The sequence below is a fragment of the Aegilops tauschii genome, chromosome 2 (genome assembly GCF_002575655.3).
Source record: "Aegilops tauschii subsp. strangulata cultivar AL8/78 chromosome 2, Aet v6.0, whole genome shotgun sequence".
Classification (NCBI taxonomy): domain Eukaryota; kingdom Viridiplantae; phylum Streptophyta; class Magnoliopsida; order Poales; family Poaceae; genus Aegilops; species Aegilops tauschii.
In genome coordinates this window covers 561483406-561555494 of record NC_053036.3, presented here as the reverse complement: position 1 = coordinate 561555494, position 72089 = coordinate 561483406, and the positions used below count along the sequence as shown (strand labels likewise).

Sequence of the window (72089 nt, the reverse complement as noted above, 5' to 3'; positions counted from 1 at the left end):
CATGTTGGCTCCTACATGTTCCACGATGATCTTATCGGGTGAACCACGATGTCGAGGATTCAATCAATCCCGTATACAATTCCCTTTGTCTACCGGTATGATACTTGCCCGAGATTCGATCGTCGGTATCCCTATACCTTGTTCAATCTCGTTACCGGCAAGTCTCTTTTACTCGATCCGTAACACATCATCCCGTGATCAACTCCTTGGTCACATTGAGCTCATTATGATGATGTTCTACCATGTGGGCCCAGAGATACCTCTCCGTCACACGGAGTGACAAATCCCAGTCTCGATTCGTGCCAACCCAACAGACACTTTCGGAGATACCCGTAGTGTGCCTTTATAGACACCCAGTTATGTTGTAACGTTTGGCACACCCAAAGCATTTCTACGGTATCCGGGAGTTGCACAATCTCATGGTCTAAGGAAATGATACTTGACATTAGAAAAGCTTTTGCAGACGAACTACACGATCTTGTGCTATGCTTAGGATTGGGTCTTGTCCATCACATCATTCTCCTAATGATGTGATCCCGTTATCAACGACATCCAATGTCCATGATCAGGAAACCATAACCATCTATTGATCAACGAGCTAGTCAACTAGAGGCTCACTAGGGACATGTTATGGTCTATGTATTCACACATGTATTACGATTTCCGGATAACACAATTATAGCATGAACAATAGAAAATTATCATTAACAAGGAAATATAATAATAACCATTTTATTATTGCCTCTAGGGCATATTTCCAACAAACTCATCACGTGGCCGAATTATGTCCCATCGGTTGCACACCTCCTCCTCCCTCAGCCTCATTCTTTGAGCTACGATGGCTTCATGAAGTGGGTCCTCATCATCTTCATCGAGTGGTCCTCATCATCTTCATCATCTTCCACCTTGTTGATATAAATGACAGCCAGCTTGGGTCTTTCTGCTCTGAAGGAGAAGCTGATCAACTCACACCAGTAACACGCATGCGGGCGAGGAAACAGGCCCATCCATCTCCTCCAATCTACGACATATTGCGTCCTTTCTCGACCTGTGTAGGGCCCCCCAGGAGCCTCAAAGGTCACAGTGTCTCCTGTCAGCTTGTTGAATTTCAACCTCACATTGCATGGGACGATCTGTGTAAAAAAAAGCAAAATGACACAATGTAGTAATGCCAACACTAAAAACAAAATAGTTGTTACACTTTATATAATTTCTTACCGCCGCATGACGAAAACTCGGCTGGAAGTAGATGCCGAACAGCTTGCTAGTTGCAAGGGACTTGCACAGTCCACATGGTGGCGGCGGTGGTGGCGCCATTTTCCTAAAGCAATATGAGCAAATGATTAACGATCCACTTCACAGGAAAGAAAAACAGTAGCATGTGATATTTTTGGTTCTTCTTCAGTTATATTTTCATAGTGGAACCCGATCCGAAAAAGTAAACAACAAGCTCTCAATTAACTTACTAACACCTTCTATAATAGAACCAACAGCTCGCAGGCAAATGCGAAATCAGCCAGCAAGTTCTCAATTAGCTTACTAACACCTTCTAGAATAGAACCAACAGCTAGCAGGCAAATGCCAAATCTTGTGTATATATCACCGATATCTCTAGATGAAGAGATTCTTCTGCGAGAAGCAATTTGATGGACAATTATAATCCTAAGATCTAGTAACATATAAGATGACAAGGTATCTGTGACGCCTGGATAATCAAGCTACAGTAACCCTCTACTAATGATGCCATGTCAACGCTATCACTATAGTTAATCTCACATTAGTTCGAAATCGATTCGAAATTCAAATTTTAAAATAAAGTCAAACAATAAAACTTTTCAAATATTAAAACTAAAATGTTCGGAGTGAACCAAATATTGCATAGGGAATCATGGTGGAGAAACCACACCTTTATAAAATGTTTAAATATTATAAGCTGAATAAAACTGTAGCAAAAACTATTATTTAAATTTTTTTAAATATTAAATAATTACGAAACTATTTAGCTTGGGTAGCAAATTAATGTGGCAGTGGTATATTTGGCATACTAAATTTAGGTGCTGTTTTGACATTTTATAAATTGAATTAAGTTAAAGTTTGAAAGAGACAGTAATGGAAAAATAAATAAAAGGGAAAAATAAAAACAGGAAACAAAACAATACAAAAAAAAGAAAAGAAAAGGAGAACCCCCCCACTGGGCTTCGACCCACCAGGCCGCCTAGCCGGCCCAACCGGCCGCCCCCTCACTCCCTTATCCCCATAACCCCCACCCGGTCAAACCCTAACCCACTTGCTCCCACTCCCCCCCCCCACGTCGCCACTCCCTCTTCCCCTCCCGATCCGATCTGGATCGGGGACGAACCTCCCACTCCCCTCGCTCCTCGTCCCCTTTGCCCGATCTGGATAGGGGCACGACACCCCGTCCTCGTCGTCGATCACTGCCGCCCGAGGACCGCCCTCGCCGCCTCGACCTCGTCTCCTCCCCGCCGGCATGCCTCCCCATCGCCGTCTTCCCCGTCCTCCTCCCCGAGCACCGCTGCCCTTGTCCCTACGCAGTGTCGTGAGCTCCTTCCCCCCCTCTCCCTGTCACCGACGCGCCCAGAGCTCCCCGTCTGCCCGCGCTGCTCGCTACTGCTCCGCCTGCTGCTTTGCTGGCCACCGCCGCTAGCTGCTACTCTGCTCACCGCAGCTGCCGCCGCTCGAGCTCGCGCTCAGCGCTACCGGCCTGCACTTTGCTGCGTCCTCGCCGCCCCGTACCACGCTGCTCCGCCGCTGGCCCCGCTGCCGCGTTGCACCCGTGGCCGCGCCCCGCGCGCCGCCCGTGCACCGTGACCCCCTCCCCGCTCCTGCAGACTGCTGCTGCTGCTCCGCGCCGCGCCGCAGCTCGTCGTCGAACCGCGACGCCTCCTCTCGTCGCCGCACCAGCACCTCCGCGCCGCGTGGCTTCTCCTTTTGTTGTTGCACTGCTCCGCCCCTACATCGCTCGCCTCGCCGCGTGCCTCACCGCTGCCACTGGTGCCCACGGCCATTTCACCATGGCACTGCACCGTCCCGCCCCACCACGCCGCAGCTTCTACGGCTCCTCCACCGCCCACCCGCTGCTCTACGCCACCCCTGGCCACGCCCCCCTCCGGCCCCGACCCGCACCTCACCGGAGCCGCGCCGCGCCCCGGCGACCTCCCCCGTGCTCGGGCGGGCTTGCCCACGATCGACGCCCGCACGCCCCCTCTGCACCCGTAACCACCCGTCGCCCGCTAAGGCCAAAGGGGCCTATGACATGTGAGAAGGAAATATGCCCTAGAGGCAATAATAAAGTTATTATTTATTTCCTTATATCATGATAAATGTTTATTATTCATGCTAGAATTGTATTAACCGGAAACGTAATACTTGTGTGAATACATAGACAAACAGAGTGTCACTAGTATGCCTCTACTTGACTAGCTCGTTGATCAAAGATGGTTATGTTTCCTAGCCATAGACATGAGTTGTCATTTGATTAACGGGATCACATCATTAGGAGAATGATGCGATTGACTTGACCCATTCCGTTAGCTTAGCACTCGATCGTTTAGTATGTTGCTATTGCTTTCTTCATAACTTATACATGTTCCTATGACTATGAGATTATGCAACTCCCATTTACCGGAGGAAGACTTTGTGTGCTACCAAACGTCACAACGTAACTGGGTGATTATAAAGGTGCTCTATAGGTGTCTCCGAAGGTACTTGTTGGGTTGGCGTATTTCGAGATTAGGATTTGTCACTCCGATTGTCGGAGAAGTATCTCTGGGCCCACTCGGTAATGCACATCACTTAAGCCTTGCAAGCATTGCAACTAATGAGTTAGATGCGGGATGATGTATTACGGAACGAGTAAAGAGACTTGCCGGTAACGAGATTGAAATAGGTATTGAGATACCGACGATCGAATCTCGGGCAAGTAACATACCGATGACAAAGGGAACAACGTATGTTGTTATGCGGTCTGACCGATAAAGATCTTCGTAGAATATGTGGGAGCCAATATGAGCATCCAGGTTCCGCTATTGGTTATTGACCGGAGACGTGTCTCGATGATGTCTACATAGTTCTCGAACACGTAGGGTCCGCACGCTTAAAGTTTCGATGACAGTTATATTATGAGTTTATGAGTTTTGATGTACCGAAGGTTGTTCGGAGTCCCGGATGTGATCACGGATATGACGAGGAGTCTCGAAATGTTCGAGACATGAAGATTGATATATTGGAAGCCTATATTTGGATATCGGAAGTGTTCCGGGTGAAATCGGGATTTTACCGGAGTACCGGAGGGGTTACCGGAACCCCCGGGGGTTTAATGGGCCATTGTGGGCCTTAGTGGAGAAGAGGAGAGGCGGCTAGGGCAGGGCCGCGCGCCCCTCCCCCTCTAGTCCGAATAGGACAAGGAGAATGGGGCGACGCCCCCCCTTTCCTTCCTCTCTCCCTCCTCTTTCCCCCCTTCTCCTAATCCAACAAGGAAGGGAGGGAGTCCTACTCCCGGTGGGAGTAGGACTCCTCCTGGTGCACCTCCTCCTGGCCGGCCGCACCTCCCCCCTTGCTCCTTTATATACGGGGGAAGGGGGCACCCTAGGGAGACAACAATTGATTTGATCTTTTAGCCGTGTGCGGTGCCCCCCTCCACCATAGTCCACCTCGATAATACTGTAGCGGTGCTTAGGCGAAGCCCTGCGTCGGTAGAACATCATCATCGTCACCACGCCGTCGTGCTGACGAAACTCTCCCTCAATACTCGGCTGGATCGGAGTTCGAGGGACGTCATCGGGCTGAACGTGTGCTGAACTCGGAGGTGTCGTGCGTTCGGTATTTGATCGGTCGGATCGTGAAGACGTACGACTACATCAACCGCGTTGTGCTAATGCTTCCGCTTTCGTTCTACGAGGGTACGTGGACAACACTCTCCCCTCTCGTTGCTATGCATCACCATGATCTTGCGTGTGCGTAGGAATTTTTATGAAATTACTACGTTCCCCAACAGTGGCATCCGAGCCTGGTTTTATGCATAGATGTCATATGCACGAGTAGAACACAAGTGAGTTGTGGGCGATATAAGTCATACTGCTTACCAGCATGTCATACTTTGGTTCCGCGGTATTGTTGGATGAAGCGGCCCGGACCGACATTACGCGTACGCTTACGCGAGACTGGTTCTACTGACGTGCTTTGCACAGAGGTGGCTGGCGGGTGTCAGTTTCTCCAACTTTAGTTGAACCGAGTGTGGCTACGCCCGGTCCTTGGGAAGGTTAAAACAGCACCAACTTGACAAACTATCATTGTGGTTTTGATGCGTAGGTAAGAACGGTTCTTGCTCAGCCCATAGCGGCCACGTAAAACTTGCAACAACAAAGTAGAGGACGTCTAACTTGTTTTTGCAGGGCATGTTGTGATGTGATATGGTCAAAGCATGATGCTAAATTTTATTGTATGAGATGATCATGTTTTGTAACCGAGTTATCGGCAACTGGCAGGAGCCATATGGTTGTCGCTTTATTGTATGCAATGCAATCGCCCTGTAATGCTTTACTTTATCTCTAAGCGGTAGCGATAGTCGTAGAAGCATAAGATTGGCGAGACGACAATGATGCTACGATGGAGATCAAGGTGTCGCGTCGGTGACGATGGTGATCATGACGGTGCTTCGGAGATGGAGATCGCAAGCACAAGATAATGATGGCCATATCATATCACTTATATTGATTGCATGTGATGTTTATCTTTTATGCGTCTTATCTTGCTTTGATTGACGGTAGCATTATAAGATGATTTCTCACTAAATTTCAAGATAAAAGTGTTCTCCCTGAGTATGCAGCGTTGCCAAAGTTCGTCGTGCCCAGACACCACGTGATGATCGGGTGTGATAAGCTCTACGTCCATCTACAACGGGTGCAAGCCAGTTTTGCACACGCAGAATACTCAGGTTAAACTTGACGAGCCTAGCATATGCAGATATGGCCTCGGAACACTGAGACCGAAAGGTCGAGCGTGAATCATATAGTAGATATGATCAACATAGTGATGTTCACCATTGAAAGCTACTCCATTTCACGTGATGATCGGTTATGGTTTAGTTGATATGGATCACGTGATCACTTAGAGGATTAGAGGGATGTCTATCTAAGTGGGAGTTCTTAAGTAATATGCTTAATTGAACTTAAATTTATCATGAACTTAGTACCTGATAGTATCTTGCTTGTCTATGTTGATTGTACATAGATGGCCCGTGCTGTTGTTCCGTTGAATTTTAATGCATTCCTTGAGAAAGCAAAGTTGAAAGATGATGGTAGCAATTACACGGACTGGGTCCGTAACTTGAGGATTATCCTCATTGCTGCACAGAAGAATTACCTCCTGGAAGCACCGCTAGGTGCCAAACCTGCTGCAGGAGCAACACCAGATGTCATGAACGTCTGGCAGAGCAAAGCTGATGACTACTCGATAGTTCAGTGTGCCATGCTTTACGGCCTAGAACCGGGACTTCAACGACGTTTTGAACGTCATGGAGCATATGAGATGTTCCAGGAGTTGAAGTTAATATTTCAAGCAAATGCCCGGATTGAGAGATATGAAGTCTCCAATAAGTTCTAAAACTGTAAGATGGAGGAGAATAGTTCTGTCAGTGAGCATATACTCAAAATGTCTGGGTATAACAATCACTTGATTCAACTGGGAGTTAATCTTCCGGATGATAGCGTCATTGACAGAATTCTTCAATCACTGCCACCAAGCTACAAGAGCTTCATGATGAACTATAACATGTAAGGGATGGATAAGACGATTCCCGAGCTCTTCGCAATGCTAAAGGCTGCGGAGGTAGAAATCAAGAAGGAGCATCAAGTGTTGATGGTCAATAAGAAAACCAGTTTCAAGAAAAAGGGCAAAGGGAAGAAGGGGAACTTCAAGAAGAACAGCAAGCAAGTTGCTGCTCAGGAGAAGAAACCCAAGTCTGGACCTAAGCCTGAGACTGAGTGCTTCTACTACAAGCAGACTGGTCACTGGAAGCGGAACTGCCCCAAGTATTTGGTGGATAAGAAGGATGGCAAGGTGAACAAAGGTATATGTGATATACATGTTATTGATGTGTACCTTACCAGAGCTCGCAGTAGCACCTGGGTATTTGATACTGGTTCTGTTGCTAATATTTGCAACTCAAAACAGGGACTACGGATTAAGCGAACACTGGCCAAGGACAAGGTGACGATGCGCGTGGGAAACGGTTCCAAAGTCGATGTGATCGCCGTTGGCATGCTACCTCTACATCTACCTTCGGGATTAGTATTAGACCTAAATAATTGTTATTTGGTGCCAGCGTTACGCATGAACATTATATCTGGATCTTGTTTGATGCGAGACAGTTATTCATTTAAATCAGAGAATAATGGTTGTTCTATTTATATGAGTAATATCTTTTATGGTCATGCACCCTTAAAGAGTGGTCTATTTTTTATGAATCTCAATAGTAGTGATACACATATTCACAATGTTGAAGCCAAAAGATGCAGAGTTGATAATGATAGTGCAACTTATTTGTGGCACTGCCGTTTAGGTCATATCGGTGTAAAGCGCATGAAGAAACTCCACTGATGGACTTTTGGAACCACTTGATTATGAATCACTTGGTACTTGCGAACCATGCCTCATGGGCATGATGACTAAAACGCCGTTCTCCGGAACTATGGAGAGAGCAACAGATTTGTTGGAAATCATACATACAGATGAATGTGGTCCGATGAATGTTGAGGCTCGCGGTGGGTATCGTTATTTTCTCACCTTCACAGATGATTTAAGCAGATATGGGTATATCTACTTAATGAAACATAAGTCTGAAACATTTGAAAAGTTCAAAGAATTTCAGAGTGAAGTTGAAAATCATCGTAACAAGAAAATAAAGTTTCTACGATCTGATCGTGGAGGAGAATATTTGAGTTACGAGTTTGGTCTACATTTGAAACAATGCGGAATAGTTTCGCAACTCGCGCCACCCGGAACACCACAGCGTAATGGTGTGTCCGAACGTCGTAATCGTACTTTACTAGATATGGTGCGATCTATGATGTCTCTTACTGATTTACCGCTATCGTTTGGGGTTATGCTTTAGAGACGGCTGCATTCACGTTAAATAGGGCACCATTGAAATCCGTTGAGACGCCGCCTTATGAACTGTGGTTTGGCAAGAAACCAAAGTGGTCGTTTCTTAAAGTTTGGGGCTGCGATGCTTATGTGAAAAAGCTTCAACCTGATAAGCTCGAACCCAAATCGGAGAAATGTGTCTTCATAGGATACCCAAAGGAGACTATTGGGTACACCTTCTATCACAGATCCGAAGGGAAGACATTCGTTGCTAAGAGTGGATCCTTTCTAGAGAAGGAGTCTCTCTCGAAAGAAGTGAGTGGGAGGAAAGTAGAACTTGATGAGGTAACCATACCTGCTCCCTCATTGGAAAGTAGTTCATCACAGAAACCGGTTCCTGTGACATCTATACCAATTAGTGAGGAAGTTAATGATGATGATCATGGAACTTCAGATCAAGTTGTTACTAAACCTCGTAGGTCAACCAGAGTAAGATCCGCACCAGAGTGGTACGGTAATCCTGTTCTGGAGGTTATGTTACTAGACCATGACGAACCTACAAACTATGAAGAAGCGATGGTGAGCCCAGATTCCGCAAAATGGCTTGAGGCCATGAAATCTGAGATGGGATCCATGTATGAGAACAAAGTGTGGACTTTGGTTGACTTGCTTGATGATCGGCAAGCCATTGAGAATAAATGGATCTTCAAGAAGAAGACTAACACTGACGGGAATGTTAGTGTCTATAAAGCTCGACTTGTTGCGAAAGGTTTTCGACAAGTTCAAGGGATTGACTACGATGAGACCTTCTCACCCGTAGCAATGCTTAAGTCTGTCCAAATCATGTTAGCAATTGCCGCATTTTATGATTATGAAATTTGGAAAATGGATGTAAAAACTGCATTCCTGAATGGATTTCTGGAAGAAGAGTTGTATATGATGCAACCGGAAGGTTTTGTCGATCCAAAAGGAGCTAACAAAGTGTGCAAGCTCCAGCGATCCATTTATGGACTGGTGCAAGCCTCTCGGAGTTGGAATAAACGCTTTGATAGTGTGATCAAAGCATTTGGTTTTTTACAGACTTTTGGAGAAGCCTGTATTTACAAGAAAGTGAGTGGGAGCTCTGTAGCATTTCTGATATTATATGTGGATGACATATTGTTGATTGGAAATGATATATAATTTCTGGATAGCATAAAGGGATACTTGAATAAGAGTTTTTCAATGAAGGACCTCGGTGAAGCTACTTATATATTGGGCATCAAGATCTATAGAGATAGATCAAGATGCTTAATTGGACTTTCACAAAGCACATACCTTCACAAAGTTTTGAAGAAGTTCAAAATGGATCAAGCAAAGAAAGGGTTCTTGCCTGTGTTACAAGGTGCGAAGTTGAGTAAGACTCAATGCCCGACCACTGCAGAAGATAGAGAGAAGATGAAAGATGTTCCCTATGCTTCAGCCATAGGCTCTATCATGTATGCAATGATGTGTACCAGACCTGATGTGTGCCTTGCTATAAGTTTGGCAGGGAGGTACCAAAGTAATCCAAGAGTGGATCACTAGACAGCGGTCAAGAACATCCTAAAATACCTGAAAAGGACTAAGGATATGTTTCTCGTTTATGGAGGTGACAAAGAGCTAGTCGTAAATGGTTACGTCGATGCAAGCTTTGACACTAATCCGGACGATTCTAAATCGCAAACCGGATACGTGTTTACATTGAACGGTGGAGCTGTCAGTTGGTGTAGTTCTAAACAAAGCGTTGTGGCGGGATCTACGTGTGAAGCGGAGTACATAGCTGCTTCGGAAGCAGCAAATGAAGGAGTCTGGATGAAGGAGTTCATATCCGATCTAGGTGTCATACCTAGTGCATCGGGTCCAATGAAAATCTTTTGTGACAATACTGGTGCAATTGCCTTGGCAAAGGAATTCAGATTTCACAAGAGAACCAAGCACATCAAGAGACGCTTCAATTCCATCCGGGATTTAGTCCAGGTGGGAGACATAGAAATTTGCAAGATACATACGGATCTGAATGTTGCAGACCCGTTGACTAAGCCTCTTCTACGAGCAAAACATGATCAGCACCAAGGCTCCATGGGTTTTAGAATCATTACTGTGTAATCTAGATTATTGACTCTAGTGCAAGTGGGAGACTGAAGGAAATATGCCCTAGAGGCAATAATAAAGTTATTATTTATTTCCTTATATCATGATAAATTTTTATTATTCATGCTAGAATTGTATTAACCGGAAATGTAATACTTGTGTGAATATGTAGACAAACAGAGTGTCACTAGTATGCCTCTACTTGACTAGCTCGTTGATCAAAGATGGTTATGTTTCCTAGCCAAGACATGAATTGTCATTTGATTAACGGGATCACATCATTAATTAGGAGAATGATGTGATTGACTTGACCCATTCCGTTAGCTTAGCACTCGATCGTTTAGTATGTTGCTATTGCTTTCTTCATAACTTATACATGTTCCTATGACTATGAGCTAATGCAACTCCCGTTTACCGGAGGAACACTTTGTGTGCTACCAAACGTCAAAACGTAACTGGGTGATTATAAAGGTGCTCTACAGGTGTCTCCGAAGGTACTTGTTGGGTTGGCGTATTTCGAGATTAGGATTTGTCACTCCGATTGTCGGAGAGGTATCTCTGGGCCCACTCGGTAATGGACATCACTTAAGCCTTGCAAGCATTGCAACTAATGAGTTATATGTGGGATGATGTATTACGGAATGAGTAAAGAGACTTGCCGGTAATGAGATTGAACTAGGTATTGAGATACCGACGATCGAATCTCGGGCAAGTAACATACCGATGACAAAGGGAACAACGTATGTTGTTATGCGGTCTGACCGATAAAGATCTTCGTAGAATATGTGGGAGCCAATATGAGTATCCAGGTTCCGCTATTGGTTATTGACCGGAGATGTGTCTCGGTGATGTCTACATAGTTCTCGAACACGTAGGGTCCGCACGCTTAAAGTTTCGATGACAGTTATATTATGAGTTTATGAGTTTTGATGTACCGAAGGTTGTTCGGAGTCCCGGATGTGATCACGGACATGACGAGGAGTCTCTAAATGGTCGAGACATGAAGATTGATATATTGGAAGCCTATATTTGGATATCGGAAGTGTTCCGGGTGAAATCGGGATTTTACCGGAGTACCGGAGGGGTTACCGGAAACCCCGGGGGTTTAATGGGCCATAGTGGGCCTTAGTGGACAAGAGGAGAGGCGGCTAGGGCAGGGCCGCGCGCCCCTCCCCCTCTAGTCCGAATAGGACAAGGAGAAGGGGGCGGCGCCCCCCTTTTCCTTCCTCTCTCCCTCCTCTTTCCCCCCTTCGCCTAATCCAACAAGGAAGGGAGGGAGGCCTAATCCCGGTGGGAGTAGGATGATACGTCTCCGTCGTATCTACTTTTCCAAACACTTTTGCCCTTGTTTTGGACTCTAACTTGCATGATTTGAATGGAACTAACCCGGACTGACGCTGTTTTCAGCAGACTTTCCATGGTGTTATTTATGTGCAGAAACAAAAGTTCTCGGAATGACCTGAAACTCCACGGAACGTCTATCTGGAAATAATAAAAAATCCTTGCAAAAGATGAAGACCAGGGGGCCCACACCCTGTCCACGAGGGTGGAGGGCGCGCCCCCTACCTCGTGGGCCCCCTGGAGCTCCTCCGACCTCAACTCCAACTCTATATATTTGCTTTCGGGGAGAAAAAAATCAGAGAGAAGGATTCATCGCGTTTTATGATACGGAGCCTCTGCCAAGCCCTAAAACCTCTCGGGAGGGCTGATCTGGAGTCCGTTCGGGCTCCGGAGAGGGGGATTCGTCGCCATCGTCATCATCAACCATCCTCCATCACCAATTTCATGATGCTCACCGCCGTGCGTGAGTAATTCCATCGTAGGCTTGCTGGACGGTGATGGGTTGGATGAGATCTATTATGTAATCGAGTTAATTTTGTTAGGGTTTGATCCCTAGTATCCACTATGTTCTGAGATTGATGTTGCTATGACTTTGCTATGCTTAATGCTTGTCACTAGGGCCCGAGTGCCATGATTTCAGATATGAACCTATTATGTTTTCATGAATATATGCGAGTTCTTGATCCTATCTTGCAAGTCTATAGTCACCTGCTATGTGTTATGATACGGCAACCCCGAAGTGACAATAATCGGGACCACTCCCGGTGATGACCATAGTTTGAGGAGTCCATGTATTCACTATGTGCTAATGCTTTGTTCCGGTACTCTATTAAAAGGAGGCCTTAATATCCCTTAGTTTCCATTAGGACCCCGCTGCCACGGGAGGGTAGGACAAAAGATGTCATGCAAGTTCTTTTCCATAAGCACGTATGACTATATTCGGAATACATGCCTACATTACATTGATGAATTGGAGCTAGTTCTGTGTCACCCTATGTTATGAATTTTACATGATGAACCGCATCCGGCATAATTCTCCATCACCGATCCAATGCCTACGAGCTTTTCATATATTGTTCTTCGCTTATTTACTTTTCCGTTGCTACTGTTACAATCACTACAAAACACCAAAAATATTACTTTTGCTACTGTTACCTTTGTTACCGTTACCACTACTATCATATTACTTTGCTACTAAATACTTTACTGTAGATACTAAGTTATTCAGGTGTGGTTGAATTGACAACTCAACTGCTAATACTTGAGAATATTCTTTGGCTCCCCTTGTGTCGAATCAATAAATTTGGGTTGAATACTCTACCCTCGAAAACTGTTGCGATCCCCTATACTTGTGGGTTATCAAGACTATTTTCTGGCACCGTTGCCAGGGAGCATAGCTCTATTCTTTGAGTCACTTGGGATTTATATCTGCTGGTCACTATGAAGAACTTGAAAGACGCTAAGACAACAATTTATCCCTCAACTACGAGGGGAGGTAAGGAACTGCCATCTAGCTCTGCACTTGATTCACCTTTTGTTTTGAGTAAGCTTGCGACACCTAAACCTGCTTCTGCTATTCGTTCTGATATGTCGCATGTTATTGATGATGCAACTTATGCTATGCATGATACTTATGATGAGACTACTTCTATGCTTGATACTACTGTGCCACTTAGTGAATTTCTTGACGAACAAATTGCTAGGGCTAGAGAGAAAGAAATTATTGAAACTGATTATATTGACGAAAGTGATGATGAAGACTTGCCTGTTATTCCTGAGGGTTATGTTTTTGATAAAGAAGCTTCTTTAGCTATTTTAGCTTGCAAAGATAGATATGAGCTCAAGAGGTTATTAGCTAAATGGAATCAGCAATCTCTTGATGCTAGAATGAAACCTGACCCTGCTTTTGCTACATCACCTATCTGTGTTACCGATAAGGATTATGAATTCTCTGTTGATCCTGATATAATTACTTTGGTTGAATCTGATCCTTTTCATGGCTATGAATCTGAAACTGTTGTGGCACATCTTACTAAATTAAATGATATAGCCACCCTGTTCACTAATGATGAGAAATCTTGCTACCTTTATATCCTTAAAATATTTCCGTTCCCATTAAAGGGTGATGCTAAGATATGGTTTAATTCTCTTGATCCTGGTTGTGTGCGTAGTCCCCAGGATATGATTTATTACTTCTCCGCTAAATATTTCCCTGCTCATAAGAAACAAGCTGCTTTGAGGGAAATATACAACTTTGTGCAAATTGAAGAAGAGAGTCTCCCACAAGCTTGGGGGAGGCTTCTCAAGTTACTTAATGCTTTGCCTGATCATCCTCTTAAGAAAAATGAAACACTTGATATCTTTTATAATGGACTAACCGATGCTTCCAGAGATTACCTGGATAGTTGTGCTGGTTCTGTTTTCAGGGAAAGAACACCGGATGAAGCTGAAATTCTATTGAATAATATGTTGACAAATGAAAATAATTGGACACTTCCTGAGCCAGCTCCTGAGCCAATTCCTGAGCCTATTCCTAAACCAACTCCGAAGAAGAGAGGTGTTCTATTTCTCAGTCCTGAAGATATGCAAGAGGCAAAGAAATCTATGAAAGAAAAGGGTATTAAAGCTGAAGATGTTAAGAATTTACCTCCTATTGAAGAAATACATGGTCTTAATTTATCGCCTGTTGAAGAAATATATGATCTTAATCCATTACCTATTGAAGAAACTCATGGTCTTGATAACCCGACACAGGTAGTAAAGGTAAATTCTCTCTATAGATTTGAGGAAGGTGATATTCCTCACTATAAGTTTGCTAGCCAATGCTTGGATGAGTTTGATAATTTTATTGTCAAACAAGAAAACTTCAATGCTTATTTTGGTAGACAATTAAGACAAAATGCTTATATGATTGAACACTTGGGTGATTACATGGCTAATGTTAAAGGTGAACTTAAACTCATTACTAAACATGCTTCTATGGTTACCACTCAAGTAGAACAAGTACTTAAGGCTCAAAATTATTTGCTCAATGAAATGAATAGTAAGAAAAATGATTATGCTGTTAGAGCGGCTACTAGAACTGGTAGAATGACTCAGGAACCTTTGTATCCTGAAGGCCACCCTAAGAGAATTGAGCAAGATTCTCAGAGAAATAATATTGATACACCTAGTCCTTCTAAAAAGAAGAAAAAGAAAAATGATAGGACTTTGCATACTTCTAGTGAACCTGTTGCTGAAACACCTGAGAATCCAAATGGTATATCTATTTCTGATGCTGAAACACAATCTGGTAATGAACATGAACCTGATGAAAATGCTAATGATGATGTTCTTGATGATGCTCAACCTAGTAACGATAATGATGTAGAAATTGAACCTGCTGTTGATCTTGATAACCCACAATCAAAGAATCAACGTTATGATAAGAGAGATTTTGTTGCTAGGAAACATGGTAAAGAAAGGGAACCATGGGTTCAGAAACCCATGCCTTTTCCTCCCAAACCATCCAAGAAAAAGGATGATGAGGATTTTGAGCGCTTTGCTGAAATGATTAGACCTATCTTTTTGCGTATGCTATTAACTGATATGCTCAAAATGAATCCTTATGCTAAGTATATGAAAGATATTGTTACAAATAAGAGAAAGATACCGGAAGCTGAAATTTCCACCATGCTTGCTAATTACACTTTTAAGGGTGGAATACCAAAGAAACTTGGAGATCCAGGAGTACCCACTATACCATGCTCCATTAAAAGAAACTATGTTAAAACTGCTTTATGTGATCTTGGAGCCGGTGTTAGTGTTATGCCTCTCTCTTTATATCGTAGACTTGATTTGAATAAGTTGACACCTACTGAAATATCTTTGCAAATGGCTGATAAATCAACTGCTATACATGTCGGTATTTGTGAGGATGTGCCAGTTGTGGTTGCAAACGTTATTATTTTAACGGACTTTGTTATTCTTGATATTCCCAAGGACGATAGTATGTCTATTATTCTTGGAAGACCTTTTTTGAATACTGCAGGGGCTGTTATTGATTGCAACAAAGGCAATGTCACTTTTCATGTTAATGGTAATGAGCATACGGTACACTTTCCGAGGAAACAACCTCAAGTTCATAGTATCAACTCTATTGGAAAAAATCCATCGATTATTTTTGGAGGTTTTGAATTTCCTCTTGCTACTGTCGAGAAGAAATATGATATTCTTATTATTGGGGATGTGCATATCCCTGTTGAGGTAACATAGTGTTATTCGAAATTTCTCCGGTTTCATGTTATTCGGAACAAGTTTGTTAACAAGACTTGATCAACCTTGTTAGTGGATTCCTTTTGATGAGCATGAGATGGATGAAACTAGAAGGCACAACCTTCTGTACCCTCTTTCTACTTTCTGTTATTTAGTTGAAATAAAGTAAAAATAGTATTTTTCTGTCTGTTTCCTGATTTATCCGTGCAATATAAAAATACCCCGAAAATAAAAGTTCTCCAAATGCCCTGAAAATGGAATATGATTTTTTCTAGAATTTTTGAGAATATCTGGCACTGAGAACACAACAGGAGGGGCAAGCACCTGGCCATGAGGGTGGAGGGCGCGCCCTACCTCCCTGGGCGCGCCCCCTGCCTCGTGGGCCCACGGTGGCCCTCCTCCACTTATTCCTGCACCCACACACTCCTTCTTCCTCCCACAAACACCAATATCCAGCTCAAGCACGAGTTCTAGCTCATTTTGCTGCGAATTTGGATCTCCTTGCTCAAAGCACCTCTCACAAAACTACTTGGGGGGATTGTTCCTTGGTATGTGACTCCTCCATTGGTCCAATTAGTTTTTGTTCTAGTGCTTTATTCATTGCAAATTTGTGTTGCCTAGGTAACCATGTTCTTGAGCTTGCATGTCAAATTTATATGGTTCCAAGTAGTTCTAATGCTTGATATAGGCTCTAGGCACTTGTAGGAGTAGTTGCTATCAATTTTATTGAGCTTGGTTCACTTTTATTTGAAGTTACTAAAAATTTCAGAAATTTTTCAGAGGAAGAAATATGCTTAGGAAAATGTTCCAAGGTGGTTCTTCAAGGAAGCAAGGACCCAGGCTTGCAATGCGTGATGCTGACGAGGAGCCACCAAGGGACGCCCTAGTGCGGCCTTGTGAATGGCCCTCAGAAAATTTTATGGATCGAGCGAGAATCAAAGAAGAATTTAACGCATACTTGCGTAACGCTGATCTTGTGAGCTTTGAGGCAGACAAATGCCGCCAGTACCACTATCTCACTAGTACATTTGTGAGGAGGTTTGAATTTTCATCTTCACGTAATTCTCCAACTGTCCTGTTTGATCTCTATGAAAAATCTTATACTATGGACTTAGAGGATTTTACCGCTGCTTGCAAACTTCCACAATGGGATAGTGCTAGTGAACCTCGCAAATCTGAATTTAGAAATTTTCTTGCTAACATAACTGTGGGGGAATCTAGAGACATAGCACAAGCTACCATAGGGAGCGTTCATTTTCCTGCTATACATTATTTGCTCTTTTCATAGGTAGGTGCATAAATGGTAAAGATGAAGCATGTCACATGTGTGTCCCTGATCTCAGTATTCTTAGGAGTGCTGTGTTAGGAGACCAAACTTATAACTTGGGAGCCATTGTTGCACGTAGGCTGCATCATAATAGATTTAATGGAGATTTCTTTGGAGGAATTTATGCAACCCGCTTAGCTGATTTTCTTGGTGTGGACATTCGTGAGGATGATATTGAGTTGCCTCCTACTTATTTAGACTATAATGCTATGGTCCACCACCAGTTTATCGAGAGGAATGAATCACCTCTCCGGTATCGCTAAATGTTTGACAAACGTTGTGCTGTCCGTATTACTCTCCCTGCTCCTGCCTTCTTTGATTATCAGGCAAAAGGAAGATATGTTATTACTAGAGAGGAGGCAGATGAGTACAAGAGGAGTGCGGAGGCAGCTCGCCGCCACACTGCAGCTCAGGAGGCAACAACTGCCGCAGCTCAGTACGACCCCAGCTACACGACAGGTATCCGCCAGGCCATCCTTGGCAATAAACCAACTTAGGCCAAAAGCCTAAGCTTGGGGGAGTACGTATTTCTCACCGACATTACATTTATGTTCACACACTCATTGCTAGATGTCGGTGCTCATACTCTTTCACTGTAATATCCATGCTAGTTTATTTTCTTTATTTTCTGCTTTCTTCTTGTGTGTTTAATAAACTTTAAGAAAAAAATTAGTGTAACTTTTAGTTAGTTTACTTTTCTTGTTGTAGTAGAAATAATTAAAAAGAAAACCCAAAAAGATTTCTTGTTCTACTTTTGCTTGTTGGGACCTTTCCCGTGTAAATAGTTTTATTTCTTTTCTTTTCTTTGGGGGTCGTAGGAGAAGACCATGATTAAATTGTTGAAATGGCTCTTATATGCATTATTGTTGATTTAACCAAGAGCCCAAATTTCCTTGTCTTCTCCTGTTTATTGAATGCTCGCAGATTCCAGCTTAGTCCAATGCACGTGCACTCTTATTATTATTCACATCGTTCGGTCGTGCAAGTGAAAGGCAATTATGACGATATATGATGGACTGACTGAGATGAGAAAAGCTGGTATGAACTCGACCTCTCTTGTTTTTGTAAATATGGTGAGTTCATCGTTCCTGATTCAGCCTATTATGAATAAACATGTTTGCAATGACAATTAGAGATCATAGTTGCTTGTGCCATGCTTGATTAGCTATGAGTTATAATGGTTTACCTTGCGTGCCAACATGCTATTAAAATGGTTGTGATGTGGTATAGTGGGGTGGTATCCTCCTTTGAATGATTTAAGTGACTCGACTTGGCACATGTTCACACATGTAGTTGAAACAAATCAACATAGCCTTCACGATATTTATGTTCATGGTGGATTATATCCTACTCATGCTTGCACTCAATGTTTATTAATTTTAATGCATGTTCATGACTGTTGTCGCTCTCTAGTTGGTCGCTTCCCAGTCTTTTGCTAGCCTTCACTTGTACTAAGCGGGAATACTGCTTGTGCATCCAATCCCTTAAACCCAAAAGTTATGCCATATGAGTCCACCATACCTTCCTATATGCGGTATCTACCTGTCGTTCCAAGTAAATTTGTATGTGCCAAACTCTAATCCTTCAAATAAACATTCTGTTTTGTATGCTCGAATAGCTCATGTATCAACTAGGGCTGCCCTTATCTTCCATGCTAGGCGGGTTATTCTGAAAAGGAGTGGACTCCGCTCCTCATTCACGAGAAAATGGCTGGTCACCGGGATGCCCAGTCCCATGCTTTATGCAAACTAAATCAAAATAATTGCAAACAAAACTCCCCCTGGGACTGTTGCTAGTTGGAGACACTCGTTGTTTCGAGCAAGTCATGGATTGATGCTAGTTGGTGGAGGGGGAGTATAAACTTTACCATTCTGTTTGGGAACCGCCTATAATGTGTGTAGCATGGAAGATATCGCCATCTCTTGGTTGTTATGTTGACAATGAAAGTATGCCGCTCAAAATATTATTTATCTCTATTTCAAAATCGAGCTCTGGCACCTCTACAAATCCCTGCTTCCCTCTGCGAAGGGCCTATCTATTTACTTTTATGTTGAGTCATCACCCTCTTATTAAAAAGCACTAGCTGGAGAGCGCAACTGTCATTTGCATTCATTACTATTAATTTATATTGGGTATGACTATGATTGGATCTCTTTTACCATGAATTACAATGTCTAGTCAGTCCTTGATCTTTAAAGGTGCTCTGCATTTATGTTTTGCGGTCTCAGAAAGGGCTAGCGAGATACCATCTTGTTATATCATATCATGATTGTTTTGAGAAAGTGTTGTCATCCGAGATTTATTATTATCGCTCGCTAGTTGATTATGCCATTGATATGAGTAAACATGAGACTTGACAGTTATTGCAAATGTGGTTAGTCATAATCTTTGCTGAAAACTTGAATGCTGGCTTTACATATTTACAACAACAAGAGCAAACAGAGTTTGAAAAAGTTTTTCTTTATCACTTTCAGTTTATCAACTGAATTGCTTGAGGACAAGCAAAGGTTTAAGCTTAGGGGAGTTGATACGTCTCCGTCGTATCTACTTTTCCAAACACTTTTGCCCTTGTTTTGGACTCTAACTTGCATGATTTGAATGGAACTAACCCGGACTGACGCTGTTTTCAGCAGACTTTCCATGGTGTTATTTATGTGCAGAAACAAAAGTTCTCAGCATGACCTGAAACTCCACGGAACGTCTATTTGGAAATAATAAAAAATCCTTGCAAAAGATGAAGACCAGGGGGCCCACACCCTGTCCACGAGGGTGGAGAGCGCGCCCCCCTACCTCATGGGCCCCCTGGAGCTCCTCCGACCTCAACTCCAACTCTATATATTTGCTTTCGGGGAGAAAAAAATCAGAGAGAAGGATTCATCGCGTTTTACGATACGGAGCCGCCGCCAAGCCCTAAAACCTCTCGGGAGGGCTGATCTGGAGTCCGTTTGGGGCTCCGGAGAGGGGGATTCGTCGCCATCGTCATCATCAACCATCCTCCATCACAAATTTCATGATGCTCACTGCCGTGCGTGAGTAATTCCATTGTAGGCTTGCTGGGCGGTGATGGGTTGGATGAGATCTATCATGTAATCGAGTTAGTTTTGTTAGGGTTTGATCCCTAGTATCCACTATGTTCTGAGTTTGATGTTGCTATGACTTTGCTATGCTTAATGCTTGTCACTAGGGCCCGAGTGCCACGATTTCAGATCTGAACCTATTATATTTTCATGAATATATGCGAGTTCTTGATCCTATCTTGCAAGTCTATAGTCACGTACTATGTGTTATGATCCGGCAACCCCGAAGTGACAATAATCGGGACCACTCCCGGTGATGACCATAGTTTGAGGAGTCCATGTATTCACTATGTGCTAATGCTTTGTTCCGGTACTCTATTAAAAGGAGGCCTTAATATCCCTTAGTTTCCATTAGGACCCCGCTGCCACGGGAGGGTAGGACAAAAGATGTCATGCAAGTTCTTTTCCATAAGCACGTATGACTATATTCGGAATACATGCCTACATTACATTGATGAATTGGAGCTAGTTCTGTGTCACCCTATGTTATGATTGTTACATGATGAACCGCATCCGACATAATTCTCCATCACCGATCCAATGCCTACGAGCTTTTCGTACATTGTTCTTCGCTTATTTACTTTTCCGTTGCTACTGTTACAATCACTACAAAACACCAAAAATATTACTTTTGCTACTGTTACCTTTGTTAACGTTACCACTACTATCATATTACTGTGCTACTAAATACTTTGCTGTAGATACTAAGTTATCCAGGTGTGGTTGAATTGACAACTCAACTGCTAATACTTGAGAATATTCTTTGGCTCCCCTTGTGTCGAATCAATAAATTTGGGTTGAATACTCTACCCTCGAAAAATGTTGCGATCCCCTATACTTGTGGTTTATCATAGGACTCCTCCTGGCACGCCTCCTCCTGGCCGGCTGCACCTCCCCCCTTGCTCCTTTATATACGGGGGCAGGGGCACCCTAGAGAGACAACAATTGATTTGATCTTTTAGCCGTGTGTGGTGCCCCCCTCCACCATAGTCCACCTCGATAATACTGTAGCGGTGCTTAGGCGAAGCCCTGCGTCGGTAGAACATCATCATCGTCACCACGACGTCGTGCTAACGAAACTCTCCCTCAACACTCGGCTGGATCGGAGTTCGAGGGACGTCATCGGGCTGAACGTGTGCTGAACTCGGAGGTGCCGTGCGTTCGGTACTTGATCGGTCGGATCATGAAGACGTACGACTACATCAACCGCGTTGTGCTAACGCTTCCGCTTTCGGTCTACGTGGGTACGTGGACAACACTCTCCCCTCTCGTTGCTATGCATCACCATGATCTTGCGGGTGCGTAGGAATTTTTTTGAAATTACTACGTTCCCCAACAATGTGGGCCCCAGCCCCTAGAACGTTAAAAAAAGAATTAAAAATAGAAAATAATAATTAAATTAATTAATAAATGAATTAATTAACTTAATTATTTAGCTTAACCTAATTAATCTATTTAGATTAAACTAATTAACTAGGTTAATTAGCTAACAGTCTATGACAACTGGGACCCACACGTCAGTTTGACCCAGTCAACGCCCTATTGACTGCTGACGTCATGCTGACGTCAGCAGGCACTATTCTGGATAATGTTAGAATTAAATAGATAAATAAATTCAGAAAATAATTATAACTTTAGAAAAACATAGAAAATAAACCGTAGCTCAGATTAAAATGTTTTCTACATGAAAGTTGCTCAGAACGACGAGACGAATCCGAATACACAGCCCGTTCGTCCGCCACACATCCCTAACATAGAAAACTCGCAACTGTCCCCCTCCGATTCATCTGTCCAGAGACGCGAAACATCGGGAATACTTTCCCGGATGTTTTCCCCCTTCGCCGGTATCACCTAGTACCGCGTTTGGGCACTCCCCTAGCAACGCTCGTTGTCATGTCATGCATCGTCATGCGTATGTTTGCATTATATTTATTGTTTCTTCCCCCTCTTCTCTCGCTAGACTCCGAGACTAACGCCGCTGCTACCCAGATCGACGACTGTGTTGACGACCCCTCCTTCTTGCCAGAGCAACCAGGCAAGCCCCCCCCCCTTGATCACCAGATATCGCCTATTCTTCTCTCTACTGCTTGCATTAGAGTAGTGTAGCATGTTACTACTTTCCGCTAATCCTATCCTGATGGATAGCCTGTCTTTGCTACTACTGTTGTTACCTTTACCTGCAATCCTACATGCTTAGTATAGGATGCTAGTATTCCATCTGTGGCCCTACATTCTTGTCCGTCTGCCATGTTATACTATCAGGCCGTGATCACTCGGGAGGTGATCACGGGTATATACTTATATACATAATGTATGATACTTGTGGTGACTAATGTCGGGTCGGCTCGTAGAGTACCCGCGAGTGATTCACGGATTGGGGGCTGAAAGGACCTTTCTCCCGATGGCCCTCTAGGTGGATCTTTGTGGCGGAGCGACTGGGCAGGTTGAGACCACCTAGGAGAGAGGTGGGCCTGGCCCTGGTCGGCGTCTGCGGTTACATCAAATAACACACTTAACGAGATCTTGGTATTTGATGTGAGTTGGGTCGTTGACCTTATACGCACTAACCGCCACGTGGGACAAGATATGGGCAACCGGCGTCGTGGTATCAGCCGAAGCCTTCGTGATGTCAGCGACTGAGCGGCGCGCGCCAGATTGGACTGGAACGCCTGCTCTTGTATTAGGGAGGCTGGGTCTGCTTCCGGCCGTGTTCGCAACGTGCAGGTGTGCAATGGGCGATGGGCCTAGACCCCTGCGCCATAGGATTTAGACCGATGTGCTGACCTCTCTGTTGTGCCTAGGTAGGGCAGCGACGTGTTGATCTTCCGAGGCGGGGCATGACCCAGGAAAGTGTGTCCGGCCAAAGGGGATCGAGCGTGTCGGGTAATGTGGTGCACCCCTGCAGGGAAGTTTATCTATTCGAATAGCTGTGATCTTCGGTAACAGGACGACTTGGAGTTGTACCTTGACCTTATGACAACTAGAACCGGATACTTAATAAAACACACCCTTCCAAGTGCCAGATATAACCCGGTGATCGCTCTCACACAGGGCGACGAGGAGAGGATCGCCGGGTAGGATTATGCTATGCAATGCTACTTGGTGAACTTACCATCTACTCTCTTCTACATGTTGCAAGATGGAGGCTGCTAGAAGTGTAGTCTTCGGCAGGACTAGCTATCCCCCTCTTATTCTGGCATTCTGCAGTTCAGTCCATCGATATTGCCCCTTTACACTGATACCCATGCATATGTAGTGTAGATCCTTGCTTGCGAGTACTTTGGATGAGTACTCACGGTTGCTTTTCTCCCTCTTTTCCCCTTTCCATTCTTCTTGGTTGTTGCAACCAGATGCTGGAGTCTAGGAGCCAGAGGATCCCGAGGATGATTCTACGTGGAGTTCGGCTTCGTGGAGTAGTTAGGAGGTCCCAGGCAGGAGGCCTCGCCTTTTCGATCGTTGCTACTTTTGTGCTAGCCTTCTTAAGGCAAACTTGTTTAACTTATGTCTGTACTCAGATATTGTTGCTTCCGCTGACTCGTCTATGATCGAGCACTTGTATTCGAGCCCTCGAGGCCCCTGGCTTGTATTATGATGCTTGTATGACTTATTTTATTTTAGAGTTGTGTTGTGATATCTTCCCGTGAGTCCCTGATTTTGATCGTACATGTTTGCGTGTATGATTAGTGTACGATTGAATCGGGGGCGTCACAGTATCACCTACCAAAGAATTTCAGTGGCACCTATTGCCGAAAAAACTTTTCACAAATATCTACCAAATCAGGGTACCACCTACCACAACATTTCATCTAATTCAGCCCCTATTGCCTAAGATAACTGATTAAAAAAACAAGTGGCAACACTACAAAAAAAATACACTTCCGTGATGATACGTGTTTGTCACAGTAGGTCACATTTTTTGTCATGCATGTACATCCATGACAAATTTATGACAGAATCAAGATAGTCATACCTGTGCTGTCGTAGAAGTGTTCCATGACATTACCAAAATTATCATCACGGAAGTGTCCACTTCCATGACGATGAATCGCGCGTCACAGAAGTGCTTTCGTCAAGGGTGACCGACACGTGGCATCCACCGTAACGGAATGCCGTTAAGCTATCGGGTCGGGTTTTGGATCCGATAACCCGTTAACAGCCCTGACCAATGGGGATTTTCCACGTGTAAAATCATCATTGGCTGGAGGAAACACGTGTCGGCTCATCGTTGGGACAGATGGCATCCACTCATTGGACAGAAGGCGCCTATGATACGTCGACACGTGGCACGGCCCAACAGAGGCCCATTCCTGTGAAAAGGCCGGCCCGTTTGACTTGGTCAAAAGGTGGCAGGCCGGCCCATGGAAAGCCTGTTAACGGCATGTTCGCATAAAGCCCATTTACAGCCCGCTAACCCAAGGCCCGTTACGCCCTATCCGAATTAGGCCTAGTAGCGTAATCTGGGCCATCCAATATGATTCCAGCCCGTTTTCACTTCTGGCCCATGTATGGCCCATGACGTCTTTCGGCCCATATGAGGCCCTATGTAACTCTTGGCCTATTAACGGCCCGTGGTGAAACTGGCCCGTAATGAACAGTGTATCACTTTACACCCATTAATGGCCCGTGGTGAAACTCGCCCGTAATGAACAGTGTATCACTTTATACCCATTAACGGCCCATTATTCCGTTGGGCCGTTTCCAGCCCATGTTATCTTTTGGCCTTCTCAGAGCCCATTTATTCTTGGGCTCATTTCCAGCATTGGTTTACTTACGGCCCGTTACTATCATTTTCTGCTTGTGGGCCAAATTCAGCCCGTGGTTACAGTCGGCCCGTTTGTGGTCTGTTAATACATTGGGCCGTTTTCATAGTGTCATCAAATACGGCCTATTAACGATGGCCCGTTATGGTCGGCCCATGAACGGACAATTCCAACTCTAGCCCGTTTACGGCCATAATGCGGCCTGTTATTGGCCAATGTTTGGCCAATCGATCATACGGCCCGTATAAGGCCCATTGATGATATGGCCCGTAGAAGGCCCATTGTTTCTATGGCCCGTAGAAGGCCCACTGTTTCTACGACCCGTAGAAGGCCCACTGTTTCTACGGCCCGTAGGAGGCCCAGTGTCACTACAGTAAATATTAGCCCATGGTTATTGTGGCCTAGTTTTAAAAAATAGGTTATTGCAGCCACTAGCAAACCGCGGAAAAAGAACTGCAATGACTACAAGCAAACAAATAAACAAGACAACAAGGAAATAAATAAGCAAGCAACTTACGCTAGGCTATCACGGCTATCACACATATTACATCCACTGGGCATCAAAGTTCGCCACCAGTGCAAATAAACGCGCTGACAAAAGAATATACAAAACTGAGAGCACTTCAGAAGGCACTAGGCCTTGCCACGTCGGGCCCCCCAAACAGCTGAAGAAGCTGAGTAGACCTCAGTTGTGCCAACGATAGATGCATCAACACTAGATTTAAGGCATGATGGTGCGCATGGCAGTCCTCTGACATCTTCATTGCATCTTTGACTTAAAGTCGGAGCTGAGCTGAAGCAAGCCTTTCCGCTTTAAGTTGAGACTGAAAAAGTCGAACTGATTGAGGCAGCGACTGCACAAAGGTTGTCTCACACCTGCTGGTGAGTAGCTTCTACTCACTGTCTTCATCAAGACAGGACCTTGGGGTCATCTCGCTGTCCTCAAGATGGTTTGGCTCACTATCTTTCCTAAAGTTCTGTCTGGCGTAAGAGATACGAGACTGAAAGAGAAACAAGGAGACACGTAACAGGTTTCACAATTATATAAGCAAATAAATGGATCTGTTCTGCATAAGGAACATGTTTTTACAACTACAATTTGAAACTGGTCGTTGTTGCAAACATCCAATCAGATGTAAACAGCAAAGCAAACAGCAGTGGAGGAAATGATGCCTATCCAAATCTATACTAGAACAAAGTTTGAAGGCTTGAGAAGGATGAACTTACATTACATGTTAACACGGGCTGGACAAAGCCCTTCTCCATGTTGATGGAAGGATAATTCAATAAATTCCCCAAAGAAAATTCTTTATAAGCGTTGACATTATTCTACATTTTGCAAAGAGTAAATATAGATCAAATAATATTGGAAGAAACAGAGGATAATGAAGCTCAGGTGCAGACTGATGATACATAATCAAATAGCAATTAATTAAGTACAGCGTTACAAGGCAAAAGGGAGAGAGGTACTGACAAGAGCAATGCAGAGCCCATTATTGTTTTGAGATCGTATGATCCTTTGAGCAAGGAGATTCATCTGAAATTAGTTTTCATACAAGAGAGAAGGTAAGGCACAAGCAGAAATTTAGGAGTTCAAATTTTGAATTGATATCATAGACAGTACCTGACGCTGGGCTCCCAGCAGTTCTAATAGGGGTTTGGCCACTGGAGTAGGGGTAAAGTGTGGTACAGTTGGGCCTGTGTTTTATGTGGCTGCTGATCTATCTGATTTAACAGGTATCACTACCTTTTCCAAATACCTAGTTTGTACTCCTTGAGGATCTGCACTCACCCTCTTCCTTTTGGACATCTATTACGAAAGAACAACATTTGACTGGAAAAACATAGTGTGACGACACATGGAATAGGTACAGAAAATGGATAGGTATGGCATATACTCATATATGATGCTTAAACTAAGCAGATGGTGTAACAAAGTAGAAGTAATGCAAGAGGTCAGATGCAAAATATGTGCGACCAATACAACTTTGCAAAGTTAGAGCAAGCACCTTGATGGGTGAATAAGATAGGCCATCCTCCACCATGCCAAGTTTGTTAGCCAATGGATCGTTCCGCAATATTCCTCTCGTGCGCCCATTCCCATATTCATTTTGATAATGTTCAATATCTGACATGCATGAAAAGATAAAAACAAGTGAGATTTTCTTTGTAATGCAGAAGTGATTCTAATCCAATACTGCCTCCTTGTAAACCCCTTTGTGCTATCTCTGCAGTTCTTTTAAAAGATGCCATGCATGCTGTAATTTGTTGTGTGCATTAATATAATGTGGCCTACTACTCAAAATATGAGAGCTCCATAAGTGATGACACTTCGCAGATGATAGCTTCAACATATAGTAAAGAAGAACAAGTCGACCTGACCTGACAGATTGAAAATATACTACGGGAGAACAACTCGACCTGACCAGTCGACCGCAAGAGAAGAGTATCATCTTAAAGAAGAGCAGAAGAGCAAGCAGATTGAAGATATTACAAGTCTTTCAATACAATGTTGGTTGGCCACCCATGATGAACCAGAGCGCACAGAGAAATACTATTCTTTCCGGTCTCTCCATATGTGGCTCACATGCATTTCGAAACTAAAGTAGGAACATTTAGCTAACCAATTAAACATCTCTCAGTTTTACTAATATCAGCAATAATATCATATATGAATTTGTACAACTAAGCTTGTTTAGCTTGATGGGTGGAGCAGTGCTATTACGACACGAACCACGTAGGCTGATTGTGGTCATCATAAAATGGGGAAAACATAAGCATGATGAGTACAGTGTTGACCGTGGCAGTGGGATGGCAGATCTGAAGCTGCAAACCGCGCAAAGGGTAGTTAGCAACCGATGTTTGCTTTGAAATAACAACTAAGATTTGGTATGGACAAGAAAGTATGGTCAACAAGTGACAAAGAAATGCAATTATGCTGTCTCTCTATATGTCGCGACATGCATTTGGAAACTCAAGTGGGACCTTTAGCTAACCAATTAAATGTGTCGGTTAACTAATATCAGTATCATATCACAATCATATTTGAACAACTAAGCTTTCGAATTCTGAGTGTTGTGTTGTTTAGCTTGAAGGGTGGAGTAATGCTAGTACGACAGAAAGCACCTACGCAGATCATAGTAGAGTAGATAAAAGGGGAAAACCCTAAGCATCAAGAGAAAAATCAGGAAAGTGGAACTAGCTGGACCAGTGGGTGGTGCACATGCTTTTCGAAACGAATATAGGAACATTAGGTGACCAATTAAACGTTCTCTGTTTTAGTGATATGAGCATCATATCAGATTCGTATTTCAACACGTAAGCTTTGGGTTGAGGTCTTGAGGAGTAGTGCTAGCACGACACGAAGCACCTACGATGATGGTAGTGAATATAAAGGGGGGAAACCATAAGCTTTACGAGTATAGTGCCCGTGCCATGGCGGATCTGAAGGTGCAAACCAGACAAAGCTACTTCGCAACCAATGTTTGCTTTCAACTAGCCACTACGATTTGGTACGGACAAGAAAAGTACAGTAAACAAATTACGATCTATTTTCCGGGTGAGATCAATAACTTAAGCACATATGGAAGAGTACCACCTCTCTTGCGACGCCGTGTAGGCCTATGCTGATACGTTGAGGGTGCTGCGGGTGCGATGGCTGTCGGCGGCGGGGAAGAAGACTTTAGACGGCAGACGGCCAGGTCGGGGGATATATCCTGTTGCCGTGGACGAGGCGGTCGTAGGAGCGGCAACGGCAAGGTGGACGACGGCACCGATGAAGCGAGAGGAGGCGATGAAAGGATCCTGGTCCAGCACCGTGGATGAGAGACGTCCATCTCTTGTAGTGGACGACGGGGTAGGGGTAGCGGCTCCGGCAAGGTGGAGGATGGGGTGGCGGACGGAGGAGGCTGGCCGCAGTGCGGAGGTTGTCGTGCTGCCGACAGTGTATGAATGGGGAAATGGAGGGGAGGGGGGGATCTCAAACTTTGGGACGCGCTTCTCTGAAATGGGGGAAAGTTACGAACTTATCCCCCGTTTAAAATTTCGGACATCGCGTCGGTTGGGGATAGGACGGTAATCTCGCATCTCCCAAATATTTGCCGGTAACTATTTCGGGCGAGGAGAGGGTGTTTTGCCGCCCACGGTTGGCGCCCACGGTGTATGAACAGGCCTGACAGGTAGGGCGTTTGTGTCACGTCTGATGGAAGTTACACATCTGCCCCTATTTAAAATATTAGCCTACATCGATTTTGGACGAGGAGAGTTTGTTTTGCCGCCCACCATGTATGAATGGGGAAATGGATGAAGAGACACATGTCTTTCGGACGAGCTTGAATCAAATGTGTTTTGCCGCCCATGTTTGGCGCCCACCGTGTCTGAATGGGCTCAGAGGCCGTCGTGTCATGTCTGATTGAAGTTACTAGTCTACCCCTATCGACAGCAGTGTAAATCCGGTCGATAAGGATGTCAAGTGTCAGGGGTAGACAGTAATTTCCATCTCGCAAACACTTGCTTCGGGCAGCCCACAAATTATAGTGGGTGTTTAGCCGCTTCGTTCAAAACTTGGGAGAATTAGCATTCACGTTTGCCCTGGGACCTGGGAAACTAAATTCAAATCCAATTTGTATTCGATTACGAATATCCACAGATAATTATACGTTTTGTTATTTATTTCTTCAAAACCACAACAAAGATTTATTCCACCTTTATATATGATTATGATTTAGAAATCTCGTGATCTTCGAATTCAGTAAGTTGGATACACTCTGAGTCAAACAATTATTTCATCCAATACAATATGCTCACACGAAAAATAGTTCACCTTATGTCAATCATACAAGTACTGAGGATTACCTCGCCTAAAAAATTCGGATCATTACAACACATGGACAACATAGGGGGTCTTGCAACATAATCCATTCAGAGACATGACACAACATGCAAGTACAATAATCTAATGACAATTTCAACTGGTATCTAAAGAAGAACCGGGATTACCTTGGGCTTCAGATAGCAGAAACAGCAGGACCTCCTCCGTCTTCAAATGCAACATTCTTACTTCCTCCAATTCTTGGGTTGCTTGCATAATGCGTGCCGCTAATTCCGTAATTTCCAGCCTCAAGATAAAGATTACCTCATTCATGGCAGCCACATCATCTCTTTCTGCCTCTAGTAGAGCCTCAAGCACTATAATATCTGTGCTCAGACTGCTCTCCGGCGGTGTTGCCTCTGAACTGCTACCATCTGGTAACTTGGATGGTGCACTGCTTCCACAAATAGATTCTGGGGTTGTACATTGTGTCCTAGTGTGAACGGCATCCTGAAAGGTTTCTGCTCGACATCAGTAAGAGATAGTTATCGTATGATCCAGGTAGTAAGCTTACATGGTAAACGACGGACGAATTATTGCCGAGCATGGCAAACTATATTTAAATGGTTCGAAGCAGCATCAGCCGGAAAGAAATTAAAATGGTAAGATGAAACTAGGGATGTAAGTGGCAAATAAACGACATCCGCCAGTCCCATCTAGTTAGTTTTTGCTACCTCCCTAGTTCATTTTCCTCAAAAAACAAAAACTCTTTTGAACTATCATACCACTAGTGGACTTTAATCGGGATTAAACGGGACCCAGTTGACATCCCTAGTTGAAAGGGAGTGTACAACCGCTATATTTAAGTTGCCAAGGCATCTAAGCAGTTGAAATAATCTGAGAAAGCACTTAACAGTGTGGCCTCATATAAACTACGAAGACAGTCTTGTGATGAAGTTGAGAGGAAAAGTTAAGGACTCAAATGAAATAGGCATGCATTTCTTTACGATAGTACAGCAGGCACTGCTGACATATTGGCCAACTCAGGTATAGCGTAACAACAAATAAGCATTCGAATCAAGCAATACAGCAAAGCAGACAACTGAACTATTTGTAATTCGGTAGGATTACACGTTGAGGGCACAAGCCAAGAAAGCAGCCCACTCGCATTACATTTCACATGTACTAAAACACACTGGCTTACCATATGTTGCTGTGAAGCCTAGCTGCTGTTGCAATGTTCTTTGAAGATATCATCAGCATCCCGTGGTTGCAAATCTAGTTGTTGTAGTTTATTCTGCACCATCTATTTAGGTAAAATTAATTTTAATCGCATGCTCTGGTCCGAATTGATCATCAATGGTTCATCTAAACTAATGAAAGAAGGGTGTGTGCATACACGACAATATATCTGCTTCCCTCTATTTTTATGCTTGTTCGAGGTGCCAGCCCCAAAAGAACAAATATTTTGCTTGATGGGGTTGGCAGCTCCGTAATTAATAGAAGCATCAAATTAGTCATGCAACTTGGGAAGATCAAGAACACACAAACAAGTAATGAACAGAGGCTCGGAGCAGTGATGTAATAGCTAGCATCAGAAAATGTAGGGTAAAACGAACAAAAAGCAGCGGAACCACATGCTAGTTTGCTGATGTGTAATTAAGCATAGAGAACATTAAGCAGTCTGATGGAACCAACAGGTGGCATCAGAACAAAACTAAAGCATATTAACTATATGTGCACCGGTATGTAATTTAGCACATGTAACATGTTCACTGCCAGAAGTATGGCCCTACAGGTGCAAGCAGAATAACACGTCGCATGAAAAACTGAATGATGCTCTGAAGAAATTCAAAGGTGCGGTGCTTATGCTAGGAAAGTGAACGTAGGCGCCGGCCATTAGATAATAGTACCTGAGTCTCGGCAGCGTATGGGTATCGTTGTCATACTTGATAGCTAAGGATCGTCGATGGTGCTTGTGTTGCGGTTGAGTTTGGGCCGGCTGTCGCCGTCGCTGAAGCGGCTCCGGTGCTACGGTTGCGGCGCCTGTCGACATACAAGAAAGCTCACCTGTGGTAAGTGAACAGTTGCACGATAAGAGAAAAACCGAAGGAGTACAAATCGAAATAACCTGATGAGGCTGCGGTGTCGGTAAAGCAGGGCCGGTGGAGTTGAATATGGCGTCCGTGGAGCGGGTCCGGTGCAGTGGACGAAGGCTTCGGCGGGCGCGTTGTACAGTGCTTTCGGTGAGGCGGATCTGTTGCGGCGGACGAGGGCTTGTATGAAGGACCAACGAAGGGGCGGACGAGGGAGTCAGTGAAGGGCCTACGCTGTGGTGGACGAGGGGGCCGGTTAAGCAGATCCGGTGCGGTGGACCATGATGGCAGTCAAGCAGATCTGGAGTGGTGGACAAGCCAGTCGCTGAAGCGGCTCCGGTGAAGTGGTGAGTTGGCAGTTGGGGGTTCCAAGGTGCGGAAGGTAGATCCGGCGGGGTGTGAGCTCCACCGCTGCGGTGGAGGACTAGATTCGGCGGCTTGCTGTGGTTGGGGGGTCGGGGAGGGGAAGGGGAGGGGCTCTGGGGAAGAATGTTAGGGGCAAAGAGGGGAAAACAATGGAGTTACCAAAGCAGCCCTTTTCCGTTCATGTGGCAGGGGTAAAACAGGAATATCACAGGGCTAAACTTTCGGGCGCGTGATATTTCGATGTGAGCGGGAAGTTTGAAAGCTTTTGGCGCCTAAAATTATAAGTATTCTGCTCTCGTACGGCCGACTATGATATCATGGCCGACAATTTGTTTGTTTTGCACACAAAAAATGTGCAAGTTTTGAAAATCAATGTCTCCAACTCGAAACTTAGATTGTCCATTCAATTCAAATATGGATCATTGAGCTACTACAAGCAAATACCATCATACGGTCCAATTCAAATGAAATTCCAAATGTGTTTATCCTAAATATGATGACAAAAGCAAAAATGTGTATGTGCATGAATAAAGTGGATGATTATAAAGTTTGAACATGCCCGTATGTGTATATCTCTAGGTTTGATATATGAATTTGAAATCACGAAATCCTGGCTTAAAAAATGTACCTCCGTTTAAATGAATTACAAAAGCTAATGATGGAGTCGAATTCCAAAATTCCAATCTTAGGTTTGTAATTCTGGTACATCAAGGTATATCACGCATGTTCAAAAGTATCGTTATCTCATAGTACAAACTGTGAAACAAATTGATCAACCATGAGTGCACAATATCTCAATTACTCTAAAGTCCCTCAAATATAGACACCTCACTCTTTATCTGAAGTCAACCCCCCCCCCACCACCACCACACACACACACACATAGAGAAGTCGTTCTCTCCCCCAAACACCAACACACAAGCACATTAACACCCCTCTCTCTTGTAAAGTCCGGACCCCAACATAGGTCTCTATCACTTTGTCTCTCGGGCATGCACACATCTCTTCCCTCACTCTCTAGGTCTCCCGCTATCTCTCTTACCCAAGCACATGCACTATGTAGAGTGTATATTTCCCATACACACAAAACGTCGCCCCCAAACGTCTATCTCCCTAGTCATGTGGTTCTCGCGCACTCACCTCACACACCACCCCCACTGCAAACAAGCACACTTTGTCTCCTTGTGCACCACTCTCCTCTTTCTATCTCTCCCACATGCGGACCCGCCCCAGCTCCTTCCCTGTATACATATATGTCGTGACTCTTTGCATAGCTCCCTAATGTATAATCGTTCTCGATTTCGCACATTGTTCTCTACACCATCGATTCTAGATCTCTCATGAAGTCCCTATCACACACATGATGACTCGCTTCCCTTGCGTCTCCGTTCATAGGCCAATTTCGGACAACATCAACATTGTCTCCCTATCTATACGCCATTTATGGACACAAACGACCCCTCTCGCCCCCTCTCTTCCTCTCTCTCTCTCTCTCTTCGTCGCTAGCTCTCTCTTTCTCTCGCTCTCACACCCCTCTCCCACACACACACTCGATGTCTCTTCCAAATAGTCTGCTCCCCCCGCCCGCACCCATGCAATCTCGCTACTACACATGTCACACCATTCCCCTTCCCTTATACTAGGTTTACATCATCAGTGGTCTCTCTACTCCACATACACTCTCTCCCTCTCACACACAAACGCGTGCACAAACACACACAGACACGCACAAACACCCATTTATCTGGATCCTCATCTCTCCTCATGTCCGCATGTGTATCTCACACACTCACTCTCTAATTATGTATATGTGTCTCCATGTTACACAACACAAAGCCCCATGTACATGTCTCTCTCTATACTCCACACACATAGACACAAAAGAATCTGTTATCATTGCCTCAGTCTCTAACATATCACACACGCACACTGTCTCTCTCTCTCGCAAACACGCTCAACAAGGGTTTCCCCGTGAATAACTTACCATCTATTCATCAACAGTCGTGGCAGTACGGCAAACACGAGACGTGAAAAAGAATAAATCTACACGTGCTTAGACCACCTAGTATGACTACTAGGACTAGAGCAAGCCAAAAAGCGCGCCGCCGTCACCCCCTCCTTGTCGGCGACAGGAAATTCTTTGTTTTACACAGTCGAGAAGTCATTGTGCTAAGGCCCCACATGCTGAGGAGTTGAATAGAATGTAGATGCTAGTTTACGGAAGCAAGTATCGATAATACGTTTGTATCTCCATACTTATATTTTTCTCTTATAAAAAACCGAGTTGGTGATGATGGTACGTGTGCCATCTTGCAATATAGACCGTCCGATCTATGTCTGATGGATGGAAATTAAACTAAAAGATACCCGCACCCCTCTCCACATTTGCAGACAAGGCCTTCCCTCGTTCATCCTTATCTCCAACAAACCTCATTGTTGAGCAATTAAGAAAGGAAGCCTCTGGAACAAACTGGCCTGGTGGCCGCTGCCGGCGTCGTCAATCCCCATGCCTCCGCTCAGTCCGACCACCAACCACCACCACACCCCACTCCTCTTCACCTTATCTCATATTTCTCGAGATATCATTAGTTTTTACACATGGGATTACTCCCGCAAGGGTCAATCACAACAAGTGTTTTATAATAAAAAATGCATCTTGATGTTCCGTGCAATGCACGGATCTTGCTAGTACTCCTACACAAGACTAAGTTGGTGATGCTGGTGTGTCTGCCATCCATCGTTTCTAACCATTAGATCTACATCTAACGATTGTGAGGTAAGTTGTTGCCTTTTCTCACCAACATCCCACTTGTCTACCAATTTGCAGAAAAACCCATAATTAGTATCTTAAAACCAACCACATCCCTCCCTGACCTCACCAAAACAGCCCAAGGAATATATTCTAATTGAAACATAATATATCTCTAGTGACATATGTATATCAAAATTAGAGTGTTTTGTACCAAGTTTGTGAATAAGTATTATTCTAATTATGATTCGTTGCAATGGACATGAACATTGCTAGTATTTCCAACCATGCATTTTTTCCTAGTATTCCATAGTTTCGAGTTTTCCATCAAGATATTAGTCACCCATGGTTGATATTTACTTTCAATCATGTACACATATGCACTATGTAACTAGCCTTGCTTATTGGCTTCCAAAGCTTAACTTTCACTCCTACTTACAATATGTAGAGTATTTAACAAAAAACTACCACTTTCAACGAGCCCTAGGAAGAATCTATTGTACAAAAAATAGCAAAAACATACCCAAAATTTCTTAATCCACGCCAAAAACTACCTAGTAATCCTACCGATTAGGTTCGTTTAAACCCATTTATGACAGGGTTGGCCCACACGTCCGTGCTGAGAGGCGGCTTAAACCAACACATTTTGTTTGACCGTTGACACGAGGGACCCACATCTGACCTTCTATCTTGTTATTCCCCCTCAAATCATTATTAATCCTGAACATTACTTCAAACAGTACTGATGCGTGCTCGTCGGTGGCGCCGGTGATGAGCGAGTTGGCCGCCGCTCCGCCGGCCGGGCCGGACGGGCCGGACACCGCGCTGGCCTCCGCACGGGTTGGCAGGCTGGCCCGAGCATGACTCACGAGCGAGCAAGCCGCCGCGCTGGCCTTCGCTCGAGCCAGATGGTTGGCCTTAGTGCGGCGCGCGCGAGCAAGCCGCCGCGCTGCCGTGCCAATCTAGCTAGCAAACCTTGCAGACAAGCAGCTGGACGGAGCTATCTTGGCTAGCTGGCGGCCGCGAGCGCCGGACGGAGCTGGCACCCGGGCTGCCGCAACATGGGCTCCGCACCGCCGGCAGTTTTGACCTCGCCTTCTGCCGGCGGCGGTAGCTGCATCCCATGGCCGAGGATGACTAGGTGGACGGGCCGGAGGTAGGAGGTCACTCGAGGATTTTTGTTGGTAAGAGCATGTACAATGGTTGATAAGGTAGTCTTATCTTAAGTCTGCCACGTATGCAAGTGGTAGTAGTTTCTTGGCATTTTAGTGGTTTCTTGCATTATTAGAGCAAGTACAATAGAGCTGAGTCAGCGGGCTATAAGAAATAAACTAGTATATTTTTGCTTAGTTGGAGGAAAGAGAAGAGGAGAGAGAAGGTAAGCGGGCTCTTCGTGAAGAGCCAGCTCTAGCACGTGCTCCTAGGCACTTTGTGAGAATGAGAAGTGGGCCACATAATAAAAAAGTAGTACACTCTTTTGATCTATTATTGTACATGTTGGCTATAAGATGGGCTGTAGATGACATGGCACTGGCTTATAGCCAGCAGCTGGCTATACTATTAACCATTAGGGGTTTCTTGTAAGGAACAATGTACGTACTACTAGCGACAAAAGGCAATTCTAGGTTGCGTTGTACTCCAACGAGTACTACTAGTGGTCGCGGGAGTGTATACCTCGTTTTGTGGGTTCGATCCTGGCCGAACGCACGGCGGCCTTTTAAAAAAAATAGTACTACTACACTTCGCTGCGAGCCAATATTTTACACGGGTAGTTTGAGTTTTGAAGTCAAACGGACGTGCTGCCCCACAATCTGGGTGCACTGGACAGCCTAGCCACGTGAACGGGTTTTCCTTCCCAGCATCCCGTGGCTCGCGTGCTCACCCTAGCCGCACCTCGCTTGCAGCTTCCAGCTAGTAGCATATTTAAACTAGCGCCTCCCAATTAAGCCCGAGGAGCCGGAAATGCCTGGCGGGGCATTGGGAACTGTGCAATATGGCTCTGTACGTAAAGTGCTCTACTACTACTCTGTAGCTTGTGGCGTTGCACGCATGGACTTCACTCCATTATCGGCTCTACTATAAAAGAAATTCCTCTTGACGTGTTTTTTTTGAAACGGAGGCAAAAGCTTTGCTTCATCTCATTCATAAAGAAGGAACTACTAACAAAGTTCGACGAGATCCATTACACCTCCACAAATGGAAGCGAAAAGCCTAGTCTCGCTGTATCAAATAACTCAAATGTTCTGCCCCCGCAGTAACCGTCGCTGATAAACAGGCTGCTAGTGTGTGCGTGAGAGGAGCGGCTGAGTAGGCCAGCTACGTGAGAGGAGCGGCTGAATAGAGCACCGAGAGTACCCACTAGGCCACTACGCAGGTGTACTTCCCCTGCATTGATAGTACAACGATGGTTTTAGAGAACAGTAGTACCCTCCACTTCCAACTGTAGCTCCTTGGCCCTGAGATTCAAGAGTTCAAAACTGGTGCACTATACTATACTAGACTAGAAGTACAGTACATCGCACTACTAGTTGAGAAAAGTAGTACTAGTACTGCTACAGTACGAGTACGTACTCCTCCGTCACATAATGTAAGACATTTTTTGACACTAGTTGGCGTGTACAAAAAATGGCAAAAACATACCCAAAATTTCTTAATCCACGCCAAAAACTACTACCTAGTGCCAAAAATTTCTTACTAGTGCTATTATTTACAGTATAATGCAATCCCATAACGTTCCATAATGCTAGTACTAGTAGTAAATAATAGCCTCACCCCTTCGCTGAGGAACGATCTACAGTTGGAAGGGACGAGGCCTTGCGGTTACTACGCTCTTATCTCCTCCTCGCCAGTTCCCCTCCCCCCGAAGAGAAGGCAGTTCGTTGCTGCACCCATGGATTCGCCAGGCGGTTCTCCTCCTCGTCGGGGCTGGGAGACCTTGGACGACGTTCCTCTGGGAGGAATCGCACGCCGCTCCGACGTCCTCACCGCCGCAAGACTCGGTGCTTCCTGCACCAACTTTTTCAAGATGCTGCTTAAATAGGCTTGGGAAAAGGCCATGCTTGTTGGTCTTCCATGCGTCCTTGAGGAGAAGGTTCTTCTATGGGACAATCCTTCGAACAGTCCACCGCTCCCTGGCCATGGTTGCACGTTGACTCTGCTAGAGGTGCCGACGTTGAGAGGTAGTCGGATTTTGTTCGATGAGCAGGTCAGTAATGGAGTTTGATCATGTAGTACTTAGTTATTCCATTTCCATCCCGTAATTTCTCCGCTGCCCACCGTCTTATATATAGGTCTGGGTCGGTGCCAACAAAGATTGGCTTGCATACCTCCGGCCGGATACCACCATCATTTTGCACAACATCCACAGCAGTGCAGCCGTTCCGGTAGACCCCTTCTCCACCATTGGGATCGGCCTTCCGGACTGGCTGGGCTTGAATACGTATGATGATGCCTACATGAGATTGAAGAAGATAGCAATTGCGGACCCGCCGACAAAGCGACGCGACTACGATGATTACTATCTCATCGTGGTGTTCGACATAAGGATTGCCATCAATGTAAGAGGCAGTAACGGCAGAGGCTGGCGCATGTTGGCGGCGGCAGATTGTACCCCTACACGTTCGAAGACGCCGTGCGCCATCTAGGCCGCATCTTCACGGTGACAAGCCAGGGGACTTGTTTCATCTGGTTGCCATCCTACGGTACGGGAGATTACAAACGGAATGCACAAACCATCATTTGCATCCCTAACGGTACTCCATTATTTTGCAGGGACCAGTCATCCCCCGATCAAAATAAGATCGCCGATCCTGGATGTGCATTTGCATCCGCGATTCGGTCTAACCTGGAACCTTGTAGCTGACTTTGGCTTGGGATCAACTATCTTAGCAGTCGTTACCCATGGTACCACTGATGTGCAACATGGTCACACAATCTACCACGATCGGACCGTCACCATCTACCCAGGTATTCCATTTTTTAACCCTCTCGCCTTCTCTTTCATTGTTGTACTAGTAGTATACTTTGTAGTACTAGTAGGAGTACTTTTTACCTTGGAGGACGCGTATAGCTAGCTAGGCCCTTGAAGACTTGAACCCACTAGCTGCCACCATTTTTGTTTTTCCATGTCTTACTATCTCATCCATGTAGCCAAGAGTGGCTATATATAATAAGCCGGTTATTTTACTTCCTCTATACCGGAGTAGTACTATTTTCTGCACAGTATTACTGACCGCCATATTTGAGCACAAGATTATTATGCATGGACCTTGACTATGTACGTCACCATGTGTCCAGATCTGGGATGCCGCGTGTACCAGATGAACGGCGCTGAGTTCGACCCCCGTGACGCTACGTGGGTGCCGAGGAACACTCTTGGAGAGTACTCGCTTTTCATCGGGGACAGCTACCCCACTGTGAAGCGGATGCCACCTTCCGTGCACGACACGGAAGGCCTGCCGTTCATGAAGCATGGTTGTGTCTTCAGTGCGCACCGCCGGATGAACGTCATGCTGGGACACGCTATCCCTGATTTATGCCGCTTCAGCTTGGATGAGTCTCCATCATGTGGAACCGGACTAGAAAGTTGCGACAATGATTCCCGTTGCCCACCGCTATGGATCGTGCCATCCATGAAGAACACCTGGGACTGGAACCTAGAGGAGGACATGTAGCCCATCTATAACGTGTAAGTGGAGTACGGTAATTGTGAACGGTAGCACTGTGAATATATGTAGACTAGTCGTGCACAAATTTATCACATGAATTGGAGATGAACTTGTGTGGCATACTGGCATTTGTCCTTTAGAATATATTACTAGTAAATGTGTTATGTGTACGTGCAACTTGTGTGGTTGTTGCACGGGCTCCAACACGCTCTTTGAGAAGAAAAAAAGGTGGCACAGCTTTGGATATACGTGACGTGGCGGCATCATACAGTAGCATCGTTCGCTATAGTTGTAGTACACTCCTACTAGGACGACAACTCCTATAAAACCTTGCGCTTGGCTCTTTGCCTCTTCGGGAGGTTCAACAGTTCGTACTCGTGTGAACCTTGCACTTGGCTCTTCGCCTCTTCGGAAGGTCCAACAATGATGATACTACAGTACAATATGCTTCTGGCAATCTGACACTGATTGAACTGTTGCACGTCCACCGCGAGGGCGAGGGCGAGGGAGAGGGGGAGGGAGAGGGTGCTGTAGTCAAAACCCTCTCCTCGTCCTGCGAACCACCGCGCGCGTGGGCGAGGGAGAGGCGTAGTAAGCAAGCTTCTCCTCGTTCGGCGAGTTGACGGGACACATCAAAGCAGTACTAGTACTACTATTAGTAGTCCATACTGCATCCTTTTCGATTAATATGGCTTAATTTGAAACGAGAAAAATACACTGGCGGTCAACGTATGTAACAATACGCTCTTTACGGTCACTACATATAGTTTTGCGGCGATTATACGATCACTAGCTCATCGTAGAGCACCGTATTGCACCCTACTGACCGGCCACATAGTCGACGTGGCACTTTGTTGACTGGTTAAATTGTCACCTGGTTTCTGGGTCCCACCTGCCAGTTGGCAGAGCAAAGAAATCAGTTAAACAAAACTTTACGCAGGCGCGACACGAGTCCAACCCTTGCGGGCGAACCGCCCTGGCTGTGTATGTGAGTGCATGCACGTGTCCTCACTCGGCCTTCCAACAAAGAGTGTACATCGGCTATAAAACAAAGAGTGTAGTACATGATGTACATCTACACTTCCAATGCATTTAGCCTTTAATCTAAATCGATATTGATTGACTAATGCACCAACTTGTGCTGTAGGTATAGGCTACATGTCTATCCTTAATTACAGCATGCAACTGCCTTCATTTAATCTTCTTATCTCAATGGTCGCATGCACACATAAGTCTACTACTTTTGGGCGTTAATTATGCCCTGGTCAATGTGTAAATCTCTAAATATACAGTCTTTCACGGACGTAGGGAGTAGGTTGAGCACTTGAGCGTGAGCGTGTGTGTTGCGTCGTGTGCTGTGTGTCGCATGGGTGCGTGAGTGTTGCGTGCGTCCATGTGTACATGTGAGTGTTGCATGTTGCATGCATGCATGCATGCATGCATGGGGCTTACTCCCTCCCATTGACATGTTCATATTTCAAGCTTCCTCTGTTCCCTCCATATGGTGATACTCCCTCTGTTCCCAAATAGTACGGAGTAAAAGCCTCCCTCTGTTCCCAAATACGGAGTATTTGTCTTTCTACAGATTTCAACAAGTGACTAGGTACGGAGCAAAATGAGTGAAGTGAGCGTAGAGGCATAGGGATACTGTAGAAAGGAAGTCCTCGCGATCCATTATTCCCCATCTCGGTCAGAGAGAACTATTCAACTAGTCTTCGCAGTGAAGTGACAATACACGCTGCAGCAGATGGGACACGTAATTAATAAGCTGAACCAACGTGTTGGTGTTACTAAATCAGCCTTCCCCAGTACTGCCATCATGTTTGCCAGTAGAGCACGCTTCCGCAAATACGCCTACGCACCTCTGTCCTCCATTAACTCACATATGGGCCCTGTTATGGTAGACCCACATGTCATCGGTGTAACTATTTACACTTCGAAGGACGGTATATCCTGGTAGTAGTACTAGTAGAATTGAGATTGAATGCACTTTCTTCCCCGTCTTCCACTCTTCTTCCTCCTCTCTTCTTCTTCCTCCTCTCTTCTTATTCCTCCTCTCTTCTTCTTCCTCCTCTCTTCCCCATCGTCGGCCGCACACCATTTACCCCCGCTCACTGCTCGCCCGCCCGCGCCATCTTCCTTGGTAGCTCGCGCGTACCATATCCCCCCGCTCACTGCTCGGCCACACGAGGAGAAGCTTCTTCGCTCGCCCGCCCGAATCCACTTCCCCGCTGGCTCGCAGGCACCGAAAATCCCAATGGCAGAACCGACTGACACGCAGAGCCGCGATTGGAATTCCCTCCCTGATGTTCTCTTGGAGAAGATCTGTAGTCGTATGGACCTACTCAGCACCGTCCGTCTGGCCGCATGCTCGGTGTCTTTGTACCGTCTACTCGTCTGCAACCGGCCGGCTCTTTTCAAGGCACCCTACTTGCTGATGCCCGATCCTCACAGGTGGCCCAGACACCGACTTGACGATCCTACAGAGGTTGCCGTGGTTCCCCTCGACATGCTACCACTACCCGTCCACCTATCCTTCATGCGTGGCCACTACTGGGCGGGCATGAAGGCCAACTGGATCGTCCTCATCCACCACACCGGTAGTCCATGGCGTCTCGTGGATATCTACACCCAGCGAGAGATCACCCTTCCATCGTTGGATACCGCCGCCATCGAGCCTCGCGGCCCCCGGACACTCCTGCCTACTACGCACGAGACGCGTCAAGCTTTTGGCTCGACCTCTGTTTGCAGAAAGTTGTAATCTACGAAGTGCCCACACCATCAGAAGACTACATGGATTACAAGCTCATTGCCTTGTTCAACATGGGATTAGTCTATCTGGAATCCGGTCGCCATACATGGTTATGGCTCATCATCAATCCTGTTGAGGCAACATTTCTGTCTGATGCTATAGTGCATGATGGCATCGTTTACGCGGTCGACGCACAGATTGGCTGCCTATACTAGTGGAATCTATCGTCGTGTAATTGTTCTATCTCATCTCATCTTTACCTTATGAATACGACTGCCTGTTCATTTGTTACAAATTTAGAATGCATAGCATGTCTATAACCACATCATTGCTATATGTTCCTCTCATTTCCTAGATTTTTATGACCACACATGTTATTGTTAGAGTTGATATGAGAACAATTGGCATCTAATGATTGTTAGAATACATATTATGAGCATAACATCATGATTGCTATATGTTACTCTCGTTCACAAGATTTTTATAACAACGCATGTTATTGCTTAGAGTTGATATGAGAACAGTAGTAGTAAGTGCTATGGTAGAATATGAGTAGGCGCTGTCATAGCTGTTTTCCTCTCATTGTTACATGGTGTTTGAACCATGACATATTGCTAGAATATGAAAGCCATTGGCTTATTTTTTTTAACTTGGGGTATAATTATGACCACGGCATTGCAATTCTCTGTCTATGATATGTGTCACTGTTATAATAATCTTAATTCCACACATACTCTGAACATGATTGTTTATTTTTGTCCTTTTGGTCTCCAATTTGAATTGTTGCAGCAGACGCAAATGCGCTGGCCTTCATGATTCCAGGACCTGGAATCATACCAGCCGATGGGTGGTGGTTTATCGCTCGTTCAACTGATGGCGGTCATTTGATGCTCATTCGCACGTACCAAATTGACCAAACCATTACATCAAACCACATGCAGTACAACGCGTGGGGCGTTCGTGACATTGATGGCTATGGCTGCTTCGTGTTCGAGAAAGATCCCAGCTCCGTTGGGCCAGGCGTATTCAACTGGAGGCGGGTTTACAGCCTCGGCAACCACTCCTTGTTCCTCGGGCTCAATTATCCGATCATCCAACCAATCATCGATCATATCACCGGCGATGATTACTGTGCTATGCAACTTCCATTCGCGAGGGGGGCTGTGTTTACACATCATACCATGGGTTTCATGAATCACCATATCCAGAGATTCATCGACACAGCTTGTTGCCAGATAATCTTCAGTGTGTGAAAGGCATCAAGCTTCCATGCGATGGATGGCTTTTGCAAACCCGACATGCGGCGATGTGGTTCATGCCAACAGCAAATATGCACAACTTGATTCGTGCTGATATCTAGACTGAGCCATGTATTCTGCTGCTGTAGCACGACCCTCTTTTGTTGGATATTATGTACTGTTGTTAGTTTGAAGCACTCCTCTGGTTTGAAGGATAGATACCTTCCTGGGATCAAGTGCATCCTAACTCACCTGCGTAGGATGTACTGATAATGATGATGGAGATGCTGTGCAGAAGCCATATATATATATATATATATATCAGTTAGGCTTCAAGTGCATACTTGTTAGTTAAACCTATGTATAAATTGTGACACTAAATACGACTAGTAAGTAGTACAGTAGCAGTACTAGTATACGTCGGTCAAATTATTCATCATGTCCACACATTGAATTGACGTGACAACACGCTGCGCGTGAGGTGACACAAGAATCCCGGCGGCGTGTTCGGGTATTCTGGACTTCAGATTTGGAGTACCACTTATCTGTCGAAATCTTTCATCATTCACTTAAAACAGTCGATTGATCATACATTGAGTACCATATAACTGGAATTACCGATGCAAGTCGAAGAAGGATTGGCCGGTGCTGCCGGCTGGCGTCAAGTTCGATCCCACGGATCAGGAGCTGATCGAGCACCTTGAGGCCAAAGTGAGTGCTGACAGCGCGAGATTTCAGTCTCTCATCGATTTGTTCATACCAACCATCGACAGCGAGCACGGCATATGCTACACCCAACCTGAGAAACTTCCAGGTAAGACACCGATCGGCCGTCTACTTGCACAAACATATTCCTTTGTTTATAGCTCTATTTTTCTTTTTAGACGCAGACCTGGTGAAGCAATTACAATTTGACAGTTAATAAAAAGTGAAACAAGTGACTGCAACATGCCAAAGATGTTATGAAATGCCAACTAGGTACACTAAAACCTGTATTCCACAATACTGCAGGTATCACACTGAGTGGCCTAAGGAAGCATTTCTTCCAGTGCAATTCCAGGGCGTTCAAAAGGGGCACGTGGAAGCGTCGCAAGATACAGTCGGAGTGCGGCATGCACACAATGTGGCACAAGACCGGCAATACCTTGCCGGTGATGGTCAACGGCCGGCAAGACGGGCAGCAAAAAAGGTTCTGGTGCTGCACACCAACAAGAACTTCGACCAGCAGAGGACCAACTAGGTGATGCACCAGTACCACCTCGGGGACCTGGAGCAAGAGAAGGAGCGGGAGCTGGTCCTCTGCAAGATTTTCTACCAGACGAACACTAGGGCCAGGAGTAAAAAGATTATAAGTTAGTTTGGTATTGGTAGTTGTACTACCTTGTCGTCCGCAAGTTGGTATTGTTGTTAACGATCTTTTGGTATGAACTTGCATCTGCTTCCAACCATCATGCCGAGGGTCGACGTGGATATAAAGCTGAATCATTTGTTTCGAAACGAATTTTCAGGCACCTGATTTTTATTTGATGGGTAGCATAAGCACCCGCCGTTCGAATTCCCAGTTCTCCAATTTTTTTGAAACAAGTGCATGCACTTATTATCACGATAAAAAAACAATATCCGTGCTGCATCCCAGTTATTAGTCTGTACTTGCAGAATTCTCTCGTTTATTGAGCATGTATATTGTTTTTTCAGGTCGAGCAAGTTTCAACTGGGCTGTAGACTGCCCAGGGTTGGTTTTGTTTTTAACAGGCCCAGCCCATGACGACAACGGGGCACAAAGATCCAGCAGGTATCTACTGGCCTCTGGCCCGCCAGCGTTAGTTATATTTTGTCTTACAACATCCGCAGGTAGTTTTTTTTACTGAATCAAACACACAGCCCAGTTCTATTTTCCTCTTGAAACGCATGTCCTACATCCGTTTTCTAATATCTACCTATAGTTTTACTAGTTCATATACACGTATCATTATATTGAAAACACATAAAGTTTCCTTCTCATATTTACATCCTTATTTTTGTTGTTTTTTCCCACCCAACGCTGATATTTTTACCACTGGTTTTCCCTTAAACCAACTCAATTGTCCCACGTCTTATTTGCTTACAAAAACAAAACGATTTTTTTGGCAAATCAATAAGTTCTTAAAAAATGTTTATCATTTCGGGATTACAACAGTTCGGACTCCACCGAAATATGCAAAATAAGGTTGAACTTTTTGACCGTGGTCCTGGGCAGAAAATGGGCTGTAATAAATTACTTAAGAATTAGCAAATGGGCTGCAAATTATAAAAAATAGCAAATGGGCTTTATGTTGTCTGCCACAGATTTGGAGGCTGACTTGTGGGCCTACTACGTGCATGCGTACACAAGGTTTCTCAAAAAAGAAACTTAGTCAACAATAGACTCTACCAGCGTCAGACCGTTAGATGTCAATCTAACGGCAATCGTGCTTCTTCAGTCTCTGATCTTCCTGCCCCAGCCGCCCAAACCAGCGCCGTCGGAACCGCCTGCTCCCGCTTCCCGTGGCCGGCAGTGCTGCCAGGCAGGCCTCACGGCCCCATCATACTCACATCCCTGGCCTGTCTATCCCTCTACTCACCCACACCTCCTGTTATTTTCTGGCAACGGCAGCCGAACCAGTCAACCCTCGTACTCTCCACCGCATGGGCAGCCACTGCCGTGTCTTCCCCGGCTCCATGTCGTTCCCTTCGTAGGCCTCGCCGTCGTCCATCGCCCTGGTGCTCTCGGCGCGGCGTGGTCAACGATGTCCATCCAACGGCCGTAGTGCTTCTTCAACCTCTGGTCTTCTTGCCCCAGCCGCCCAAAGCAGCGTCGGTCGTGCCGCATGCTCCTGCTTCCCGTGGCCGGCTGTGCTGCCGCGGAGGCCTCACCCTCCCCATACTACTCCCACCGTTGGCCAGGCCATCCCTCCACTCACCCACTCCCCCTGTTATTCTGCGGCGACGGCAGCCTCACACCGCAGCCGAACCAGTGAACCCTCGTACTCCTCTCCGCGTGGGCATCCACTGCCGCGTCTTCCCCGGCTCCGCGTCGTCCCCTTCCTAGGCCTCGCCGTCGTCCACCGCCGTGGTGCTCTCGGCGCGGCGTGGTCAATGTGGTCAACGACCGACTTCCATCGGAAGAGTACTGTACGTGGAGAGGCTGACAGCTGGGTCCACGGCAACCGCAAGGAAGTGCCTCCTTATTACGCGCAAAATAATTATTCCTCCACCTGACAGCAGGGACCCATCGGACGGGCCACCAGTATTTCACGGAAAAACGTTTCCCCCTGACTGCTGGGACCCACCGGACGGGCCACCGTATTTCGCGAAAAAAACGTTTGCCCCTGACTGCTGGGACCCACCGGACGGACCACCGTATTTCGCGAAAAAAACGTTCCCCCCGCTGTCAGCTCGGACCCACCGGAGGTGCCTCCTTATTACGCACAGAAAAATGAATACTCCCCCTGCTAGCTGGGACCCACCATGGTGGGAGGCTGACTTGTGGGCCTACTAAGTTGACGGGGACGGAGGGCTTTGTCAACTTAGTCAATATGAACGATTCTAGCTCCAATGACCGTACGATGTCCATCCAACGGCCGTAGTGCTTCTTCAACCTCTGGTCTTCTTGCTCCAGCCGCCCAAAGCAGCGCCGGTCATGCCGCATGCTCCTGCCTCCCGTGGCCGGCTGTGCTGCCGCGGAGGCCTCACCGCCCCTACTATTCCCACCGCTGGCCAGGCCCTGCGGCGACGGCAGCCTCACACCGCAGCCGAACCAGTGAACCCTCGTACTCCTCTTCGCGCGGGCTTCCACTGCCGCGTCTTCCCCGGCTCCGCGTCGTCCCCTTCCTAGGCCTCACCGTCGTCCACCGCCGTGGTGCTCTCCGCGCGGCGTGCTCAACGTGGTCAAGGAACGACTTCCATCGGAAGAGTACTGTACGTGGAGAGGCTGACAGCTGGGTCCACGGCCACAGCCCAGTTTTTTTGTGATTTGCCAAGTAAGTTGCTTTGTCAGGCCTGTTGGGCTGCAAATCTTTCAAGACGAGGAGAGCTTTCATTCGGCTGGCCAAGAAAATGGCCCATCAGTAATGAGAAATGGGCTGTACATTTTTAAAACACATCAAACCGGCAATTAGTTTCAAATATCTTTTTTTTTTCATTTCGAGATTTTAAATTACATTAATTTTTATGCGTGGAGAATTTGTTGGATTTTATATTGATATACATTTATTTTTAAAATCAGCTTGAATGTGAGTCGAAATTTCGGGATTAAAAACAGTTCAGACTGCACCGAAATATGCAAAATTTTGTATAATTTTTTAACCGTGGCCACAATATGGGTTGTAATGCTAACAAAAAGAATATGGGCTCCAAAAAAACCTTAATAATTAGCAAATGGGCTGTAAATTATTAGAAATAATGGCAGATGGGTTGTATGCTATTTTCCACAGATTTAAGGATTTCCTAAAAAAAAGGTTGACGCACAAGCAGTGACTGTTGGATGGCCATCCAACGGCCGTCGTGCTTCTTCAATCTCTGCTCTTCCTGCTCCAGCCGCTCAAACAAGCGCCGGCGGGACTGCCTGCTCCCTCCTCCCCACGGCCGGCTCTGCTGCCGCGCAGGCCTCACCGCCCCACCGTACTCCCATCGCTGGCCTAGCCATCCCTCTACTCACCCACACTTGCTGTTATTCTCCGGCGACGGCAGACGAACCAGTAAACCCTCGTACAGTCGTACTCCCCTCCGCATGGGAAACAACTGCCGAGTCTTCCCTGCCTCCGTGTCGTTCCCTTCCTAGGCCTCGCCGTCGTCCACCGCCCTGGTGCTCTCGGCGTGGCCTGGTCAACGTGGTCAACGACCGACATGCATCTGAAGTGGACTGTACGTGGAGAGGCCGACAGCTGGGTCCACGGCCGCACGCAAGGAAATGCCTCCTTATTACGCGCAAAATAATGATTCCTCCACCTGACATCAGGGACCCACCGAAAGGGCCTCTGTATTTCGTGAAAAAAACGTTACCGCCGCTGACAGCTCGGACCCACCAGCTATATCTTCGCACGCAAGGAAGTGCCTCCTTATTACGCACAAAAAAATGAATACTCCCCCTGTTAGCTAGGACCCAGTATAGTGGCAGGCTGAATTGTGGGCCTACTAAGTTGACGGGGACGGAGGGCTTTGTCAACTTAGTCAATATGCACGATTCTAGCTCCAGTGACCATATGATGTCCATCCAACGGCCGTAGTGCTTTTTCAACCTCTGGTCTTCTTGCTCCAGCCGCCCAAACCAGCGTCGGTCGTGCCTCGTGCTCCTGCCTCCCGTGGCCGGTTGCGATGCGGCGGAGGCCTCACCGCCCCCTACTACTCCCACCGCTAGACAGGCCATCCCTCTACTCACCCATACCCCCTGTTATTCTGCGGCGACGGCAGTCTCACACCGCAGGGAACCAGTGAACCCTCGTACTCCTCTACGCGTGGGCATCCACTGCCGCGTCTTCCCCGGCTCCGCGTCGTCCCCTTCCTAGGCCTCGCCGTCGTCCACCGCCCTGGTGCTCTCGGCGCGGCGTGGTCAACGTGGTCAAGGAACGGTTCCATCGGATGTGGACTGTACGTGGAGAGGCTGACAGCTGGGTCCACGGCCGCAGCAAGGAAGTGCCTCCTTATTACGTGCAAAATAATTATTCCTCCACCTGACAACGGGGACCCACCGGACGGGCCACCGTATTTCGTGAAAAAAAAAAACGTCCCCCCTGACTGCTGGGACCCACCAGCTACACCTTCGCACGCAAGGAAGTGCGTCCGGGCAAAAAAACAAAATGATTCGCCCCCCTGACTGCTGGAACCCACCAGCTACATCTTCGCACGCAAGGAAGTGCCTGACAGTCGGGACCCACCTGGTCGAAGCGTACGTAGCGTTGTCATTTTGGTCATGAACGTGTACGTACATATATACTGGTGGATGTAGAGGCGCGCACGTGTCATAGTAGAGGCGCGTACCTGTCGTAGTAGAGGCACGCACGTAGCATGTACACGTACGTACAGCGGCCAGGGTGCAAGAAAGAAAATACGGCCACGTATGTGTACATACGGGCGGGGTCTCGAACGCCTACTCGCGCATACGTACGGCCAGGGCTCGTGTACATGGCTGGGTCGGAACGGAGAAACAACGTCGTCGTCGTGTTCATGGGGAGGCAACGGAATGCGTCGTGTTCATGGGGAGGCAACGGAATGTGTCGTGTTCATGGGGAGGCAACGAAATGCGTCGTGTTCATCGGGAGGCAACAGAACGCGTGGGAGCCAACCGGCTAGGTCGGAACAAAATGCGTGGTCGTGTTCATCGGGAGGGCTTGGACGGAACAGGCGATGGAAACGAGGCCTGGCGTACCGCAGAACGGAGGAAACGGACCTCCTACGGTCGAAACGGGGGTCCTGTTGATCGGGAGGGGTGTGGTGTATCGCAAAACGGAGGAAACGGACCTCCTACGGTCGAAACGGGGGTCCTGTTGATCGGGAGGGGTGTGGCGTACCGCAAAACGGACCTCCTACGGTCGAAACGGGGGTCCTGTTCATCGGGAGGGGTGTGACGTACCGCAAAACGGGACTCCACGGGATACTGTTCATCTCCACCGTCGACCTCCTCCAGCCTCCACGGGCTACCGTCGACCTCCTCCAGCCTCCACCGGCTCCTGTTCATCCAGCCTCCACCGCGCGCTACTCCACCAGCTACTGTTCAACCACCCCTCCACCGTCTACTGTTCATCGAGCCCTCCACACCACGGGGTCCTCTTCAACCACCCCTCCATGGGCACCCCTCCACCGTCTACTGTTCATCCAGCCCTCCACACCACGGGGTCCTGTTCAACCACCCCTCCACGGGCACCCCTCCACCGTCTACTGTTCATCCAGCCCTCCACCACAGCACGGGGTCCTGTTCATCCAGAGGCAACGCCACCGCTCACTGTTCATCCAACCCCCCCCCTCCCCCGCAACGCTCACTGTTCATCCCAGAGGCAGCATCGATCGGCTTCAGTTAGCAGCAGTAGCGAAGGAATCGCTCGATCGGGTTCAGTTAACAGCCATCGATTGATCGCTCGGGTTCAGTAACGCATAGCCTGCAGTGCAATCGCTCGGGTTCAGTTAGAGCCCAACGCCTCACTCGGGTTCAGTTAGAGCCAACACAGTGCAATCGCTCGGGTTCAGTTAGAGCCCAACGCCTCGCTCAGGTTCAGTTAGAGCCAACGCCTCGCACACAAGCGCGTACGTGTTCGATAGAAACACGCATCGCTCAGCCCCCGACCTCCCACCGTAACCGGGAACTCCCCGAAATTTTCCTCGCCTCGCTTCTACCACGGTTTTTTCCATCATGGACGGCCCAAAGAATGTCATGCAGCTGCGTCTCCGGCCCGCCCAGGACGAAAAGCCCATTTTCTGTCATGATTTTTTGTCATAGAAGTAGGAGCCCACCACATCTATGATGATACCGGGTTTTGTCACAGTTATCATCATAGAAGTGTCATATGTATGACAGAAATTTTTTCCGTTCGGCCCAAAATGTCACGGATGTGTCTTTTTTTTGTAGTGCAAATTTAATTGGGATTAACTTAGCACTTGCAAACAAAATACTTGTATCAAAACCAATATCTAGCAGATCATGGTACCACCTACCAAAGCATTTCAACTAAATTGGCACCTACATTTTGCCAAAAAATAACTTATTACAGAAAAACAAAAGCATCTAGTTATCCATGTACAGAAAAAATAACAATAAAAGGGTGCGTTTCTTTCCAAGCATCTAGCTAGGTCGTGCCAAATCTTCAGAGGTAAAGAACTACACCTCGCTACGCCGCTGCCTATCCATCTGGAATTCGTAAGCCCTCGCTGCATCTAGCTAGGGCAGCCCTCGGGGGTGCTGACGAGGAGGGGGGTGGCATGGTGACCTCGGTCGGGGGTGCTGACGAGGGGAAGGCCGATGACTTTCCTATGAGAGGGGGCGACGACCAGCCGGCGAGGGGATCGAGGGCGGTCGGCCAAAGGCGCCCGGCCAAAGCTCGCGGGCGGCGACAGAGTGGGCGGCGAGAGGGTGGAGGAGCAGCGGAGGGGCGAGAGGGGGGAGGAGCATTACCTGCGGCGTCGATGGCGGTGGCGGGGGAGAAACCCTAACCGCACCTGCCGGCGTCGGGCGGAGGGGGACGAATGAGAGATTAGCGTGCGGGGGGCCGACCCGCATGTTTTCATTTGCTGTAGCAGTAGCGCAGGACCAGGGAGCGCGCTACTGCTAAGCCCAATAGCAGTAGCGCTTTGTCACGAAAAAACGCTACTGCTAAGGCTAAGCATGTAAAAAAATCAAAAATATACATTGGTCATCATTGATCTTTTTGTGTAGAATCTAAATAGTCAACATGAATCCTCACCTGTATAGTTACAGGTGAAGATTCATATTGCAGCCACAAATCCTACACATACAGTTCAATGAAGACCAAGTGCTCGTGATAGTTTGAGAAGTAACATATTTAAGGTAGTAAATACCCTGTTCGCTTAGCAGTATGGGACTAAACTTAATTAGTTGCAAGAGGGGATGATACTTAGCAGCAGCGAGTGTTGGAGAAATGCACTACTACTAAGTACTTTAGCAGTAGCGCGTCCATGAGAAGGGCGCTACTACTATACCTAGCCCCGAGGCAACGCCATGGCAATTGTAGTAGTAGCGCTCTTTTCACCTAGCGCACTACTGCTACTGGGCTATTAGTAGCGCGGTCTTCTGAAGCGCGCTACTGCTAATTAGCAATAACGTTTGTTTTTAAACCACGCTGCTGGTAAGATTATGTGTATAAGGTTTTCTCTAGTAGTGTGTGTTTGTTTTTCCTCCTCTGAAGAGATGGTGTAAGAGTGATACCACAATTAGAGTATCTATGGCCTTGCTCTTTGCAGTTGCTGCATGTTATGGTTGCCATACTTGAGGAAACTTTTGGAACAACAAACTCATCCTTGCCTTTTCTCCTAACAGTTTGTTGCACCCTTTTCTTGCTCTTGAAAACAGGTGGATCAATGTCCTATGAGTTGGTTTAGAGCCACAGGTCAGGACCAGGCATAGGATATATGATGTGCTTGTAGGCTTCTCTATAGAGTGGCTTATTGAAGAAGTTCATGACAAAATCCTCAGGGTGAAGCTTAGCTTTAGGCCGCCACAGCATGGTTGCAAGGCACACCAGTCATATCTCACCTCCTACAACCACATGTCCAGGCCTCAAGGTTCACTGCATATATCTTATCACCGCTACTAACTTGCCACAACAGTGGGCCAGATTGTGCTGCTTTGCAAAACCTAGAATAATTTTTGGACTCCTCTAGCCTAGTCCATATACTGCTTCAGTTCCTCGGCCCTAAATCCAGCTGCTTGAACATTTGCATGGATATGCCTAAGGCAGTACCAGATGGGTTCCCTGTTGAGTTCTATCAGAAATGTTTGGCAATTATTAAAGGTGATATTCTTCCAATGTTTTGTGGACTTATACAATGATAATCTTTCGTTGTTTCGTCTCACATTTGGATTTATCACACTTTGGGATTAAGGTCAATGATGTCATCGGTCATTATTTCCAAACCCCGAAGGGATTGAAGCAAGGGGACCCCACATCACCAATCTTATTTAATATTATGGCAGATATGTTTGCATTTTTGCTGGTAAAGCCTTTGCCATCATTGATAACTGTTATCACCTGGCGTGTGAATTCATTCCTATAATCCTTTGAGTATCGTCCGAGAGGAGCTAATGTTGTTGAACATGAATTAGTCAAAATAGCTAGATCTTTGTTTTGTAATGAGTGGACCAAAGATGCTTCAACTGAGCTACTTCCTCTGTTGATCAAAGATGTAAAACCTGGTTACCAGTACTCCCTCCGTCCAAAAACGCTCTTATATTATGGGACGGAGGGATTAGTTGATAAAGAGGAAGTTATAAAGTTATAAAAAAATGATACTGCTAGCAGTTCACGAATTGTTTCTTTAGAGAAGTTAACTTTTTTAGGCTTTTAGAGAAGTTAACAATTTTTTAGACAAGAGAAGTTAACAAATTGCTTTTAGCAACAGTTAACTTTTTTTAGGGGAGAGCAACAGTTAACAAATTGTTGTGATAGTACAGATATTTTTATACGGCTTGCGGCGCACTGGCGCAGCCATCCAGTAGCCCATCAAGGCCCAATCCAGCGCCAGCCCACGCACGAACGCACCACTAGCGAGCCAGCCCCCGTTTCCAGTCCAGTCCATTCCGAGTTCCCCGACCGGAGAAGCCAGCCAGCCACGCGCCGCCGCTGCTCATCTGCTCGCCTGCCCGGCCTCCCCGCTGCCAGCTGCTCCCGCGCCGCGCGCCGCCGCCGCTCTCCCCAGTCACCGACTCTCCCGCTCCGGCCCTTTCAACATCCCACCAGCACAGCACAGTCGGCAGCAGAGCGAGCGAGTGAGTGCAGTGGGGACCGGGGAGGACAATGTCGCTGGAGTCCGACGGCGCCGCCACCGCGAAGAGGCCGCGGCCGTCGGCAGAAGATCCGTCCAGCCACTGCGAGGCGGCGGAGGCAGCCGACCGCATCTCGGCGCTACCGGAGGCGATGCAGCTGCACATCCTGTCCTTGCTCCCGCTGCCGTCGGCAATCCGCACGGGGGCGCTCTCCCGCGCCTGGCGCGACCTCTGGAAGCGCCGCTGGCAGGACGACGGCAACGCCGCCGCCTTCCTCCGCCACCACCTCCGTCCCTGCTCCTCCCCGTCGTCCAAGAAACTGCTCGAGTGCCTCGAGCTGCGCCAGTCCCAGGGGCGGCGCGGGCGCCTCGACCGGTGCTCGCTCGTCGCCGACAACCCCGCCATGGGCGCCCGCCAGTTCGGCCGCTACCTCGACGCCGCCGCCCGCTGCGGCGTCGAGGACCTCCGCGTCGAGCTGCCGGAGAAGCCGCCCTCCCCGGACACCCCAACAAAGGCCACCACCCTCCGCTTCCCCTTTCCGGCGGCGGCCGGCCCGGCCCTCGCGCGCCTCTCGCTCCGCGGCATTGGGGTCTCCGGCCTCCACAGCAGGGCCGCGCGGCCGTGCTCCGCCCTCGAGGTCGTCCGCCTCCACTCCGTCCCCGTCGACGACAGGGGTTTGGCGAGGATGCTCGCCCTGTGCCCTCGTATCCGCGTCCTCGGCCTGCACTCCTGCTCGGCCCTCCGTCGAATCGCCGTGACGGCGGCGACGGGGCGCAAACTGAGCAGCGTCACCATCGCAGGGTGCAGCTGGCTCATTGAGGTGGACGTCGCGGCGGTTTCTAGCCTCCGGTCGTTTCGCTACACCGGCGGTTTCCTCTCGTCGTTCTATCTCCCCGACAACGCCGCATTTGCCGACCTCTACATCTGCTTCGACGCCCAGAGAAGCTGCAATGTCCGCATCTGCCAAAAGGTCTATTGACTATTGGAAGAATTCTTGTCAATTTTGCTTCAGAAGTTACCATGATGATTATCTTGCTCATATCACTGAACCCTGTTAACCTTTGCACTTTATCAGGTGTTCAGCGACTGGTTCGAAAGCCGTGTATGCTCCAAACTCACCGCTCTCACCATCTGCAGCAATGTCCTCTTTGTATGTGCTTCTCTGCTGGACTTTGATTTAATTTGTGGTATCTGAAATCATGGACCATTTTGTTAACCTTGAATGCCATCTTAGGTTGTGTCTTCCTTGCCCAATGGAATCTCACATGCCGAATCGGCCAAGGTGGGCGGTCACTTCTTTCAGAGCATGACAGAACTACAACTTCTTATGTTAGATATGAAGGCCCCTGAGCTTGCGAACATCTATGTGTTCCTAAAGAACAGCCAATGTTCTAATCTGGAGAGGCTTTTCGTGCAGGTCTTACACCTTTGCACCTTTGACTCCAACTTAAGTTGATTTGCTCAGTAGTTATTCTGCCATCTTATTCCAGTGGCATTTTTCTTGTGTTTTAATTTCGTTGTTCTGAATGGTTGTGATTTGTGCTTGCAGCTCCCTAGCATCCCCAGTGGGCCCTTGGTAGATTCATCTAACTATGTGGGGGTAGAGCCGCCCGAGGATGTTTTGGAAAACCTTAAGGTGGTAAAGATTACAAACTTTAACTGGAACCGCATTGAGGTGCAGCTTGTGTCTTTTTTGTTGAGGAAGGCTAGCTCTCTCCATAAACTGGTACTGGTTACTCCCAGTTTGGTTCCATTGGATGTGATCGGTATTCAGAAGGAAGATCTCTTGTTGGTTGGCGAAGCTGTGGCGAATGGAAAAATAATTCTCAGCAAGTTGGACGATGCTGCAACCAAGCCATTTCATTCAGATGTCTTTGCCGAAGTTTAGTTGCCAGCCACAAGTCCAATTGGCCCTATAGCTTGTTATATTGTAGCACCAGGCCTGCCTTTTGACTGCTGTGAGATATTAAGGATTAGCATATGATTATTGATGCAGTAGGCTAACAATGAGGCAACTCATCATGCTAATTTGTATGCAACAAGACTACTACTGAAGGGGATATAATGTCCTGCTAGATATATTATGATGTTATTCATGTTTATAAAACTAAAGCCTGCCCTTGGGAGTTGGGTCAGGGTGGTTTCTTTTTCTACGCACAGTTCTACAATTGCAAGTATTGATTTTCCATCATCAATGTCATCGCCATGTATTTTACTTACGATCTTGTCCAAGCGATTGAGGTTGTGTGGTGTCCTGCAATTGAGGATGGCCTATTGGCCTTGGTTCAAGACTTGAAGTCAAAAGCCGTGTTTGCAGTATGTTTATCTTCTGTATGCCTTTTTGTATAGTTAACATATGAGATTTTCAGGTTTCCCGTACCCACAGGATGTACTGAGTTTGTTTTGCTTACAGACTTCCCTGATCATTCTGATTTTCATTTCCCGTGGAGGGATCAGTATGTACAACTAACTGTCAGTTTTGTTTCAGCTGGAGGGACAATGTATAAGCCTAGTAATATTTCCAAGAATTGCATAGCACGTCCTGTTCGTGTAAAATGGGAGAAAGTCAAGGTATCGTGTAAACAACTAAACATGATTTTCTCGCTTGCCGAGAAACTATCAAAAGCTTTCGATGTCTTGTAATGTTGATTTAGATTATCCCTGATGTGGTTCCAAATTTATCGGCTTTGGCTCGAGTTACCGTTTTGTTACTCAACTTGTTTCCCTGAGCTATTTTATGAGATAGTTTGTCCTTTTCAATTGGGAATGACTGGCTAGGTTATCCTTTTTCTAAACGGGAATGGCTGACCTACTTTAACTTGAATATAAATAGGTAATCAAATTCAAATCATACCTAATGCACTCATGCTAGGAGTGTCGACCCTTTCTTCGACTTCTCAAGAGCAGCTCAGCTATGAATGTTAGTAGAAACTGACACGGCAAGGAAGCCTTGCATTGCTTCAGTGCGCATGTCCTCCTCCTGCTGCTGCCTCCAGGAGACTACTCTGCTAGGTTTGCCACCGCCGGCTCATCCAGCACCCCCCCGGAGATCTGATACGCCGTGGTCCGTATATGCTCCCAGCTTACTACGGTTTCAGGCTTGCGGTCCATATGATACAACGTTGGGACACCAGTCAGTGCCTTGCCTGCCAGGTCCAGCATACTGTTTTTAAGAGGGAAGGTCCAGCATACTGTTACTACTCAGATGAGGATGGTGACATGGTCCGCCATGTCTTCGTCTCTCTCTCTCAACGGCAACCATCCTGAGATCCCCATAGCATGACCTTTCTCTCCAAACTCGAAGCAGATATGAAGGACGAGATGGTTGACTGAAAACCAAGTTTTTCCAGTCGATTCTGCATTAGCAATTCTGATTTGAATTACCCAAACACCACATTACTACCAAAACTTGTTCTCAGTTTTCTGATCCAAACATACTAGTCTACAAATCCAAGCACCTATTTCCCCACTGTTTTATGCAAATTCATCTCTAATCCTGGCACCAAAAACAACCGTGTAGTGTTTTAGCTCTGGACACTCAATTTCGGAACGATGGGTTACAACACAAATTATCAGTTGCAGACTAAGGCATAGCCTAGTGGTGGGAAGGCATTGCTATGTGGTGCGTTCAGATGTGGTAAGTTGACATTTTCCTTTTAACAAAGCTTTCAGATCCACATCCTCATCTTCAGGAGCTCAGAAACATACACCAATGCGGTAGAAAGCCCTTATTTATCACCTAATATAGTTGCATACACAAATTTAGCCGGTTGATTAAAGTGATGACACTTGCCCTCTGATCATAATCTACATCTATTTTTCCTTTGTTGACAACAAAATTCTACAGCACCAGCATAAGATCAAAGTTTCCACAGCAACAGACATACAAAATATTGGGCTATAATTTCCCACAGCTCATTCAAATGTTGATCCTATGGCCTCAATGGGACTTTGTTTTTTCTGACCATTTGACTTGATCAGCCTTCCAACACTGCCTGTGTTTCTTTTTCCTTTTTTCTCAGGACTGTGTGATGCTCATTTCCTATTGACTGTGAAGTGAAAACCCATGGGTTCTCGATATTCACCTGTTCCATGGCATCGGTGGCAGTAATCCAGGCCGCTACCCCCGCATATTTGGCACCTGACAAATGAAAGTCCTGTTAGAGGGGTGTGCCGCTGTTCAGTACCTCGGTATGCTAGACGTATATGAGTAAGGGTGTCCTCACCATTGCGGCCATTCTCCCTTGGGGAGCACGGCGAGATCGACATGATTTATTCTTCCTGCACATATCAGGCCCGATTTTCATGAGAACTGATGGTACGAATCAACATACTAGCCAGAGAAAACATCATGGGAGTAAAATAGAGACCTCTACCGAAACAGTTGCGGCAATTTATTGTCCCAGTGCCTTTGCAGATGGTGCATGGAGGATCAGGTCGTTTTGGTCTTTCTCTCCTAACATTCGACTGCATCATGGTTACAACTAAGCAAACAGAGAACTGGCCAATAAACAAGTGAAAGAATGACACACAATGTTCAATTATTTACATCATCTAATGCATATTTGGCCTGACATGGTGTCCTACCTGACTATTTCCCATTTTCTCCTGCAAGGTGAAAACATCCTATGCCCTGAACTTGGTGGAGGATCACAAGGGAAGCGGCAAGATAATGCATCGATGTATTAATACTTTGTAACTTATCGAGTGTAAACTCAAACATGACTATGTTGTGTCTTCTGCGGTTCTGTCACAAGAAACACCACACCAGCAATCCAAGGTATCAATACCCTCCTTGCGACTAACTCTTCTGTGGACTTCGAGTATATTGCTAAGTGGTGGGTTAGTTACAAAAGACATCAGGTACTCAACCTTGTTCATGCTGCAACGTTATGGGCTCTCTGGAAACATAGAAATGAACTCTGCTTTAACAGATGCTCGTGTCTTGGTGTGCAGGTAGTTCTAACGGGCATAGCTGTAGCATGCTCTCAGTGGGCAATTCTATGCTCCGATCGTGCAAAAGAGCGCGTTCTGGAGATCACAAGTTCTTTATGGGTGCTGACGTGGCCAAATCCAGGCTAACTGGGCAGTGGGTGGTGGCTGAAGCTGTCGTCGCTATCTGGTATGCCGGCCTGAGGCTGCTGCTGCTTGGGAGGCCAACATTGCTGCGTTAGCGTCTTAGTGAAGTGTGCACAGGAATCGTCCCGCAGTCTGCTTGAAGACAGCGTCTGGCTCAAGAGTCCGCTGGGACCTTGAAGGCACTGGCTTGTGTTCTGAGTTCGTCCTTGTGCTGTGTGTAATCGTGCAATGGTCATATTTCCTGAATCTATAAATAATGTAGCCTGTTCCCAACTTTGGGCAGTGCTTGTTTTTCTTGCTGTAATTTCTAGTAGAGTACTTAGTTTCCACTGCATTTGGCATGTCAGCCTACTCCCGAGTGCGTTCATGTAAAACTGTTTGGCTTCAGCTCAATGAAATGGCCCTTTACCTCTAAAAAAACAATCCAAGGTTTACATGTAACTCTGGTTATTCTGTCTGTAAACAAGCATTTGATGCACAAATGAAGTTGTATACCGCAATATTTGCACATGAACTGGCCACTGGATCGCATGAATTAATCATTTTTGCAATGCTGCTTACCCCCATCCACTCAGCCACTCGGGCAACATGTGCAACATCCATTCTCCATGCTTCTCAGCCTTACCATTGCCTTAATATCCCAAAACTACTTGGAAGCACAAGCAGTTCCACCTCACTGTTCTAAAAGAAAATACAAGCTCTGCCTAATTTCCTGTTTATTTCACCTTTCATTTTGAATTCCTGCCATTTTTTTTCACCCTTTCTTGTTTCTTCTGCGCCGCTCTTCAACGGGACGCTGCCAAACCACACTACATAGATGAACAATTCACAGACGCCACGCCTTGCGGCCAAAGCTGTCCCGTGAAGAGAATAGGAGCTACTGTTGCTAAAGGTTTAACTATGTCGCTTCCAGCCTATTAATTGTTCGACGAATTGCGGACACCAGAACAGCGCAGAAGGAATGGGACAAAGGGGAAAAGTTCAGCTCACCTCGGTCCGGACGACCCATGCCGGCCTCCGAGCGTCCAGACGCCTAGGGGGGCCTTTAAATCCGGGGAGTGAGCTCGTCGGAGCCTGCGCCGGCAACCCAGCGCAGCCGGGGCTGGTCGCTGGCGTCGCAGGCATCGGTGGCTACCGCCTAGTCGCCAGAACACGACGGCCTCCAGAAGCCTCTCAAACGTTTTCAGGGTTGCGTTATCCACTGACAATTGGGCCACTCTGAGCTCTCATTGGTTGGGTTGGACGTCGGATCTTTGGGCTTTACATGTTCTTCAGATTGAACTTTAATTTCAAAGATTTGATTGATTGATTGATACATTTTTTGAAATGCTAATTACAGTGCTTTAATTGGTACAACGTTATTGGAGCAATGCAGGTCATCGGATCTACGATAACCAAGGGTTGATATTCAATGTTTCTGCCACAACTCGCTTGTTTAATACTCCATTCAAAATTCTTATTAGTAAGTTGAGGTGCCAAAAAACGAAAATAACAAATGAAGGCCAAGCTCCATGCAAGCCAAATTTGAAAACTTCAAATCTTTTAGTTTAAAAAAATCTGAAAAAATAAACATATATCTAGAGACATAATGTATATGTGTGTAAATTTTCAGGTCGATATACATTAAAATGAGAGTTACACAAGAAAACAAATATATGGTTGTTTAACATATGTACTCAAAGTCTATGATTTTTTGTGCAGCTCGCAATTCAAGGTATTTCATCCTGAAATTTTACACACATACACATTACATCCTTGTATACTTGTGTATTTTTTTAGATTTTTGAAATTGAAAGTTTGACTTTCAAATTTTAAAATTTTCGAAATTAAGAGCTCGGTTTCCAAAATGCCCTACTCGCCAAAAAACATTATTTTGTAAGAAAAAAAATACCCAACTCTAAAGTTGGAAAAAATATTCAGGCCTCCTTTGGTTTACAACAATTTCATAGGAATTTCAAAGGATAGGAAATTTGTAGGGGAAAATCCTTTAGAGCCTTTTGGTTTGTAGGAATGGATTCTTATTCCTATGTAGGATAGGAACCAATCCTTCATAATTTAAAAGAGAAAAATATTAGCCGATCCAATTGGAAAGTTCCTGACCTGTGAATCAAATGCCATCTCACCTCATATGGCTTTTCCATTCCCATGTTATTCCGCAAAGTTTGTCGGCCTCCTCAGCTACTCCAAAGTGCATCGTTCGTCACCATTGCCCAGGTCTTTTCTCGCCACTACGGTACCCCTGATCACTGATGGGTTGCACCACTAAACTCCTTCACTGTTGTATATATTTCTTTTGTACTTTAATTAATTAGATATTTTTATTTTTTATTATTGTGATGACTAACCTACTAATAAAATGCGAGCTTGGCTTTGAAAATGAACTGCCAAAGAAAGCATACCTTCATAAAAAGCATGATATCAAACAGTACGGTAGCTAAAAAGCATTCAAAGTTGCGCAGTTTCCCGACCCATTCTCCGTAACTTCAAAGTGCCAGGCTTGAGGCATTTTATTTTTTGGCAAACTCTAAGGGTGTGATTGATTTGTATATAAATTTTCCCTATCAGAAATTTGTGTAAGTGCATATAGTTCCCCTAATATAGTTTGACGATTAATGACAAAATGATTTAAAGGACTAATATGTTTAGTGAGTGTACACATGTTTAGTTCCTGAAGATTTCGTTTAACCGGAGGATTCCAACCCCAAAAAATAGTTGTGAGAACATTGCAGTCTTCACTATGCTTGGTGAAGAAACAAAGCATTTAAGTAGATTTTCTTTTAATTTCTCTATGTCTTCATCGTGCTATTAAGAGGGGCCAATTTGGGAAGTAAAATTGTAAGTCTTCTGTGTGTTCGGCCATCACTCATTTTATACATACGGTGAAGGCATTGGATATCTCCTTCCAAGTGATCTTACTAGCTTCATTCACTAAGTTGAATGTGTTTGAGTCATCGTTGTTCTTCATTGTCACTTGAGTTAGTTTCTTCATTAAGAAATTAGGGAACTTATTATTTGGACTTGCCCTAGGTCCTTCATAGAAGCACGCACAATTTTTCAAAAGGTTATCGTTGCTTCTTTTGTGAGCAGCAAGTTGGTGGGCGTGTCCCGACCAACGTTCACTTCGCGATGCAAGGCTATAAATATCCCCTACCCTCACCAGTAGAGGGTGGTTACCCAAATGCTTTTCTGCTCAGTCCACTAATTTTGAGAAGAAAAAAAAATTAAGCAAGGAAAACCACATGAGCCAAAAGTGAGTTGTGATTGAACATCGCCAAAGATATAGTCGTGCCTAGCTCTTTGACTCGTTACTCTTGAGGATTTGGCATCGTATAGGTGGTAAGTGATATGTCTCTGTCGTATCTACTTTTCCAAACACTTTTGCTCTTGTTTGGGACTTTAATTTACATGATTTGAATGAAACTAACCCGGACTGACACCGTTTTCAGCAGAATTATCATGGTGTTGTTTTTGTGCAGAAATAAAATTTTAGAATTTATTTTTTCTGAAAATGTTCAGAATTTAAAAATGGTTTAAATTTTCAAAAAATGTTCAAAATTTGTTTAAATTTTAGAAAATATTTAGAATTTAAAAATATGTTTAATTTAAAAAAATCAGAATTTCAAATCTTGTCTAATTTTTCAATAAATTTCAGAATTTCAAAACATATTAAATTTTTGTTCACCATTCAAAAAAATTGTTCGGAATTGAAATTATTCAGCATGTATAAGCACATACAGGCTGCCAAACAAAGTCTCTGCTCAGAATGTCTCAGCATATACACAACTGCCAAATACTAACAACAAATACATGAACTCAGCATGTCTACACTCAGCATGTATGAAAGGAGAACTACTAAGCTAGGCCCATACATGCTACCAAACACACCTGTAGGGCACCGTCTGCTGCAAGTGTTCCCGCAGCGCAAGCGCCGAGACTGCGCTTGTTCACCGACCTCTCCGACACCATGGTATGCTTTGGCAGCACGGTCAGTGCACGCAGCAGACAAATGCAAGAAAACGACCCTATTTAAGCGTCACCACACGTCAAAACTATGTAAGTACTACTAGCAACGAAGCAAAAAAAAAAAGATCGGCTCTCAGCTTGAAAAAAAAAAGAACCATTGAAGGCTGAGCTCTCAGCTTGCATAGAGGGCATCAACCTCGCCCTGCAATGGACGGAGATGCCGATAGAAGTAGAGACGGACTGCCTTGTCGCTCTTAACATGATTAATAGCCTGGACAGGGACCGGTATCGCTATACCATGTTGGTCGATCAAATTCAAAGACATTTGAGGGAAGGGAGGATGTTCAAGCTATCTCATGTTCGTAGGGAACAGAATGGTGCAAGCCATTATCTGACCTCATTTGGACGGTGGTGTGGTTGGGTTCGGGATCAGGAGACGTCTCTTTGTAAGAATGACTTATGTCCTGATTGATAAAATAAAATCTTCCTTTCACCCGCAAAAGAAAAAAAAAGATCGGCTCACTTCTGCGAACCACCAAAAGCTTACACAGCGCGAGGGAGTTTCTCGCCGTCGGTTGGACGGGCGGGGTTTGTAGACGAATCGGTTTTGCCTCATTCCAAATCCTCGAGGCCAAGCCTTCCGACGCCCAGCGCCTACAGGTTGAGGCAGAGGCCGCGATCGGGCTTGGAGCCGAGCAGGGAGTCGAAGTACGTACGTACGTACGATGCCATCTCCTGTTTATCGGCCTGAGAATCATCGCCGACGACCACCATGTCCACGTGGATGTAGTTTTTCCTCCACGTGGTGGAGGCCTTGGCATGGAAAAAGGCAACGGGTGCTGGCATGCCATCGCCTTCCTTGCCTTGATCCACATCCACCGGACGCGCGAGCGTTGCCTGATGCCTGAACTTTCTCAATACAGATACCGGCTTTTTTCGCCTTCCTTACCCGGGCCGAAAAGACTTCCCAGTTATAATCGGAAATGTTTTTTTGCAAAAAAAAGGAAAGAGTTTATACTTGGAATCGGACTGCTTGGCCCATATATAAAGACAAGCGTTTTGCACTTGTTGGCTCGTTCCACATCGATCGCATCTCTACTCCTAATCTCAGTTGGTAGTCTTTGTTCCACAGTTAATTTTCGTCCCACCTTTTCTGGTTTTTTTTCGTCCTCCCTCCCACCTCCCAATTCCCTCGCAGTAAAGATCCCACCTTCCAGTTTTGTCGGTTTTTTTCATCAGGTTTTTATTCGTCCCCCTCACACTGGTTTTATTATCTCTACTCCTAATGTCTCTATCGGTAGAATAGTCTCCACGGTTTATTTCCGTCTGGTTATTTTCGTTTGGTTTATTTTCGTCTCACCTTCCATCTCCATATCCTCATGTTGATTTTTTCATTCTCCAAATAATAACTTTCTTATCATTTGTAAACTTTCCTAACCAGACACGTCACAAACAGGCAGATAGATATCACGTTACCAAACAATAAAACCTTAATTTCATGAAAATCAATTCAAAATCCTAACTTTCCTAACACATCGATTGTTACCTTTCCTAATCGTACATTGTCTTTCGCTTCGTATTGTTCCCAAGCGATCGATCGATCAAATATTTGGTTTCCTTTCTTTCGCCTTTTTTTTACGGGAAGGCCTTCATGGCTAGCTTTATTTCCTTAAATAAAAGTTACATCATCAACTAAAAAGGTAGATATAAAGTCGGGCGGTGCGTCCGACCAAACAAATGGTGGATCAACACACCCCCGTTGCGCTAGCACATGAGCTACCATATTCGACTCCCTATTACAATGTTTAATAAGGACCTTCCCAAATTCCTGGAGTAAACTTCGACATTCATCTAAAATTGGTGCTGCGACCATTGAGTGTCCAGTGTTCTGGTTTAATGCGTCCACCACCACCAAATTGTCCATTTGGATGAAAATAGAGTTGCAGCCTATATTCAGTGAGAGCTTTAGACCTTCCACGAGGGCCGCAGCTTCCGCTGAAACTATGTCAGGGACATGTTCAAGTCTTGCAATGGATGCGCATACAAACAGACCATGGTTGTCACGGACAATTGCCCCACACGCTCCTGAGTGGTCATCTTCCGAAAATGAGGCATCAACATTAAGTGCAATCTGGCCAGACAATGGTCTTTTCCATCTGTTTAATCTTGGCGTCACACTTGGCTTTTCGGCAGCCCGTACAAAGTTCAGGGCCACTGCTTGTATGGCACTGCTAGTTCAGGATGGGGACTGAACTTCCTCATTCCTAACAATCAGACGTCGTTGCCACCACAAGTACCAGCCTGTCACGGCAACCAGCTCTGGAATTTGGACCACATCAATATATTGTTCCTGGTTAGCTTTGTCGCCTAACAAGGCATCCAGAACTTCAGCGCCAGATTTTCCATCAGTGCATGAGGCGTTTATTCTTTCCAGTAACCCGAGTTGCATCCAAATCTCCTTCGCTCTACCACAACCGAACAGCATATGTGATACATCTTCCGCGTGTAACTTGGAGATCGGGCATTGGCCGGATGTTGCAATATGTCGGTTAGCCAGAACACCCATACAAGGTACTCCCTCTGTAAACTAATATAAGAGCATTTAGATCACTACTTTAGTATTCTAAACGCTCTTATATTAGTTTACGGAGGGAGTACAACATTGTGAAGGCATCTCCATAAAAAGATTTTAACTTTGCTTGGGACTTTCAAACTCCACAGCTTTGCCCAAACCGGATGCTGAGCAGATCCTCCTCCGTACATTGGACCGGAATTGGAATCAATGTAATTATCTTCCCACTGTCGGTAATAAGCTGATTTTACACTGAAAATTCCTGACTTGGTGAGGTGCCACGCCACGAAGTCTTCAGTGTCATCATGGTATATGGGGATCTGGAGTATGCGATCGGCATCAACGGGCCAGAAAATTTCACGCACAAGTGCTTCATCCCATGTACCTGACACCGGGTCAATTAACTCATGGACTCTAGTCAGGACACAATTACCACGAAAAGTTATGATATTTCTTGAACAGCTAGAAGGAATCCAACTGTCCTCCCAGATATTAATTTTGTGACCACTTCCCACCCTCCAAATGCATCCCTTCTTAAAGGTCTGGATACCCGCCCATGTACTTTGCCAAGCATAAGAAGATCCCTTCTTCAATTCACAATTTAGAATGTCACCACTTGGGTAGTACTTTGATCCTAGTACTCTTGCACACAAAGAATCAAACTGATCAATAAGTCGCCAGCACTGTTTCGCGAGCATCGCAAGATTAAAGCAATGAATGTCTCGAAAGCCCATGCCACCTCTATTCTTTGGGACACACATCTTCCACCATGTGAACCAATGCATTTTGCGTTGATCTTCTCCGTCACCCCACCAATAGTGCGAAATTGCGTCAGTGATTCCCTTACAATTTTTTTTGGGAATTTGAACACGCTCATCGCATATGTTGGGATCGCTTGAGCCACCGCCTTTATCAAAGCCTCTTTGCCGCCATAGGATAGTGTCCTTTCCTTCCACCCGTTAACAATTTGTTGAATTCTCTCTATGAGATGTTTAAAACAATCCACCCTATCAACCCCGATCATTGACGGCAGCCCCAAATATTTGTCAGAGAGGGACTCCGTCATACTATCCAAAATTTGGCACACCTCCACCTTAGCATCAACATCAGTATTGGGGCTGAAAAAAATAGATGATTTAGCAGCACTAACCATCTGTCCTGAAGCAGAACAATAATCATCCAGAATACTCTTCAGTGACGCGGCGTTGGCTGCATCCGCCCTCATCAAGATAAGTGAATCATCAGCAAATAATAAGTGAGATATCGTAGGTGAATCACGACAAACCTTGACCCCATTGAGATTGCCCACTTCCTCCTCATGCGCGATTAGAGCAGAGAGGCCTTCAACACATAACAAAAACAGGTAAGGGGATAGAGGATCCCCTTGCCTAAGGCCTCTACTTGGACTGAACGGGTTGGTTTCATTTGAGTTGAATCTCACCTTATATTCAACAGAAGACACACAAGCCATAATAAGTTGAACCCATCTCACATCGAATCCAAGCTTGACCAAGATAGCCTTCAGAAAAACCCACTCAACACGGTCATATGCTTTGTGCATGTCAAGTTTGACTGCACATGAACCAACCTTCCCTTTCTTCTTCTTCATGCTATGAAGACACTCATATGCAACAATGACATTATCAGTTATGATGCGGCCAGGAACAAACGCACTTTGGTTTTCACTAATTATCTCTGGAAGAAATACTTTCAAGCGCGTTGCCAACATCTTTGCAATGACCTTGTAGACAACATTACATAGACTTATGGGCCTGAATTGGGAAATAATTTCAGGCGTGTCCACTTTTGGGATTAGAACGATAGTGGTGGTGTTCCATCCCTCGGGGATCACCCCACTATTAACCGCTTGGAGCACCTCCCTCACAAGATCATCCCCAACAAGATGCCATTTTTTTAATAAAAAATAGCATGCAACCCGTCTGGGCCTGGAGCTTTAATATCTCCAATGCTAAACAATGCGCGCTTCACTTCCTCAGCAGTATATGGTGCCAGCAAGGCCTCATTCATGTACAGAGTAACTTTCGTTTTGACTTTATTCAAGACTTCAACATTCGGTTCTATCACTTCAGATGTGAACAAGCTCTGAAAATATGCATCAATTAAACCTCTCATTGCTTCATTATCTTCTCGCCATGCACCATTTTCATCCATCAATCGACGAATAAAGTTTCTTTTCTTTCTCGCCGTCGCAAAGTTATTGAAGAAGTTGGTGTTACGGTCACCATTTTTCAACCAGTTCGCCCTACTGCGCTGTATCCAATATATTTCCTCCTTCTCCATTGTTTCTTCAATTTCAATAAGCAACTCCCTTTGCCGATCTGCCGACTCATCAGTGAGTGGCCCTAACCGCAAAGAATCCAGCTCCTCCTTTAGCTTCTTAAGCCTACGCTGGGGGGATTTAAGAACCTCCCTATCCCATATGTGTAAGTCTGCATGCACTGATGCGGTACGGTCTGCTAATGATCGCAGGCCTGCAGATTTTTCCCACGCCTCAGTTACCTTATTCGTGACATCATCTTCTTTGAGCCAACTTGCCTCAAACTGCTTTGAGGTATTACGCTGTTGACTGCCCACATCCACCTCTCCTTTTAGGTTCAACACAAGAGGCCTATGGTCAGACTTAATATGTGGTGCGTTGGTCACAAATGCATTCGGGAACAGACCATGCAAGCTCCCATTGCAGACCACTCTGTCAAGTCATTGACGCAGCCGTCTCCGACACCATGTAAACTGATCACCCACCGCTCCCATATCCTCCAACTCGCAGTCAACCAATGCATCACGGAAGTCCTGCATCATGCGTATCGTCCGCGGGGCTCCTCCTTCCTTCTCATGCGAATAAAGAATTTCGTTGAAGTCTCCCGCGACAACCCAAGGTGCATTATAGTGAGTATGCAGGCCGCGCAGGTACGTCCACGACAGATGCTTGTCCTCCCATCTAGGTTCTCCGTAGAACCCGGTAAAACGCCATCGCTCTTCTGTCAGCGAGCCCACCATTACATCAATAAAGTTCTTGGTTTTTTCCACCACTTCAATCGCATTTGGGTTCCGCCAAAACAAGATTAGGCTGCCACTAGCGCCAACACTTTCAACCACCTCAAGTGGTCCATCCTCAGTTTCTTCAACAGTTTCTTTGCCTTTGCTGCGTTCAAATGTGTTTCGGACAAGAAAAACACATCCGGCCCCCATTGCTTCTGGATGTCCAGAAGCGCCCTCTCTGCCGCGGTGCTGGCCAAACTGCGGCAGTTCTAGCATATGATTTTCATTGCGTCTGGCGATCCTCCTCACGGGAGGTCGCCGATGGCTCATTGTTTGTTTCACTTAGCTCTGATCTATGCCTTTTCTAATCATGTATCTTCTGCGGGGTGCTCATTAGATTCTTGTCAATAGGTTCCGTGGCTATATTCTCTAATAAGCTCACTTTATCAGATACAAAACCTGGAGGGGGCGCAGAGGCCAGCACCCTCCCATCATTGACTGTACCGTCTTGTCCAATAAGTCGTTTCCTAGCAATAGGAACAATTGCACCAGCAAGGCGTTCAGGGATCTCCCCTAAATCCAAATCCATGTTTTCCTGCGGGCTCGGATCACCTGCTGCACCTCTACCTCTTCTAAAGCCTCCTCCCCTTCCTGCAGCAGCTCCACCCCGGACAAAACCCCTACCAGTTCCTCCACGGTCGCCCGAGTTATCAAAGTTTACTAGGAGCCATTCACCCCACTCACACTCTTCGGGCCTGTGGATCCCATCGCCACATTCAGTCACGATGTGCCCAATCAAACCACAATAGTCACAAAAATCAGGGAGCTTCTCATACTCAACAGCATACTTCTTCTTCTCTTTGAGAGTCCAGGGGACGAACCGAACCAGCGGAGTATTCAGCATCAGAAAGACACGAGCACGCAAGTATCTCGCAGGATTCAGACGCCCCTCATTCACTACAACTTGTATGGTTGGAATCCCAACTTTTCGAGCAATCTTTTCTGCCAAAGCCGTGTTCTTCATCAGACCTTCAGGAATCCCCATAATTCTGGCCCAAACGGGGATCCTATCCAGCTTGTAATCGCTGACATCGGATATACCATCATACTCTTCAATCACAATAGCCGCGTTGCGGAAAACCCAGGGACCGCCTCCCATCACTCGGTTCCAGTCGCCTAGGCACATGAATTGGGCAAGAAACAGGTTGGGTTCCACTGGCTTAAACGTCACTCCTTGGGCAGAAGCCCACGCATTGCGCATCGCCTTAAACAAGGCAACATGACTGAAGGGCTTCTGTGTATGAACCCTAAAGATCCCTATCCAGCGAGTCTCCTGAATCAGCCCTTCCACTTCACCTGATAGGTCTAGTTCCTCTTCTTCTTCACCATGGAGATTCAACCCGCTAAACCTGTCCTCAAGATTTGGGGCGGATCCACTGCCGTGGCCCTCCCCGCTGCTACCTGGAACCCCTCTTGCTGGGTTCTCTGTCGCCATTGATTCGCCGGTACACGCTAGCACCTTCGATCTGCAATCTCCACGCAAGGGGCGACCTGGATCGATGGGAAGATGGACTCTGTCGGGAGCGCCGCCAAAGGAAGCAGGGGAACCCTAGCGGGAGCTAGGGGAAAAAAGCCTGAGCCAATAGAAGTTATTTGGGCTCGGGAGTTAAATGGTGGACTTCCTTTCTTTCGCCTTTATTATTGATGAGTCTTGCTATGCACACGACAGAAGTCGCACGATCCACGCACGATGTTGAAATCTAGCCGCACATGCATATATGAATGAAAAATGCATCGGCCACTGGATTCACCCGTCGTGCAAAGGTCGTGCACTAGTATCGTGCGTGGAGTTGTTCCGATTATTGATCGCCCCCGCGTATCTCCATCCCTCGTTAAAAAGGAAAAAGGGGATGCGGACGATCCCCCACCTTGCATCTCAGGAACGAAAATCTCCCCCGCGGCCCTCACTCCTGCGCCTCGACGCTTCCGCCCGCCGCCCCACGCCTCGGATGGCTGGACGCCGCCGTCTGCACCTACACGTGTTTCTGCGCCCCCTGCCGCCGCCGCCGCCCTTCGCTCCCCCCTCCTCCCTTACCCTCCCACCTCCTCCCCACGTTTCTTCACCACGGCGTTGTGGCGCAGTACCGGGAAGACTTGGCTGCAGGTCGCGGCGCAACTACATGGTGCTCATCGGCGCGACGGCTTCGTCATCAACAGCACGCTGTGGCGGGTCATGCTCGGCACCACCACGCTCGTCGGCCGATCCAAGGCAAGGCGGCGGCGTCAGCATGAGGTGTAGGATATGAGGATGCGTGGAAGGCCAACATCCCAAACTTCAGGACTCTCTTTGTTCCATCGAGGACACCATCACAGGTGCGTCAATCTCAGTCCTCTCCCATCGTTGTCATTAATTTTTGGTTGACTGTCCGTCTCTGTATTAGTGCTTGTGTTAATCTTGATTTATTCAGCGTACTGAGTTGTCTTGTGAGATTGATTAGGTTCATATTTCGATTTTAATGGAGAATGAATGATTTTTTTGATCAAGTGGGGAATAAAACCATGGCAAACAATATATGCAATCGGTTTGACAGCAGGTTGATTAAAACCATGGTAGACAATGTACTTTGAGAATCGCTGGAGCAATATATTTTCCCGTGTGGATTGAAAAAAAATTCCTTAGTCATATAACAGTAAAAAGGACTATCGATAGATAATTAATCCTCTTTTTAATAGTTTTTACTTTCTACACATGACATTCTGAAACATGTTCATGATACCTGAAATGCCTATAAGTTATGAAGAGATCTGAAACAAGTATATTTCTGAAATCAGTATTTCAGCTGGCAGATGTCTGTGGCTGACGGCAAAATGCACACGCAGCAAAGCTGGCTTGCCTCGGGAGCTATCAAACCTGCGTAGCAGGGTAGATTGAAAAAGTGGATTGACTAGCAACAGACGCATACATAAGATAGCCGATTGGATAGCCACTGACACGTAAACATGCATTTTGTTTATATTTCTTCAACACACTGATTACAATGCTATTTCTATATTTCCAGAAGTAACTATTAATATTTTATCAATGCTTATCTCCTAGCCTTATCTTTATTAACTAGTGGTCAGTTTTCTTAATTATTTATTGGTCAGAATTCTTCTGCATTTGTTGTTGTCTTATTGGCATAATCATTCAGTCATATCTTCTAGACTGTTGATTTCATGATTATTTATTGTGTGTGCGTTGCACAAACTATGTATCACCTCAATATGTTCGTGATTATCTTATTTTATAGCTTCTTTAGTTGAGTGAATATATCCAAAGTTTCTAACTTACAGTATCTGCTCACAGAGAGGAAGAGAGGAGCTTACTGTAGGATGC

The 72089-nt window shown here is 46.0% G+C and overlaps 2 protein-coding genes and 1 long non-coding RNA gene across 3 annotated transcripts in view; 2 read left to right on the top strand and 1 right to left on the bottom strand.

Annotated features, from left to right (window-relative positions):
* The first annotated feature begins 53846 nt into the window (after positions 1-53846).
* Positions 53847-56318, top strand: LOC109742108 (putative F-box/LRR-repeat protein At5g54820). Its single transcript, XM_020301183.4, has 4 exons — positions 53847-55069; positions 55175-55249; positions 55334-55516; positions 55649-56318. Exons 1-4 carry the CDS (start codon positions 54131-54133, stop codon positions 55985-55987), a joined length of 1536 nt encoding a protein of 511 aa, XP_020156772.3. The 5' UTR covers positions 53847-54130; the 3' UTR covers positions 55988-56318.
* A 1494-nt stretch (positions 56319-57812) lies between these two features.
* On the bottom strand, positions 57813-60419 carry LOC109742114 (uncharacterized). The gene is made up of 4 exons (XM_020301188.2): positions 60169-60419; positions 58470-58566; positions 58326-58380; positions 57813-58240 (listed from the first exon to the last, which is right to left on the bottom strand). The coding sequence occupies exons 1-4, from the start codon at positions 60301-60303 to the stop codon at positions 58135-58137; spliced, it is 393 nt and encodes a 130-aa protein (XP_020156777.1). The 5' UTR covers positions 60304-60419; the 3' UTR covers positions 57813-58134.
* Positions 60420-70636: 10217 nt separating this feature from the next.
* The window catches only part of LOC120973724 (uncharacterized), a 2201-nt gene continuing 748 nt past the window's right edge, over positions 70637-72089 (top strand). The window contains exons 1-2 of the long non-coding RNA XR_005769067.1: positions 70637-71086; positions 72060-72089. The exon at positions 72060-72089 is cut by the window's right edge and continues 748 nt beyond it. This is a non-coding gene — a long non-coding RNA (uncharacterized lncRNA). The remainder of the gene's footprint in view (positions 71087-72059) is intronic.

Excerpts from the sequence above, each read along its gene's own strand:
- LOC109742108 (XM_020301183.4), top strand. The coding sequence starts at position 54,131 with ATGTCGCTGGAGTCCGACGGCGCCGCCACCGCGAAGAGGCCGCGGCCG. Across the intron at positions 55,070-55,174 it reads ATGTCCGCATCTGCCAAAAG|GTGTTCAGCGACTGGTTCGA; the intron begins GTCTATTGACTA and ends GCACTTTATCAG. Across the intron at positions 55,250-55,333 it reads TCTGCAGCAATGTCCTCTTT|GTTGTGTCTTCCTTGCCCAA; the intron begins GTATGTGCTTCT and ends ATGCCATCTTAG.
- LOC109742114 (XM_020301188.2), bottom strand. The coding sequence starts at position 60,303 with ATGCCTGCGACGCCAGCGACCAGCCCCGGCTGCGCTGGGTTGCCGGCG. Across the intron at positions 58,567-60,168 it reads CATGGGTCGTCCGGACCGAG|TCGAATGTTAGGAGAGAAAG; the intron begins GTGAGCTGAACT and ends ACCATGATGCAG. Across the intron at positions 58,381-58,469 it reads CCGCAACTGTTTCGGTAGAG|GAAGAATAAATCATGTCGAT; the intron begins GTCTCTATTTTA and ends TGATATGTGCAG.